This window comes from Engystomops pustulosus, chromosome 2 (assembly GCF_040894005.1).
Source record: "Engystomops pustulosus chromosome 2, aEngPut4.maternal, whole genome shotgun sequence".
Taxonomy (NCBI): Eukaryota; Metazoa; Chordata; class Amphibia; order Anura; family Leptodactylidae; genus Engystomops; species Engystomops pustulosus.
Window position 1 is genome coordinate 53,572,268 of NC_092412.1, and position 72,089 is coordinate 53,644,356.

At 41.2% G+C, this 72,089-nt stretch overlaps 1 protein-coding gene and 1 long non-coding RNA gene across 3 annotated transcripts; both read right to left on the reverse strand.

The window, feature by feature from the left end:
* Window positions 1-13,356: 13,356 nt before the first annotated feature.
* LOC140116490 (uncharacterized) lies at window positions 13,357-13,904 on the reverse strand. The gene is made up of 2 exons (XR_011852775.1): window positions 13,715-13,904; window positions 13,357-13,557 (listed from the first exon to the last, which is right to left on the reverse strand). It is a non-coding gene; the product is annotated as an uncharacterized lncRNA (long non-coding RNA).
* A 6,517-nt stretch (window positions 13,905-20,421) lies between these two features.
* Window positions 20,422-48,052, reverse strand: CALCOCO1 (calcium binding and coiled-coil domain 1). 2 transcript variants are annotated; one of them, XR_011853060.1, is made up of 14 exons: window positions 47,952-48,052; window positions 41,700-41,865; window positions 40,485-40,587; window positions 39,786-39,976; window positions 38,936-39,094; window positions 37,946-38,094; window positions 35,842-35,932; window positions 34,925-35,179; window positions 33,061-33,186; window positions 31,432-31,527; window positions 31,243-31,348; window positions 29,432-29,643; window positions 21,333-21,535; window positions 20,422-20,884 (listed from the first exon to the last, which is right to left on the reverse strand). XR_011853060.1 is itself a non-coding variant. In XM_072134633.1 (13 exons), exons 2-13 carry the CDS (start codon window positions 41,844-41,846, stop codon window positions 21,530-21,532), a joined length of 1,641 nt encoding a protein of 546 aa, XP_071990734.1. In that variant the 5' UTR covers window positions 41,847-41,865; window positions 47,952-48,052; the 3' UTR covers window positions 20,422-21,529. The 2 variants fall into 2 exon arrangements, 1 of the variants encoding a protein (XP_071990734.1); XM_072134633.1 differs by having other exon boundaries at window positions 20,422-21,535.
* Window positions 48,053-72,089: the final 24,037 nt, after the last annotated feature.

Sequence of the window (72,089 nt, forward strand, 5' to 3'; positions counted from 1 at the left end):
GATCACGTCAGAGTCTGATCAGGGTTTGGTCAGTTTTCAGTCAGAGTTTGTTCAGTGTCTCAGTTTTTCAAGCGTGTTTTCAATGCATTTTCAATGGACTGAGCTCTATCTTTTCTATGGCAATTGATGCGTGAAAAACGCATTGCACTTGCAAGTGTCTCAGAGTGCAATGCGTTTTTGATGCATCTCCATAGACTTGTATGGTGCGTTTTTCATGCGTGTAAATTGCAAAAGTAGAGCATGCTGAGATTTAAAGGCGTATAAAAAAAAATGTGTGTGTGTGCATCAAAAAGAAGTCTGAAAAAACCCAATGATAACAATGGGTCAGAGTGCAATGCAAGTTCTGTGAGTCAAAAGCATGCGCAGAACATGCGCGTGAAAAACACAAGTGTGAAAGGGGCCTTAATTTATGAAAATTAGCTTTACGATGCATCATATTTGTTGTTGCACCTCCAACACCCCCCCCACACTACCCCTTTATCTAATTATTGACATGCCTCATATAAAGGATTAATACAAAGAGAATAACAGGTGCACTACTGTAAAAAGCCACACCCTCGGTGCCCTGAAAAGCTAATTTGTCTAAATTAGAATTTTTTTTTAAAGGGGCATTCCCACGAAGATAGCAAAATAACACATTCTCTAATTAATAATAATTCCTTTATATAGCGCAAAAAGAATACAAAATAGTGGTTAAAACATAGCTTTTACTGGAATCGTTTAAAAGTGAACATACAGTAATCTATCTTCAAAGAAGTTACTTGGACGCACGGTGCCCATCTGAGAAGAAAACACAGAAAGCGAAGCAAGTGTAAGCCTGGTGGTCTCCTTACGGTTCAGAGCTAGTGATGCAATTTTACATATAGCAGAAAAATATATAAAGGAAGCTCACCTCTGTGGGCTGCACATCTTGAAAAGCGAAAAACAGTTCCGGGTATACACTCAGATATTAAGTTGTTCCTCAATGGAGGTAACCAAGAGGGTCAGTGGGATGTATATGTGCACCCTAGGTCAGAGTGTAGAAAAAGGAGGAGGAAGGAACAAGGTGTTGTGACTCCAGGCATAGGAGATATAGGTCAAAGATAGCTATAGCTCTCCCTGTTAATGCCCTAGGTAGAGATCTAGAACACCCCGTTAGCCTAACCTCGGGGTTGTGGCCCTAATTGACCACGAGCCCCGACCGGAACCTTACCCTAGATAACTAGCCCTGTAAATGGACCTAGTCTTAGAGATAACGTCCCAGTCAATAAAGCGTCTCTAAGGACGAGTAATACAAAGTGTGTCATAAGGGTAATTGCGTAACCAAATCCCGACAGGGCCTGTTTCACCCTTTAGGGCTCATCAGGGGATAATGCGGTCCGCGTATGGAAAAACCCTTGCACTGCTTAGATAAATGGTGCTGGGGTAATGCTGGCTCCCTTACTCACTAGGCATAGTGTGTACATATAGCCGTGACCATCCTGAGGGAGATAGCTGAGACAGTAAACAGGTGCTGCGGGGGTGCCTGTGCGCACAGCCCCGTACGCAGCGGATGACCAGGTGCCTGTGCGCACAGCCCCGTACGCAGCGGATGACCAGGTGTCAATAATTAGATAAAGGGGTAGTGTGGGGGGGTTGTTGGAGGTGCAACAACAAATATGATGCATCGTAAAGCTAATTTTCATAAATTAAGGCCCCTTTCACACTTGTGTTTTTCACGCGCATGTTCTGCGCATGCTTTTGACTCACAGAACTTGCATTGCACTCTGACCCATTGTTATCATTGGGTTTTTTCAGACTTCTTTTTGATGCACACACACACATTTTTTTTTATACGCCTTTAAATCTCAGCATGCTCTACTTTTGCAATTTACACGCATGAAAAACGCACCATACAAGTCTATGGAGATGCATCAAAAACGCATTGCACTCTGAGACACTTGCAAGTGCAATGCGTTTTTCACGCATCAATTGCCATAGAAAAGATAGAGCTCAGTCCATTGAAAATGCATTGAAAACACGCTTGAAAAACTGAGACACTGAACAAACTCTGACTGAAAACTGACCAAACCCTGATCAGACTCTGACGTGATCTGCAACGCAAGTGTGGAAGGAGCCTAATACTGTACTTACTTATAGGGTGATATAATAATAATAATTCTTTATTTATATAGCGCACACAGACTACGCAGCGCTGCACAAAGCTATCAGATCTCATAGACTCTCTTTTAAAACCTTTTAGTTTATGTTTTCTTTATAAAGTTCGATTGGTTTATTAAGAGAAATCTGTAGACCCGGACTGTACCATGTCACTGATTTCACATGTTCCATATCCTGTTACAGAGATGTTCTCATATTGAAGCATTTCTAGTAAACTTGAGTAAGGCTCAGTTCACACTACAGTTGTGATTTCCGTTTCTAGTATCCGGCTACAAAAGTTAAAAACTGAAATGTTTTTTTTACAGAAAAAAATACTTTTTTTCCCGTTTAAAAAAAAAAACGGATTCAAAACTGATGGTGCCAAATTGACCATAACGAATGACATTGAGTTTTTTTTGATGAAGAAATAGACAGAAATAGTTAAGAAATAGTTCATATTAGATATGTAGATAGAAAAAGAGATAGGTCGGCAGATACAAATGAGAGAACAATAAGTAGGTAGATAATTAGAAATGAGAGATCGATGGGTAGGTAGTAAGATATGTAAAAATTAGACATATATAGATGGCAACTATTATGCTAGATAGATTTTTTTTAGGGATGGATAGATAGATAGATAGATAGATAGATACGATAGAGCAGTGATGACAAACCTTTTAGAGGCCGAGTGCCCAAACTACAACAAAGATGCCCACTGGTCATCCGCTGCGTACGGGGCTGTGCGCACAGGCACCCCCGCAGCACCTGTTTACTGTCTCAGCTATCTCCCTCAGGATGGTCACGGCTATATGTACACACTATGCCTAGTGAGTAAGGGAGCCAGCATTACCCCAGCACCATTTATCTAAGCAGTGCAAGGGTTTTTCCATACGCGGACCGCATTATCCCCTGATGAGCCCTAAAGGGTGAAACAGGCCCTGTCGGGATTTGGTTACGCAATTACCCTTATGACACACTTTGTATTACTCGTCCTTAGAGACGCTTTATTGACTGGGACGTTATCTCTAAGACTAGGTCCATTTACAGGGCTAGTTATCTAGGGTAAGGTTCCGGTCGGGGCTCGTGGTCAATTAGGGCCACAACCCCGAGGTTAGGCTAACAGGGTGTTCTAGATCTCTACCTAGGGCATTAACAGGGAGAGCTATAGCTATCTTTGACCTATATCTCCTATGCCTGGAGTCACAACACCTTGTTCCTTCCTCCTCCTTTTTCTACACTCTGACCTAGGGTGCACATATACATCCCACTGACCCTCTTGGTTACCTCCATTGAGGAACAACTTAATATCTGAGTGTATACCCGGAACTGTTTTTCGCTTTTCAAGATGTGCAGCCCACAGAGGTGAGCTTCCTTTATATATTTTTCTGCTATATGTAAAATTGCATCACTAGCTCTGAACCGTAAGGAGACCACCAGGCTTACACTTGCTTCGCTTTCTGTGTTTTCTTCTCAGATGGGCACCGTGCGTCCAAGTAACTTCTTTGAAGATAGATTACTGTATGTTCACTTTTAAACGATTCCAGTAAAAGCTATGTTTTAACCACTATTTTGTATTCTTTCTGATTAATTATAGTGAGTCCACTATATTTCTTCTACACAGTCTTTCTAGTTGAAATATTCATTGGATACATACCTTTATATAGCGCACACAGATTACGCAGCGCTGCACAGAGCTTGCCGTGCTTGCTGTGTCTTTCCGTTCTGAGCCCGTAGCCCCGCCCCCCTGCACGGAGCTCACAGTCACTCATCACTTTCTGCCAGCATATCATGAGGAGGGAGAAAGCTGCAAACTACAAGGTGATAAGTGATCAGGGGGAAGGGGGAGCAGGCACATATCTGTGAGATGTAGCAGAGCTACAGAGCAGTGTAACAATGTAAAAGTCTATCAGACTCTGTCAGCCTCTGTACAAAAGGGGTTATCCAGGTGTTAAAAAACTGAGGGCCAGGCTGGGGTGGGCTAGTTAAACATAATAAACATGCCTCGTCCGGCGCTTACAACGCTGAGTGATAGGGACGGATGGGAGGAGCCGGCCACATTGCAGACTGGAAGCTTCCTGTGCGTGGTTTCTGTGCCCCTGTAAACAAACAGCCCGGCCCTCAGTAATTGTTAACAGCTGGATAGCCCCTTTAATTTTAGAAAGACGGAGGCCATGACAAATATAAGAAGATTAACAAAGTCATGGTGCCTAGATCTACACCATACCATAGCATTTTATACAGCTAGCATAGGGCCCCATTGTCTTAAATGAGAAATGTGGTCATTCATTTGAATGGGTGTATGTCCCACCGCAGCATGTCCGAGTCGGGCAGCCGCACCGCAAGAGCCAGAGAATGTCCTATCATTGGACCGATTTGTTTCCTGCAGAGAGGGGAGGGATAAAAAGCGCTCACTACCCCTCCCTCCTCTATCAAGCCATGTGCTACACCTGAGCCTTAGTGTCCCTGGTTTATCATGTTTGAAGGTAGATTTCCTTTAATGTCACCACTGTTAAATATGAGTTAACGCAAGCAGTGGCGATCAATGTGAAGGACTCTAAGGAGAGCAGTGATTTCAATGAATAAATTTCAGCTTATACCTACAAAAAAATAAATATACAATTTCTGGGTATCCTGCTGCCCATTCCCTGTGCCTTGCTGCTTTGGGCCTGCTAAGGTTTTGGCTCAGTATCGGGCCATGATTGTAGTGTTTATAGGTCCATGTGAGATGTCATTGCGAATGTGCATCATTGCAAATGGGGTGAATTTGTAAGGCATTTTTTGATTTTTACAAAGGGATTGGCCATTAGAAAGGCATTATTTTTTAAGTGGAAAACCCATTTATTGAGCTCCTGTGTGATACCAACTGGTATCCTCCATGTACCTACAAACTAGTTGGTGTTAGACCAGCAGCCATTTTGTTAGATTGTCAATATTAATCCATTCATATTAATTTATGAAACTTTGCTATAGAGTGCAGCTGACTGCAGGCCCATCTGTCACTGAACTGATTGCATAGATTATTAATGGATCGTGCCGTAGAGCCGTACGATAATATTAGGAATTAAACAGTTTGCTATGGAAATTGCTTTAAAAAAAGGAAAGTGTTAAGTGCAGAGGAGAAATTAGAGAGTATTTATAACATAGATCTGTGCGACACGAGTAAAGATAATGCAATTTGCTCTGTAATGAGGATTAAGAAGCAGGAAAAAAATGACATTCGTTCCGCTGACATGTACATAAAAGTGGTTAATATGCTTTTAGATGAGATACAAGGATTGCAGCCTCAGCCTGCAATGTAGAAGAGAGAAAATGCTAAAATTCTTGTTTCATTTCATACGACTCCAAGGAGAAGAGAGTTCTGCTGTGGAGTACAGTATATCTGTTCCTCTAAATCAGTCATTACAATCCAATGTATGTACAGTAGTTCAGACGATCCCCTACTTAAGAACACCCGACTTACAGACGACCCCTAGTTACAAACGGCGCTCTGGATGTTGGTAATTTACTGTACTTTAGCCTTAGGCTACAATAAACAGCTTTAACAGTTATTAAATTTGTCTGTAATGAAACTTTATTGTAAATCCTGGTTCTTATGACAACCCAACATTTTTAAAATCCATTTGTCACAGAGACCAAAAGAAATTTGGCTGCGGTTACAATTATAAAATATACAGTTCCGATTTACATACACATTCAAATTAAGAACAAACCTACAGAACCGATCCTGTACGTAACCCGGGGACTGCCTGTAATGTCTTAAAGGAAAGCTACCACCAGGATCTATATCGTAAAGCGAACACACTTAGATGCTGGTGTGTGTCCTCTTGGTTAGGATACACTCTTCTATTAGTTTCTTATGCCATCATGTTGACAAAAAAAGGCTTCTAGGCTTATGCAAATTAGCCTGAGGGGCTCAGTGTGGCATCACCAGACCTACGCTCATCCCTGTTAACATCTCTTTGCAGGCTTAATAACCATATCCTCCCCTACCCAGCCAGAGAGCCGGTGACGTCAGCCGGCTCTCGGCAAGGCTCGCACATGTGCCGTCTCCTCCGCAGTGCTCGGGTGCTCCTCTGAGATTGAAGCTGCGCTGAGGAGTAGCCGGCTGTGCAGTACAGAGACGACTGCGCATGCACAGGAATTGGACAAGAGCTGGGTGCCGTCACTGGCTTTCAGGTTTTGGAGGGGAGTGAGAATGTGGGCAGTAAGCCTGCAATGATGATTGCATAATTAAGAGACAAAGCACCCCCCCCCCCCAGAGCCCTCTGTCATTTTTGTCATTTTTGCTGATTTTACATGCTCATAATCCTATTTTATCCTAAGCCTATAGACACATTGTAGAAAAAAAATCATCACTGGAAATGATGATTCGCAGCACGTTTTTTACATTTCTGTAGCTCCTGATGGGGAATTCAAACTTCGAAATGAAAAAGCTGAGTATTTCCTAACCCCCCCAATCCCCTCCGCCGCAAAAAAAAAATCATGGCATAAAATGAATCACAAATGGCTGGGGTAAATTCCGCAGCCATTGTGCTACATGTCCAGTTAGCCTTAGGAAGCCATGTTTTACTGCTTATTGTTCATGCTAGACTTCATGGTAAAATCAAAAAAGTTATTTTTTTCGCTCATTAATGTACACTCTGCATCTTGACAGAAAAAACATAACTGTTAATATTTTTGTTAATTAAACAAGAAAAACTGAAATATCCCATGGTCATAAGTATTCAGCCCCTTTCCTCAGTATTGAGTAGAAGCCTTTGGAGCTAGTACAGCCATGACTCTTCTTGGGAATGATGCTAGAAGTTTTTCGCACCTGGGTTTGTGGATCCTCTGCTTCTTCCTAGCTGTTCCTCTCCAGTTCCCTCAGGTTAGATGGTGAACATTTGTGGAAGCCATTTTCAAGTCTCTCCAGAGATGCTCAATTGGGTTGAGGTCAAGGCTCTGGCTGGGCCAGTCAGGAATGGTCACAGAGATGTTCTGAAGCCTCTGCTTTCTTATTTTAGCTGTGTGCTTAGGGTCATTGTCTTGTTGAAAGGTGAAGAGGTTTTCATCCAGGATATCTCTGTCCTTGGCCGCTTTCATCCTTCGTTCCATTGCAACCAGTCGTCCTGTCCCTGCCGCCATAGCATGATGCTGCTCCCACCATGTGTCACTGTAGGGATTTGGCAGGTGATGAGCAGTTCCTGGTTTTCTCCAAACATACTGCTTAGTTAACACCAAAAAGTGTTAGACCGGAAAATCGTATTCCTCATAGCCTCGGTGTCCTTCAGGTGTTATTTTTTGCAAACTTTGCATTGGCTTTCATATGTCCTGCACTGAGGAGAGGCTTCCATTAGCAGACTCTGCCATAAAGCCCAGACTGGTGGAGGCTGCAGTGATAGTTTGTGGTGTTTCTTTCCCAATTAAGTCCAATCAGTTTAATTAATCATAACAGGACTCCAAGGAGTAGAACCATCTCAAGGAGCATCAGAAGAAAATGGACAGCATATGAGTTTAATACGACTGTTCCATCAATAGGTCTGAATACTTATGACCATGTGATATTTCAGTTTTACTTGTTTAATAAATTAGCAAAGAAATATACATTTCTGTTTTTTGCTGTCAAGATGACTGCAATAATTAATGTTAATTAATAATTAAAGAGTGAAAAATTTAAAGATGTCGGAATACTTTCCATACCCACTGTAGGCAGAAGGCAGGGTGACACTTTGCACAACTACCGATTATGTTGCACATGTCATCTGTCAATAAGGCTTTAATGCTTCTGACCTATCAACATTAATTTGTTTCTTCAAGACGTCTATCCCAGTGACCTTTAAAAGATGTGTCACTTTAAAGAGCTCAACATAGAGAACCAGGATTTCTTATGGAAGTTAATATATATTGTTTTATTGATATTGTTTTACTGTGTTTTGTTTTTAAACTTGTTTTTATTTATTTTTTTCATAACATACATATAATATTCCAACATAAAAATTTGTACATTGGGATCCTTGTCTTAGCCAAAGCAGGTTATTTTAATTTTATTTACAGTCCATCACCTTGAGTCTTGTTGTTAGATTTCTCTCTGCTTTGGTACAGGTTTAGTTTGCATATATATGTATGTTAAAGCTGGGATTAATAATACAATCGAATATTATATTGCATATCATTCAAAGGCTTATTGGACATAGGTTAACATGTAAACCGTCGTAAACACAAAAACAGTAACCATAACAACAGTGACCTGTTTCTTTACTGATAGTTTTTTTTATTGTTTAGGCTTTGGTTTTGATGTATTTCACAAAACAACATGTGACCTGTCTGTGCTACAGACTGCTCTGCTCTTGGCCCCCACCTTTGTGCTCCTGTACAGCTACTCCCTCTCCCACTAATGTCAGCTCACCGGGCTTTGACCTTTGTGAAGGAGCAGGAGGGAGGAGCTTTACAGGAGCATAAAATGTGGGGGCCAAGCTCTGAGGAGGGAGTAACACAGATAAGCCACATGTTTTTTGAAATGCATCCAAACCAAACCCCAACCCCTGGGACTACACAGAGGATTCTGTCAGGATGCAAGGTAAGTTATAACACACAATTATACTTTAATGCAAATGCATAGAGAAAGCAGAAAGGCAGATTTGCAATGCAGGTGTGATGGGCTTCTGTAACCTGTCTTTAGTGAAAATGAGGTCCCTGGTGACAGGTTCCCTTTAAGAGCTGGATTTGGGAAGTGGGCAATTTGTACCAGTGTTACACCTTCTTAATCCATTGCCTACAAAAAGAAGTGAGGGTTGTGGTTAAAGATCACATTCTGTGGAGTCTGAACCCTAGGGAGTAGCCTAAAGAGGCACAAACACATGTGTGCTACTACTTATGTTCCAGAACAGGATTTGAGGAGTGCATATATTTATGTATAATACTACTCCTGTACAAAACAGAACGCCCTGTATATTAGCATGTTCAGTGAAAAATGCATATTTTGTTAGCCTGGTACACAAGTGACATTGACATGAATGGTCACTGATGTGGGATCACCTTCTCTCCAGGTGTGAAGAATAAATACGGTTCATACAGGAAACAGGTAGACAAGGGAAAGGCTCTTGGCCACTGCGGATATCAAGCTGTTTGCAGACTTGTTGACACCATAATTGGCTTCAATTATCATTGACAAATGGTGCAGTAAATGGTTTGACAAATGTCTAAGATCTACAAGGGGGCATGAGGCCAAAGACTAAGTACCTTTAGCACTCTCAAAATGTGTCAAAATTGACATCATTGAGTACATAAGTACGTGCTTATAAAATATCCTGAAAGCATAGAATATAAAATGAGAAAGTACATGGTATTACCCCGATCCATTCGTATAGGTCAAGGACTTAGTAGAGGGATAATAACAGTAAAACAATGAAAACAGCCCGATGATGTCCCTCACATCAGCTAACAATATGCAGAAAGAGAAATATATTATAGATATGGGAACCATTAAAGAGATGGTCAAGGAACCAGTGTACACTGCATACAGAAGGCTTCAAGGGATCCAGATTTTGAAAATGTATTTCTTATTTTTAATCAAGACTTTTAAGTGAACAGAACCAATGTACTGCATAGCCAGGAATTACTTTATTATTATTTTATAATTTTTCCCCCCTACATCCCCCTCACACCAAGAGGGGAGAGGAGTGGGTCCAGCCAGAATCCTGGAGCAAGCTATTGCAGAATTCTAAAATTCTGGTATAGAATTCACCTGCACAATCCTGAACCACTTAGTATATCGGGCGCATAATGCAATTGGTTGTGATAAATTACATTTATTATTATTGCATTATTACATTTACATTAGTTTCACCTGGAATTCCTTGTGTATTGAACACAGGGCTATACAGGCTATTACAGTACTTCCATCTTGAATACACCATAGATGAGGGCGAAGTTCTCATGGATGGTTGTGATAAATAGCAGTTCACACTACAGAGACACAATTTAACCAAAACATTGGAAAAAATATGTAAATATTGTAAATCTTTATGTATACTCCTTTGGCCAGCAGCTATTTCTCCCAAATCCCATTATGTATTTGTTCCAAAATGGGGGGCAAACCACCACTCAGATCTACCATCAGCATTTTATCTTGCCTAAAAGTGACGAAATCAGGCATGCTGAAATCCAGCTTCCCAATCCTTATTCCCCCAACAATTCCTGTAAATAGAATTTAAAGAGTAACCATCATTTCAGATGATTTTTGATATTGTGTGAAGGGGCAGTTGTGAACATTTTTCTAATATACTTCATCAACAAATTCTCCTTAGGCTACATTCACATGAACGTATGGGGTATGTATATACAGTCGACGTATATATGGCATATATACGTCCCCCATATGTGGCAATGGATGCATGGTGCCCTACGGGAGCGTTACGGTACAGTTCAGTAGCCGGGAGAAAGATAAGAAATGTCCTATCTTTCTCCCGAATACGGTGCAGTACGCCATGTATCTCTATGGAGTGGGGCGGAGGTGAGCAGAGCCTCTCCCCTGCGTCGCTGTGTGCCCGCCGTGCTACGGTACGGCGGGCAACCGTTATGTGAATATAGCCTTAATTTGTAAAGTAACAGGCTGTAAAGTGCCCCCTAGTTACAATGTTACTTCTGCATTGCTAGGGAAAATCTGTCTGCAGGATTGAAGAGAGATCTCTCTCTTCTCTCCTGTTTTCTACACAACCGTGAGTATTAACCTTTTCTGCTTTCTCCCTGGCTGTAGTATGCTTTGAGCATAATTTTCAAACATCAAGATAAAAGTGAAAGGGTTAATCCTCACTACCAGAGCTGTTTAACCAAACACTGGTAGATTAGAATGAGCTCATTCTGCCTCCATAGACACACAGGGGGTCATTTACTAAGGGCTCGATTCGCGTTTTTACCGACGTGTTACCCGAATATTTCCGATTTGCGCCGATTCTCCCTGTATTGCCCCGGGATTTTGGCGCACGCGATCGGATTGTGGCGCATTGGCGCCTGCATGCACGCGACGGAAATCAGGGGGCATGGCCGAACGAAAACCTGACGGATTCGGAAAAACCGCCGCATTTAAAACAAAAAATCTGTCGCGGAGCTTGCACTTACCTTCACTCAGCCCGAGCCGGTGAACTCCAGCGCGTTCCGATGCTTTTCAGCGCAGCATCGCCACCTGGTGGACGGCGGAGGAACTGCCTTAATAAATCCCGGCCGGACCCGAATCCAGCGCAGAGAACGCGCCGCTGGATCGCGAATGGACCGGGTAAGTAAATCTGCCCCACACTGTACAGGCTGAAATATGCATCTTTATGGGAGGGAGCTTGATTTTCTTTTACAAACAAAGTAAAATTTGACAATAAAGTGTATTAGAAAAATGCTCACTACATCCTCCCATACACAATAGAAAAAAATATTGCATAGTACGTGCACAAGATTTTGTTAAATCTTTTCACTCTAGTGCGACTAGACATGAGTTATAGGAGTTGTTTTACAAAAAATAATATGTTGGCAAATATTTTGAGTATTTTTGAGGATTATATACAGGAGCTCCCCTACTTAAAGACACCCAATTTACAGATGACCCCTAGTTAAAGACTGACCCCTCTGCCCACTGTGACCTCTGGTGACCTATGGATACACTACTTTAGTCCCAGACTGCAATAATCAGCTGTAACATGTCTGTAATGAAGCTTTATTGATAATCCTTGTTCCCATTACAGCAAAAAATTGTGAAACTCCAATCGCCACTGTGGCGGATTTACAATTATAAAATATACCGTTTCGACTTACATACAAATTCAACTTAAGAACAAACCTATGGCTTGTATGTAACCCGGGGACTGCCTGTATTATTTAGAAGCATAGTGAGGGAGATAGTTGATATTGAGGGGAAACTATACTTTAAGTGACTGTGGTACTTTTAGAGGTGCAGTGTGGAAATGTTCTACAGGGAGTTGGAGAGGTATCATAACAGAAAAGAAGGCAGCATAACAGAAAAGAAGTGACTGATTTAAACAGTAAGTGATGTGTAGGTCTGTTCCAGTTTCATCGACTGTATAAGGTCAGGCTACACAGGGTGCGTGTGCATGTAGGTTGCCTGTGCCTTAGGTTTGCTACAATCTCATCCACTACATTATTACTGTAATATTGAACAGGTTAACTGCCTGTGCTTACATAGCGGCTTGATATTTTGATAAGTGTGACCACAATATGTTATCATCTGAATTGGGTGTCCTTTTTGAAACATGTGAAGAAAATCTACCCAAAGATACCAGAAAAAAATAGCGCAGCAGACCGGCTTGGGTAACCTAATAGACGCATCATATTTTTAGGGTCTGTTAAAATATTTTGGCCTAATATTTTTTTATCTGATAAAGTATAGGATGGGAAACTGTAATGTGAGCTTTGGATGAGGGGTCCCAACAAATTAGCTTGTATGAGGCCCAAAATACCTGATGACATTAGGCTCATCATTGCAATTTTTAGTTGGACAACCCCTCTAACCACTGCAATTAACCTGCAGCTGTTGCACCCCATGTGAACACTTCTTTAGACCATGTAATTGGGTGCCGTTAATTTTGCACCGCCGTGAGGTTAACTTTCGGGGAAACAGCGGGGCTAAACCACTGTATGTACTTTCTACAACAGAAGTGCTCATATGTACCACACAATAATAATTTGTTTAATTATATTGCACACACAGATTATGCAGCGCTACACAGAGCTTGCCAAATCGGTCCGTGACCCCAATGGTGTTTACAATCTAATCAACCTACCAGTATGTTTTGGAGTGTGGGAGGAAACTGGAGGACCCGGAGGACCCCACGCAAACACGGAGAGAACATACAAACTCTTTGCAGATGTTGACCTGGGTGGGATTTGAACCCAGGACCCCAGCGCTGCAAGGCAGAAGTGCTACCCCTGTCGCCCTCCACAATCCCAAATTACACAAACTCTGTAAGCGGATGTCCATTATTAGTGTTAATATTACCAAGGCCCGTTTTTTAAGTAAAAAGTGGACAGAATAACCTCAGCCCAACAAATATATTATAATTTACACCAGGAAATTGGGATAAATTGCACATGCCGGCGTAGATTTCTGTTCTAGTGCATAATCTGGACACATGCCCTTCACTCCCTTAATAGTTCTAAAAGTTTTAGTTTCTAATGACACAAAATCTAATAAGATAAAGGGGAGCGTTGACGAGTGTTGTCATGTTCTTTATACTCTATACAATATTCACGTCTATGTAAATACAGGATTTATGTAGGTTACACAGGCCTGACATCCCTAGCGGTCCTCTAGTCCTCCGGATAAATCACCAGTGAAGGATCTATAAGTGGTTTCGCAGTACAAGTCTATTGTGTTTGACAATGGGATCTTTTCTCTTTTCTTTATGGTGTTACTGTGGTCTTTGTCATCGGGCCATCAGCACGGAGTGTTCTGCTCGCCTGCGGAATGAATGGCACAACCCTTAGCTAATTAAAGCACTGAGGGGATTGATGACCCATACTTACAATCTGTATGAATTTTTATGGCATATTTACTGTATCTGTAAATCAAAAAGGAGCTCAATGTTTTCCACCATAGGAATTAATCACGACTTACACTGCATAAATTATCTGACAAGTTCTCCTTTTGTTTCCAGCAGCTTCAGGGGAAACTTGTTTATAGACAGACACATTTCCTATCTCACACTTTGCCTATAAAGAAGAGAAAGGACATTTAGGACAGATAACTGTAGGTTGATGTAAGCCATGGCAAAGAATAAGTCCAGCTTATGAGTTTCATAGTCAAATCATAGTAAATAACTAAAAACGTAAGTAAATTTGTAGTTTACTTTTACAAAAAGTTAAAAATGTTCTTTGCCAAATATGAATATCATCCTTTTTTACATACATATATACTGTATATAAAATTCTACTGCTATCTTAGACAGCACAGAAATTGTAGGTTATTATATATGGCAAAAAGGTTTATTAAGCAAATCCGTTTTTTTCATGCATATTCCAAGTCGAGATCTGTCTCACTTTCACTGTAATGGGAATCTGGATTGTAGTTTTTATAGAACATATTTTTAGCTGTGTGAATTTAAAATCCATTTCAGAACACATAACATGTAGAAACAAACTGAAGGTGGCCGGTTTGTGGCACATAACCTACCACATGATTCTCTTGCACATGTGAATTTAGGACTTACCCTGAACATCTTTACTACCCTACTGTGAAGGAAACCGTGACGTTTCAGAACCCTGAAGGATATGCAAGGTCACTTAGTAATCCTTTTATAGACACTCCCAGAACGCATGGGTTCTGAGAGGCGCAGGAAGTTATTTAAAGTTGTCCACACAACTTCCAGATATGGTACAACAATAAATCACAGCCCTGAATGGCTATAAGATCTCTCTCACTAGCCTCAGCGAAACAGAATGTTATCAACCCTGAGAAGCTGCCACCAGTTCTCCTTTAATATAAGCCCGGTCTGTAATAGGATAATATAGGGTGAGGAACCAACCTGGTAACATGTATAGAAGCGAGAAACCCGGACGTGAAAATAGTGAATCGAGATAAAAGAGCAACACAGATTTGATTTTTTATTTAATTGCCTTAAGGGCACACTAGACAAAACAATATATACAGTAGAGATATAAACAGTTACACGGAGTACAAAATACAAGATAACACTACACGTATCAGCAGTTCAGTAAATAAGTTACCATGTGTTGGGCCTAATGGAATCTTATAGTCCACACCTTAAGATCTTTCTCTGCTCTTGATGTTAAAATGGTTCCCAGACAAAACACAATGCGGCCCAGAACCCTGGAGAAATCATAGCTTCTCAAGGGGAGGCATAGGGTCATGGTTCTGGTATCATTGGATACGGGTGAATCCCTGGATCGCATTGATACCAAACCTGACCTATTTGGTATGGTCCTATCCAGAGATATTGATATCTCTGGATCCAAGGGTGCTAGAGCCCCAGGAATTCGACCAATGTAATCTCCTGAAGATAACAATCCAAAAAAGTAGTTGCCTTGTGACTGTGATGGACCATAACTGTCCCTATTCAACCTATTGGTTTTATGAGTTTATAGCTCTTTGGCTGTTTGAAAATTGGAGGGAAAATCAGCTCAAATCTTGAGAGAAAATTTTGGTTTTTGAATATAACCCTCCTGGAGTGATCGTAAACAACCATGCTCAATTAGGCCAATTAAGCTGAGGCTGGGGGGGAGGTGAGGGATATGGATGGCTTGATAAACAGGACTATATCTGCCTGTGAATCTCCCTCATACCTGTGTGTTCATCACACATACTACTAAGGCAGTGGTGGGGAACCTATGGCATGGGTGCCAGAGGTGGTGCCCTTCCTATGGGCAGCTAGGCCATCATCCAAGCACAAGGTCTCCCCTAGTCCCAGGCAGCCGAGGATGTGCGTGTTCAACAATATTTTAAAGTGACTGGAACTTCAACAGGAGTGAGGAGGTGTGCTCAAGGCATGTGACTCTTCCTTCAGGTAAGAGAGACCCTGGAGAGAACCTACAATGATAATCAGAATGTCTCCTCTTTCTTTATACTGTATGTGTGTCTTCCGGTAGCCGATACGATGAAAAGCTGTGGCAGAGTAGGGAGCAATGAGCTACTGTTTAAAGGGAACATGTCACAGATAGCTGTTATTATCAGCGGACAGGTTACTAGAGACAAAGTACTGTATATGCCAAATATGGAGACATGGGGAGGTGAAGAAGTCCTTGGAGACATACTGTGATTTCATGTGATCATATACATACATGGGGCAGTTGCAAATGCAACTGTGTAAAGGACCTCAGATGACATTGCCCTGGTCACATGACATTAAGTGTTGAATACTGAGAAGATGCATGGGGAGGAATAGATGGGGCCAGCCAAGCAGGACTTGCCCCCTCTGATGCCATGTAATATACTGTCAGGTTGTCAGTTAACTAATAGAGCTCTATGGGAACCTGTCACTAACTGTATTTGTGAAAATGTGGTGACAGGTTCCCTTTAAGCCCATCTCATAGCACAATATTCCCCATTTAAATATTCACAATGCAAATAAAATCACTTCTGCACAAACATATCATGTCGCGCCATGGTTTTACACTTACCTTTCTAAAGATGTGACCACATTGGTCAGCAATGATGTGAACGAAAAAAGCCCAAAAGGAAGAAGGGATTATTCATTATTGATGCCAGGAAACAGCAGTTTTCAGTTGCAGAACTGATTGAAATGGCTGTGCAGTTTTGAGGCTGAAGTAGCCATTTTCTGTAACATGACATGGTTACTTTAAGAACCTTTAAGAATGTCATCTTTCAGATTCAATGAGGCTTGTGGTTCTTTGAGCTGCAGAATTGGAGATACAGGCAGTTAAAGACATAGTTGGAACTGTTGTGAGCTATTGGTAAAAATCTAGTTCTCACCTTTTTGGCTTTATCTCCAGTTCTGTAGCTCAAAATCTGAAAAATTAGATTCTTATGTTTAATATGACACCAAAAACATGTATCTAGAACCCTAGATACAGGCGTCTGGAGACTCTAAACATGACTCATCTCAGGCAAATATGACTCTTCTCATTTTCACCTGACTTTGGAGGAAATTTTACAATTTTTCTCAAACAGGTGAGATTTTACATAAAAAATTAATTTCTAGAAAGGACATTTCATACCTGAGGTGGCTGGTAGTTTAATGGAATCAAAAGGGTTCTTTAAATCTGCATTCTGTCATGAATTACAAATATAAGGACTAGGCAGGACATGTATAAAGAAAGACCTATTAACTTTTAGGCTTTGCACACTTTAAAGATTTTCACAGCAGATGGGTTTAGACCTCGAGATTGACAACGAGCAATGGTAAACAATGCAAAGCATGTGTTTCTCAGACTGCAAGCATGTAGGTCGAAACGCATTTATGATTGTGAAAATCTCCTCCCCATTGTATGTCCTTTTCTGTACCGTTTTCAGAATGTGTGGTGTGTGATTTCTATGGACTGCAGGCTGAAAACACCCAGAAAGGAATATAAATTCAAGCTTAGATCCAGCATCTTTCTGAATGGAAACGGCACGGCACCCACCTTGTTTGTAAAGGCAAATGAAACATAGAAATAATCCAATGGTCCAGCCAGATTCCAAAGCAACTTCAGTTTTTATTAAGGCAAATTCTCACATCCACAGTGTAATTCCATGTCTCCACCAATGCGCTAAGCCATTCTAGTCATGGTCTGTTTGAACCCAGTCGTGTTTGCAACTTTATACACCTTTTGATTGATCCACCTGGGTTAGAATAGACGTGGATCAAGGTGCAGGGAATGTGCATGCACGAGTGTAGTCCAGCAGAATACAAAAGTGCAATTCAATACATGTGCTAAAAAAATACATATGTGAAAAGGAGAAAACTTCTGATGCTTCCAGTTAACATGGAAACAAAGGCGTCGAATGTGTCACTCCCGTGAATCACGTGTCGCTAGCCGCAATCACAAGCCTGACTCTTCATCTCATGACCTTATCATGGGAGCGACATGTGCATGCAAATTCCCTGCACCTTGATCCACGCCTATTCTAATACAGGTGGATCAATCAAAAGGTGTATAAAGTTGCAAGCAGACAGACCATGACTAAGAATGGCTCAGCGCATTGGTGGAGACATGGAATTACACTGTGGATGTGAGAATTTGACTAAATAAAAACTGAAGTTGCTTTGGAATCTGGCTGGACCATTGGATTATTTCTATAAAGAACACCCGGACCTACATCCATTACCTTATAATCCTATATGGTTTGTGTAGGCACTAAGAAGCAAATAATAAGGAGTTTTTTTATGGGTCAGTTCACATAGTGATATTTGACCTGGGATCTGCCAGAAAATCTGGTTTAAGGGGCCATTTTAGTACTTATTTGGACCTTTATTCCAAGCAACATCCTACCAAATTCCAGCTAAAATAAAAGGCATGTTGTTTTTTTTTCTCAGGATCGACTGGTCACTTCAATGGGAGAGAAATTTTGCCCCAAACTTTCATGAAGGAAATCCTGTAGTTATATCCTCTGTGTGAACTGACCCCAAACTCTCTTAATTGTAAGCCATAATCTGACATGTCAATATGTGCAATTATGTCAGGCTGTGTAGGCAAATTTCACATAAAGAGAATAGGAATGGTAAGATTTTTTTTAAACTTTTTTTATTCATACATTTCTGAGAGGAATAACATAAGAAACCAAACCAGTGTTCTAGGAAAAAAGAGAATCCAGAATGGTTACGAAAATACATCTATTTACATACATGTTCTCTTTAAGGGCTATGTACAGCTATGCGTAATCTTATATTATTATTATATTAAAACTGTATATAGGGGAGATTTATCAGAAGTACAGGTGGTCCCCTACTTAAGAACATCTGATTTACAGACGACCCCTAGTTACAAACGGACCTCTGGATGTTGGTAATTTACTGTACTTTAGCCTTAGGCTACAATAAACAGCTGTAACAGTTATCACAGGTGTCTGCAATGAAGCTTTAGTGTTAATCCTGTTTCTTATGACAATCCAACATTTTTAAAATCCAATTTTCACAGAGACCAAAAAAATTTGGCTGGGGTTACAATTATAAAAAATATACAGTTCCGACTTACATACAAATTCAACTTAAGAACAAACCTACAGAACCCATCTTGTACGTAACCTGGGGACTGCCTGTATATGAAAGCAGAATTGTTCTAGTTCCCCACAGTAACCAATCAGAGCTCAGATTTAATTTTACAAACAGCTGTGGAAAAAATGAAAGCTGAGCTCTGATTGGTTGCCATAAGCGACTAGAAGAGTTTTACCTCAGACACTTCTGATAAATATTCCCCTATGTGTTTTGTGGTTGAAAAAATAAATTGAGTGAAACTCAAACTTTTTCTTTGGCTTTAGCAGCTAGCACGTAAATGCATTACAAAACCGTTTAGAAAATGCTGTGCCATAGACCTAATGTCTGACAGCTCTTCTCTTTCCTCTTCTATACTTATAGTTAGTTCTATATAAGATTTGAAGTGGCAAACCAGTCCATAGGTTGTGAAAAAAAGACAGCCAATGTTTCTAATATTTTACAACCATCTTAATTACCATATATACTCGTGTATAAGCCGAGTTTTTCAGCACAAAAATATAAAAATAAAAAATACTTAAAAAATAATAAACTTATATACTCACCCTCCGGTGGCCCCGATGTGCCGCATTGCTCGCGGACATCGAGGGAGCAGCGCTGCACATCGGGGCCACCGGAGGGTGAGTATATAAGTTTATTTTTTTTTTAATGCTGGGCTGGGCTGTATACTACACAGGGCTGGCTGTATTCTACTGGGGGCAAGCTGTATACTACTGGGGACTGGCTGTATACTACTGGGGACTGGCTGTATACTACTGGGGGCAGGCTGTATACTACTGGGGGCAAGCTGGGCTGGCAGTATACTATAGGGGGCTGGTTGGCTATATACTGGGGGCTGTCTGTGACCAATGCATTACCCACCCTCGGCTTATACTCGAGTCAATAGGTTTTCCCAGTTTTTGGTGGTAAAATTAGGGGTCTCGGCTTGTACTCGGGTCAGCTTATACTCGAGTATATACGGTATTTCTCTGCTTACCAAGCTCTTTTCATGCTCACCAACTGTAATCCCATGATGACTAAAATGAGAGAGAGTGGTTGGACACATACCTGTAGGATAGGAGGTTTGATGGCTTTGCTACTGAACAGCATTCTACAACTCATCATAATGCATTAAAGTTGTTGTCCAAGACCTAAAAAAAAAATGATATGTGGCCGGGAGAGGGCTCCTTAACATTTATTCACATCTGCGATTCCTCCCGTTGTCCCTCGCCGACCTCTCCCAGCCACATATCCTTTTTTTTTTAAATCTCAGACAACCCCTTTAAGATGTAAGCCGGCAAAGAGAAAACTTTTTAACAAGAAGGAATTTTAATATATAATACAGATATAAAATAATGGAAAGGTGTACATAGCCTTTAAAGAAAAACTGATGACCATCATGTTACACCACTAACACGCCTGTAGCCATGGCATGGCTGTACATTAGAGAATGAAAACAGATAAGCACCAAAGTGTCAGATCACTTTCATTTTCAATCCTGTTTCTTGCAATGATTTTGGTAAGAATGACATGTACCATTATTACCCAGCGCCACTTTCTTCCGCCATGGGTGGAGCTTTAGTTGTCTCATGACTCGCCACATGCCGAAAACATACAAAAAACTACATAATGATGTGCTAAAATGTGTGTCATTGAGTAATCTGCAGTAGCTGGCCGCTGAAAAGTAAAAATTATACTTTAATGCTGAATACAAGGTGTGAAAAGAATGTGCACTGAGCAAGCTGACATCTTCCTTCACCCCAAGATCTGAATGTGAGATCCGATTGCTGCTGTGAAGAATACAGCAAATATGTAAGAAGTGATCAAGTAATAAAATACAATTTCCCAGGCAGTGTTTCTTAAGAACCTGCAGATTTTAGTGGGAACAGTATCCATTTAATTTGTATGGGGATATCCTGCGGGCCTCTCTAGTGGCAGATATGGGGGAAAAGTTTGGACATGATGGATTTCAACATGCACTATCCTTTTGTTCTTAAGAAGTCAATGCCTATGGTTGAGCAGGTTGCGGCCAAACAAGTGTTTAACCAACATGTATCAAAGTTCTATGGTCACCTTTACCCTAGCCAGTCACTCCTTACTCCATATTCTTCAAAAGAGATGACAAAATCTCCTAAAAAAAACTTTAAAAAAATTAGTAAACATTTAAGACGCTATAAAAATACTTGACACTAAAACAGCTCTAAGATGCAACAAATACAGTATATAGTGACATATATCAGTCTAGCTGGTCACAGATCTTTCTATCACCACTCTAAGAATATTATTGCAGTAAGAGACAAGAGATGATGTCCTTTATGACAGCCTGGGTCTGTGTTTCCTATAGAAAACAGTACTTTCCTACCAAATAAATGTCCTACAAAGATAATTTCATGTAAGTGTCATGACTCTACTGTCAGGTCAATATTTCTAAAAACTATGAACTATTCAGGTAAGAAAAGGTAACTGGATACATGTGAGCGTGGAGTCGTTGGTAATGCTGCAAAGGTTATGCAAAAATAGCTCTTTGAAGTCAGAGAAAAGGTGCTTAGGTCCACTCAAGCCGATATATAACTAATATTGTTGTCTTACTCATAGCCCTGTCATTGCATAATGGCGGCTGTCTGGCCGTGGTGCGGAACTGCACTGGGGCCATAACGGGAAGATAACGCAAGAGCTTTCGAGAAAATGATGACGTGACTTCATCCTTCAGCGTCTTTCCTTCACATCTGTGGGGAATTACTACCCCACTCTTCTACACAACCAATCTTGCCACATTGTATAAGAAGTTACCACTGCAAAGAAAACACATCAAAATACATTATGACGTGACTACCAATACAAGCAGCCCATTAACAATGTCAGGTTGAAGAATCATAGTATCATAGTAAATAAAAAGACGCAGGTCCATCAAGTCCAACCTATAAGATTAAACAAATAGCACCAATAGCAATAGAAACATTTTGCAATAGCACGTGATATTTTTCTTAAGAAAGGCGTCCAGGACTCTCTTGAATGTGTATAAAGTATCTGCCATAACAACCCCCTTCAGCGGAGAGTTCCATAGTCTCACTGCCCTTACAGTAAAGAATCCCAGTCTATGGTGATGGTAGCATCGCCTCTCCTCTAGGTGTAGTTGTGGGCAGTTAATTTTCCCATGGGGTCACATGACAAATTGGAATGGTATTAGAGGGCCGGACTAATATACATAATTCAGTTCTACCCAATACCTGTATATACTATATTCAGTAAATAACTTATCCTTAAAAAAACTGCAAATAACAGTAAATAAAACACTACAATGATTCAGTGGAAATATGGAGGACCTATTTGCATCATTATTTGATGATGGGGAGATGAGCTTATTTTTTCCAGTAAGAGATTTAGTTAGAGGCCCGTATGTGGCCGGTGGGCCATACAATGCCCAGGTCTGGAATAGAGAATGCCCCCTCGTCCTGGTCACATGTCTAGTTATAAAAAGTCCTTTGGAGAGATCCTTGTACCGAATATTCATGTATTTGTATATGTTAAGCAATGTTTAGTAATGTTTAGCTTTTCTAAGCTAAATAAGTTTTGTAATCTATCCTTGTATTCTAGTCCCCCCATTCTCCTAATAATCTTGGTTGCTCTCCTCTGCACCCGTTTCACAGTTCTACTATGTTGGTTTTTGTAAAACTGAACACAATGGGGCAGATTTACTTACCCGGTCCATTCGCGATCCAGCGGCGCGTTCTCTGTGGTGGATTCGAGTCCGACCGGGATTCACTAAGGCAGTTCCTCTGACATCCACCAGGTGGCGCTGCTGCGCTGAAGAGCATCGGAACGCACTCAAGTACACCGGCCTATTCCTGGTGAAGGTAAGTGCAAGCTCCGCAACACTTTTTGTTTTTTAAATGCGGTGGTTTTTCTGAATCCGTCGGGTTTTCGTTCGGCCACGACCCAGATTTCCGTCGCGTGCATGCCAGCACCGATGCGGCAAAATCCCAGGGCAATTCAGGGAAAATCGGCGCAAATCGGAAATATTCGGGTAACACGTCGGGAAAACGTGAATCGAGCCCTTAGTAAATGACCCCCATTATTCCATGTGTGGTCTGACCAGTGATTTATAAAAGGGCAAAACGATCTCCTTATCATGAGAATCTATTCCTGTCTTGACACATCCCATAACTGTATTTGTAGCAGCTGCACTAGTCACTAAAAAAAAGTTTACCATCTGAATTTTACTTTTGTACAAAAGGAATTATTTGCCATTTTTTTTCCTTATAGAATGTTAAAGAATGTAATATCGAGTCGTGTATAGGCTGTAACATTGTAGGTAGCCTGAGGGTGATGTCACACATGGCGTTTTTAGGTTGTTTTTGGTACGTTTTTAGTCCGGTTTTTCAAATTTGCGCATTTTCAAAAACGTATGTGTTTTTAAAACTAAAAACGGCCCAAAAACAGCCTAAAAACGCCATGTGTGACATCACCCTTAGGCCCGTGTTCACATATTGCATTTGAATTGCTTTTAGAAACACAATTCAGATGTAGTGGGAAGTAACTACTCCTAAACGATTGCTTTTGGGAACGAGCAACACATGTTTTGAATCATTTACCAGCAAAACATGTGTTGCTTATTCCTGAACGCGATTCAAATGCAATGTGTGGACGTGGAGTTTGTGGAGATCTAAAACCAATTCACTAATCATGGAGTTGTCAAGTGCTGGAAAAAAAACTTACAAACCCCACCCCTTGCTGAGATTCAACCCAAGACATTGGGGCTTATTTACTAAGGGTCCTGCGGCCGCATTTCCCCGGGTCGGGACAGGTATTTAGAAGCACATTGTGTCCCATGCGATTGGATTGTGTCGCAATCACGCCAGCTTTCATGTGACACAAATAGACGATCTGACAGATGCGGACAAACCGCGGGATTTAACTTTAAATTTATGTCACAAGATCAAGCACTTACATACACTGGGAAGAAGAAGGTGAACTCCGGCGGACCTGAGCAGGGAAGCAATACATGTAGGAAATTGGGCACACAATCTATGTGAATCGCGGCACAATGCATTATCTTCGGACACTCCGGATCGGGGATCGCGCAGGACCGGGTAAGTAAATGTGCCCCATTGTGTTGCAAGTCTTACCATTGTGTCACCATGCTGTCCTACAACATAGAACCATGTGCTGGAAAAGTTTTGGAAATCACTTTACTAAACACCACACTCCTATGCTAATGGCATTTGTGTTGCAAAACTGATAGACCGCCATGTGTGACAATCACTTTTTTGCGGTGTAATGCGTTTCCCGCTTCTGTATTCCCCACTTTCATCAAGGTGCCTCTCATTCTGTTTCCTTCTGATATTTCACTTGCTCCTTCGCCTCCCGCTTTCTCAAGACTCTTCTATAGACTTCCATTTTGATTTTATCCATTACACTTGCAAATTGTGCTGCCTCCTCCTCCCTCCCCGGACCGCTCTTCCTTTCCTCTCTCATAGCCTCTCTCTCTATGTCTGACTGCAGGAGAAAAGAATCTAATGATGCTGAAAATTGATTCTGAAGCGTCCTGACAATGCTGTACATCTTTCCCCCTCCCCGCCTGCCATCTTTATGGCCTCCGGCTGTAAAAGTCCCTTTTACTCCCACTGGAGAGAGGCGGATTTATATCAGTGCGCAGGCTGCAACCCTTCCCTGCCGTGCCCTGTTCCAGAGCAAGGAGGGAAAATCTGCTCCAAATTTCACCTGTGTCTTGTCTGGGAAAGTTCTGACAGGCGTGGAATCAGAAATCCGCTCCTTGTGTATGGTAACACAGATCGTGCCTCATTTCTATACCGTATTACAACCAACCTGTAGGGCAGAATGTCTATGTGTTGAATGTGTTCTGATGTGATGCCACGTATAGATGACACTCGCGTTCTTACATTATGTATTACATTTTATAGCTTCTTTATGCTGAACTGTGCTCGCAGCTACGGGGAGTTTGACAACATGAGCGATACGTGGGATTAAACTTTTACTAAAATCAAATTGTGTTCTATAAGAGGAAGGGGGAACTCGCTCTTTACACACATTTCTATTGCATTTGATGATATAGGGCAGTGATGGCAACCACAAAAAAACCTACTAATTTATTGCAAAGGGTCAATATGGCAATTGAAGCAATAACTTATTGCTCCCTGCTTTGTCACAGCTCTTGTATTGGCATCCTGAGGACAAGAATACAGTAGAAAAGTAGAAAGTATGCGGGAAAATTCAGATTATTATTGTTACCAGCCTCCAGGGCCCCCTGAAGAGGAAGAATTGCAAAACCTAGCAAACCGTGTGCACACCTCCAAGGATGGCAACCAAGGATGTGTTGCTTTAAAAGCACTGAGCTGTGTGGCTTGGGACTACCAGCAGAGGCCGTTAGTCTCGTCTTGGAAACTATATGCTGGGGTAATGGCACCCGTGCCATAGGTTCACCACCACTGATATAGGGCCCGTAGTAAATAGCGAGACATGTATAATTTGATGGATAAAGTATAAGGAAAGCTATGGGTCCCCACTCATCCACTGCTAGTCAAAAGTGTACTTTTGGCCTCTATCAGGGTAGTAGGTGTTGACATACATGTTTTGAGCAGCATGTACTTTTCTATACAGTATGGGGGTCATTTACTAAGGGCCCGATTCGCGTTTTCCCAACGTGTTACCTGAATATTTTTGATTTGCACCGATTGTCCCTGTATTGCCCCGGGATTTTGGCGCACGCGATCGGATTGTGGCGCATCGGCGCCGGCATACACGCGACGGAAAATGTGTTGCGTAGCTTGCACTTACCTTCACTCAGCCGGCCTCGGTGAACTCCAGCGCGTTCTGATGGTCTTCAGCGCAGCAGCGCCACCTGGTGGACGGCGGAATCCCGGCCGGACCCGAATCCACCGCAGAGAACGCGCCGCTGGATTGCAAATGGGCCGGGTAAGTAAATCTGCCCCAATATATCCTTTACCATAAATGGCAATAGGGCCGGTTTTGGAGAAAGAGTGGCCCCACAATAAAACTATTTTATGACCAATCACAGTCAGTAACAGTCTCCCATTAGCCCTGCACAATAATAACACTTTGTAGTTACGCACAGTAGTAAGTAAAATCTGTAATATGGGACTGTAGGAGAATTTTATAGGAGATAGACAGATGATAGGGAGATTGGTGATCGAAGATAAATATGAGAGATGATATAGATTTATAGATAGATGATAGATTTATAGATGCAGAAATATAAAGTTGAATGGGAGGCTAGGGTTGAACCTTGTCATTGTATATATAGGTTATCAAAAATTGAAAAATGAGTGGGAAAACACCTTTAGGCTACTTTCACACTAAACACATGATTGCTCGGCTATGGAAGCATGCTCAAGAGAAAGTGATGCACGGTGCCCCGGCTGTAAACATGTAAAACCATAGAGCAAAGATGGTGAACCTTCTAGAGATCAAGTGCCCAAATTGCAACTCAAAACCCACTAATTTTCTGCAAAGAGCCAACATGACAATTTAAGCAGTAACATATTGCTCCCTGTTCTGCCAACTGCTTCCAACAGTATCTTTGTCTTCAGGACACCATTAGCATTTAAAGATGGAGGGGAAATTTGGATTGTCATTGTAGCATCCCTCCATTCCTTCTGGCAAACTGTGGCAATGTTCTGAGTGCCTACTGAGAGGGCTATGAGTGCCACCTCTGGCACTCGTGCCATAGGATCACCACCACTGCCATCCCGTGCATGGTATTGTACAGGGTCACATGTGTGTGGTCACCATACCGCCACGGGGTCCCAAAGCCATCTATGGGAACGTATATTTAACCCCACACGGCCAGTGCAAAAGGAGACTGTACTTACATGATAAACTTGTGGAATATCTTACTTTTGTTATTGCTTCCTACTTCTTCCAGCAAGCTTTGTCTGAGAGCCCACTAACTCAGTTGCAATTGAATGGGCCACATGTACTATGGCATATACTATTTGAGCCACTCTCATGGGGTTGTTGGTTGCAATAAATATGATGGATATCATTTTAGTCACATTTATTAATTTATTGGGCTAAACAAGTGAGTTTTTCCTGATATCCTCAACATTTCTTGTTTTTAGTGATTTACCACTGGGTAATGTTCATGAGGTGCACAGTGGGTCCTGCTGTCCTGCAACCAAATATTGAAATTTTACTGATGCGTTTGTTCCCTGTGAGTCAATCTATTTTTATGTCTTGAGATTTTAACCCAAACTTTATTATTATTTTTTTTTTTACCTAAAAGCCCCTCCGAACTCTCTGGGGCTCTGGCTGTTACATACGCCCCTAAAGCACTTCTTGCCCACCTCCCTTCTCCTTCACTTGCTCCCCCTTCCACTGTCTTCTGGAAATATCACAGGAGCACAGTAAAGATGCTCACTGCTGGATAAGTGGTAGATTTCCTTTAAATTTGACATATAGTGATATATAGTTTATTTTCTATATTCCTTCCAGGCAATAATTGTTATGACCACTTGGCAATAAGAAAATCTGAATAATTGACCAGTGTAAATGGATTTAAGCCTTATTGTAAGTTTATATGAAGTATAATGATCCTTCCTTTAACCCATTACGTGTAGAATGGCTTTATAAAGGGAACCCTTTAGCTATTAGACAGAGACTCGCAGTTTGTTATTTGTTGGCCCAGGGTCCTGATGTGAAATTATTAACTATTTTAAGAGTAAAACTAAGTGCTTGGTATCTCCAGAATTGATAAATCTTCCCAAATACACCAGTGACGAGTGAAATGGATTTTGCTCCCCTGGCAGTGGATGCACAATGTGGACAATCAATACATCTAATCTAATAAGTAAGAGGTTGAGATCGGGTATATATACTGTATATGCTCTATAGCCACAGTGCGAGCTCCGTACGTTTTATTTCACAACTGGCGATTCTCAGACAGCCCAGTGTTACCAAGGCATACAATCCTAAATGTACTGCAGTAAGTGTGCTGCATGTGATCATAAATTGCTATAACCTGCTTAATGGACCTGCAAACTAACTAGGCATGGAGGTACATTTCATTTGACCCCTGACGGCTGGCACTTCCAGCGTGCACCCCATCCTGCAGATTTATGGGCACTTGCACAGAAAGACATAAGGGAGATGCCTACCTGCAGAACAAGAAAGTATCTTTATACTCTACTGTATGGGAAAAAGTGTTTCAGATGTAAAGAGCGGCACTGGAGACGTATAACTGCTAAGGACAGGGATATTGTAGTACGGAGTGTCATAAAAACAATGTGCTCAAACTACAGAGCAGATGGGTGATAGAAAACAAGAAAGAAGGAGCCAGCGTGAGCAGATCAATGATTTCGGTTCCAGCTGGAGACGGCAATAAGCAAATTGCTAATACTAAAAGCTCCAGAATGTGGAACTGCTGCTCATGTACAGAGGAAAAACCTGATCCTGGCAGCAAAGTGTTACACACAAAGGTGATACTGTAAGCGCAGCAGTTCACTTCCAGGACATCCTATCAGAAAGCTTCAGAAAATCTGCTGAACATTAAAACTTAATGCTTTGAGATGTCCGCAGAGTGCTATGCTATCATTCGCCGCGTGTTCTGAACTTTGTGTGGTCGTCAATGGCCAAAGATCTTAATTTGACGCGCAGGGAGTAGCTGACCGCTAGTTCTTTCCTGTCCTTTCTATTGTCTCCGTCTTTGTTAGTTTTAATTCACCTGAAGCTATGTGTGTCTATTGCTTTTGTGGGGGAGATAGGGAGGTAGGACGTGGACATAGGCTTTGTAAAACTGACAAAGTGCATTGGCGAACTGTCAGCATTATCCAGCAAAATGTCCCCCCTGAGGATCCGCAGATAAGGCAAAGGTGAAAAACAAGCCGCTTACAACTGGACGTTCTTACAGTATATAAATTAAACTTATTTGTATCTTAAAGCTCTAGAGGTTGTGTGCAAAACTGAACAAGCACACTCAGCTCTATGGCCAAACCTAATGGTATATATTCCTATTTATTCCTGATGTTAAGTGGGTCTCATTAGATATAAACAGAAGTTTAGATGCAAGTATTTACATGCAATGCTCCATGGGAGAAAAAAATCATATTTGCTTATTTCAGCCAAGGCAGAGACTCATCCTTCTTGTCAAAGGAGTCTTCCTTTAGGTTGATATAAGCTAAAGTCCATCCTTTCTAAAGTTAGCATATCCACTGTACAGATGTTCTCATTGACATACATGATATTCACAACTGTGCTCTTTGTTTAATTCAGTGCTCTGTTCATAGATGGCCACAGATGGAGGGCCACGTGACCTGACACCTCCATCAGCAGTCTCAACTGACTTAGGACATATTCATACTTCCATTGTTGGTCTCTGAACTATGGACCTTGCCCTGTCATGCATTGAACACAGTGCAGAAGAAGGGACTCATTCTAGTGATAAATGATACAAGGAGTACCTTCTTCCCTGTAAAACAGCAGTGCCAAACTCAATCAATGACTACAGCAGGGAAGAAGGGCCTCCTTTTAAACTTTTTCAATTTTTTTTGAAAACACATCAGTTTTTGACCAGTTTTAATTAAGATAATTGGTAAAACTTGTCAAAAATGGATGCGTTTTTTAACGGACTGCTTAAAAAGCGGCCCAAAAACGGTTTCAAAACACCAAGTGTGCCGCCGGCCTTAGCCACTCATTTTTCTAAGTATACTCACAGAGTCAGGGCTGTCTTCAGGCAGTGGTTGCAGCTGACATGCGATAGGTGCTGGTTGGTTGATCACCACCCTCTCACACTCCCTTGGGAAGACGGGTAAAGCGGAGGAGAGCTGATCACTCATCTTGTAGGGGTCTTCCTGCTGAGGTAATCTTATGTTTTCAATAGACTCATCATCTGAGTCAGGGAGGCCTAGCAGTGGGTTGGATGAACCTGTGTAAAGCATATAAAGATTTTCATCAAGAAATACAAGGCACAGATTAAGCTCTCTTGTACAAGGTGAGGTTTGATGCATAGAATTTTCACTGGGCCTTTTCCAAATATAGATATGGAAAATCTAATGAGTCTTAAAGGAAATCTACCACTCACAAATAGTAAAAAAACACCTACATAAATTCACCTGTCCTCCTCTTCATCTTGATCCTGGCACTTGTCTTCGCTAATCTTGACATGCCAGGATCACCCAGAAAAAAAGACTTATAATTAACAAAGTGGAGCATGGGGACACGATGTCTGGCAACCCGGCTAATTATTCACACCCCCTGCGTGACATAACCTCTCTCTCCCAGCAGCCCAGGGCACCGGACATCTCGTCCCTGCGCTCCGGGCTGCTTTTTAGTCTTTTTTTTTAGTTAATACTGGTGTGTCGAGTTTAGAGAAGACAAACACAGAGATTGGGAGATCTGTAGCTTTTGGTAGATTTCCATTAAATTAAAGTATCATAGTACAGGCAGTCCCCAGGTTACGTACAAGATTGGTTCTGTAGGTTTGTTCTTAAGTTGAATTTGTATGTAAGTCGGAACTGTATACTTTATAATTGTAACCCCAGACAAAATTTTTTTGGTCTCTGTGACAATTAGATTTTAAAAATGTTGGATTGTCATCAGAACCAGGATTAACAATAAAGCTTAATTACAGACACCTTTGACAACTGTTAAAGCTGTTTATTGTAGCCTAGGGCTAAAGTACAGTAAATTACCAACATCCAGAGGTCCGTTTGTAACTACGGGTTGTCTAAGTTGGGTGTTCTTAAGTAGGGGATCACCTGTACAAGATATATTTGGTTTTGGGATCACTAGCATTTGATGATGACATTGGACTCATCACTGATGCTACTGGTGCATGGACACTTCCCAAATGAAGCCAAGGTCACTACTTTTCACAGATCTAAAGCAGGCAGAAGGGATGCATCCTCCATTCCCCAAGAAGTGTGATTCTAGTACCATATGTAGGAAGGGAATTTCAGACTTGTAGAGGTTATAATATTCATACAACCCAGGGTGTAATCTGCCCGTGCATACTTGACATACATAGCATGAACTGTGTAGACAGGTGTACTGACCTTGGCCTCATTTGGGAAGTGCCCATGCACCAGGAGCATCAGTGCACCAGGGTGCAGTTGAAACTGCATCGCAATCAGCTTTGAGGTGGTTTTAGCTGTAGTTTTGTTTATTTAACAGGTGAAAGACATTTGTTGAACAGGTGGATGACATTTGTGGAACAGGTTTGCCCTTCAAAATCAAATTCCCTGTTCAATTCATGTCTTTCACCTATTAAATTACTGCTCCTAATACCACCTAAAAACTGATTGCGATGGAGTTGTAACTGCAATGTGTGACCACTTCCTCACCTGACCATCAAAGCATCTTATCTAAGCACATGCCAGTGATTCCAAAACCTACTGACAGGAACATCTTTGACTGCTGGTGAGCAATCAGCACAAATTCCAGTAAATCTGTCAGTCCATCGGTGTCCTGCTGAAACTTGCAAGATTCTGTCCTTTATAGCCCCCTACACCCCCAAAGGACATACTTAATGCTGCTGGAAATTCTTCTTCAACCACTTTGTTTTCTCTCCACTTGTCATCTGCAAGTTTGTCTAGACGTTCCTCTAGTCGCCTCACATACTGCATCAGTTCCTGAAGAGGAAACGTAAAATGGACTCAATCTGAGAGTAAAGGGAAGGGAAGCAGAACTGGGAATAAAGCAGTGAATATCTCACCTGTTTCTCCTCTCTCAGCTGCTGCTTTTCCATTTGTGCAACCTTGAGGGCTGACTTCAATTCGCTCAACTCTCTTCTACTCTCTGACAACTGCACCTGATAACATCAAAACCAGCAATTATAAGCCATTGGTATGATTCATAATAGGATCCATGTACATAGTGATGGAAACTGTTGATCCCCTCCCCCAACCAGACTATGACCAAGTTATGGCTGACGCGCAAGACCAGACCATGGCTGATGCCTCAGATCCCCCAAACCAGACTATGGCTAATGCCACAGATCCCCCAAACCAGGGACTCTCTAAACCAAACTATGACTGACACCCCAGATCTCCAAAACCCAATCATTTGCAAAGCAAGCACCCAATGCCAAAGACCAGACTATGACTGAAGCCCCTGACCACCCCATCCCCTTAGACTATGGATGTTTATTGAAGCTTTTTGAAAATGTTTATTTCAATATTTTTTCACTTTCACTTTCAGTGTGACATCCTGATCCTGCTGCTGGCACTTTGTGCAGGAGCGCACACTGCCATTGGGACGGGCAGAGCTCCTCACTGCTGAAGTCTGCGGCCAATGTAGAAGGTCATGTGACCGAGTAACTAATCTCTGGTCACTTCAACATCTATTGGAGCCACGGGGTGCGGCAGTGAAGAGCATGAATCGGCTCTAGCTCACAGTCCAGGAAGGAGAAGGAGAAAAGTCCCACTTGGATAAATCCTCAGGGGACATTTTTTTGAAGAGTAAAACTGTCTGTAAAAGCATCTATGTCTATAGTGGACAGGAGCAACAGCACTGGACTGAAGCGGAGGAGAAAGGCAAGCATAACTTCCCAGACTGTTAAGGACTCCCGCCAATACTAAATTTGCTGTTTTACTATACAATTAAAAATAAAAAGTTTAGGATGCTCTTTCCTTGAACTGTAGAACAGGACACAACTATCTGTGCACCAGAAGTGGAATAAACGACAACTAAGCACTGGACTCAATGAAAATAAATAAAAATAATTAAATATTTGCTGGACCTAAGTGACCCCACCTCCCCCAACCCATGTGATTGGTGTATAGAACAATTACATCTTTCTGTATTCCAGAAAACTGGTGTGAAAACATTTAGATATTCTCCCTTTTTGTCCAGAAGTGGACTAAGGTATGAGGCAGCACATTGCACCCAAAATAAGATGCAAGGAAGTTTTTTCTGGTATAATTTCATAAATTCCATTAGGAAAACCATTAACGCCCATATGGACTCTACTACATGTTGCAGTTATATTGCAGTTTTTATTTTTTAAAAATCATAAAATCATTGAAAAACTGTGGTATTTTAACATAATTTTTTTTAAAGTGAAAGTAAAAATGTCATATTTTTAAAAATGTGGCAATATATGTTTACGGGCAATATCTTTCCCTGTGTTCACGGCCGTGCAACGCTATTTCCTATGGAAAGAGGAGGGGTGAGAAGCCCTCATCCATCCTCCTCTCCAGCGTGCCGACATGTGCTTGCCCAGGCTACGGTCAGGCCAGCACGCATTTTTCTGAATGCGGCCTAATTGTGTTTTTTAACCACATAAAATAAAATGCCCTTTGACAAAATCATAATAGATTGAGTTGAATTATCATTCTGGTACCTGGCTGGCATCTTTCTCCTGGTTTAACTTGCACTGAAGTGATTGCCTCTGACATCTCTCTTCTTGTAGACTGCTCTCCAGATTCAGCTTTTCAGCTTTCAGATTTACAATCTGGTCCCTCTTTGCCTGCAATATGGAGAGTCAATACTCAATAATCCTAATTGTCTGTGCGCGACAATAGTCAAAGTGCGACTTTACTACGAGTCTGGCTCCAGTTATCTCTCAGTATTTTACTATACATCAATAATGTTGCCTGTGATGGTTTGAGCAAGAGAGCATGTTTTTGTCTGCAATTTTTACAAAAAGTCTAAATCTAAGAAGAGGCAGAGCTGCATGGTATAAGGACATCAATAATCAAAATCAAGTGTGATAAACTAGGGAAACTTACTCATAGATCAAAGCATTGTGACTGCTGTAATATTCATATATTTGTTATACATGGCCTCTTTTCTTCTAAAAACAACTTTTACAATTATGCTAATTAACCCATGAAGAGCTCCTGGCGGTGTTATCAGAGACCTTCCATGCTGAAGATTCGCAGGTTGTTACAGTGTTCAAGGAGCACTTACCCCCCTCTCACTGTCTGTTGAAACTTTCTCTGCTGCAGTGAAATTACATCAGGCATCAGGAAGGGGGGAAATGCTATTGGAGGGGAGGGGGAGATAGTGAAATAGCCTATGAAGCTACTGCACGGAAGGTTTTGGTAACAACCCCCAGAACCCTTCAGGCTCATTAGCATAATTTTAAAACTTAAGTGGCCCTGGTTTATTATGATGGATTTTGGTGGTAGATTTCCCGAACTCAGCAGGTCAGTTTAATTCTAGTTGTCTGAGGTGGGGCTGGACGTTCCAGGCAACAGACGCAGCAAATGTAACGCGAGTTGGATGCACACTCACAAGTGCGTAAGGGGCTTTATAATCTACTCATCCTAAAAAAATGTGGCTTTTGTACCTATTCTGGTAAATAAGTGTCTTATCAATGGGAGACCAATCATGGGACTCCCACAGATCACATATGTCTGTGTGTGGGGGGGGGGGGGGGGCGCATGATCCCGCAATGTTAGTAGAGGGGGAGTATCCACATTTAGCCTTAAAGGACATCTACCACCATGATGAAAGACTCTATGCAAATGAGCCTGATGGGCTCCAGGCTCCATTGACACTTATGGAGCCTGGAGGCCCTAAGGCTCATTTGCATACAGTTCATCATTGTGGTGGTAGATTTCCTTTAAAGAACTTCTAAGGAATATTCGAGTATAGTGTTCCTCTGTCTCCAGTCACACAGAAATAAATAGCACAGTATTTTTCTTCATACAAAGGGGAATGTCACCTGCTATCAGTCAATCCAAGTTGATGAATTTAAAGATAAGTTAGAGGGATTGGCCACTTTACCTCATGTTTTCTGTAGTGTATAAGTTTTGGGAGGGGGGGCAGGATATTAGGTAATTTACCAATATACATCTATTAAAAATATGATGGCCACAGACGGAGGGCCATGTGATATGTATCTGTCTATGAACAATCGCCCTGCCAGGACCTTAATTTTGTATTCCTGAATACTAACATAAGGTCCCGGCAGGGCGATTGCTCATGGGCAGATAAAAACCACATGACTTTCCATCTGCAGCCATTTTATGAACAGGAATATCTGGCTGATAAGGTAAAAGACAGGAGGCTTCACTTTACATATCAAGAAAACGGTGCAAAATAGAGGCATACTGGTATATTACCTCATATTCTGCCCTCCTCACTTACACATACATTACAATAACATGAGGTAAAACCCCTTCAATCCAGATAAATTAACAAAAACCTGATGCAAGTTAATGTGCCACTACAGAAGAATACACAATGTCAGCAAGTACCTCCATGCTATGACTGAGAGCTGTCTTCTCCTGCCACCATTGCCCCATTCCTTCCTTATACCTCAGGCTTAAGTCAGACACTTTAATGGCCAGGTCAGCAGTCTCCAGCCGGCTCTTGTGAAGGTCAGAGATTGTACGGTCCCGGATAGACGAGACTGTTGTCAGTTCCTCCCCCAGTAGCATCACTTTTTGCTGGCTTGCCGAGAGCAGGTCCTGTGTGCAACGCAGCTTTTCACGCAGAGCATCCATCTGGAGCTGTAGAAATATAGAAGTTTAGAAAGTATAGAAGTGTAGAAGTGACAATCCCCCGTCATCCTCTAAAAGTGACTGTAACACAGGGACTGAATTTGGGGAAGACAAACAAGTCAGTGAGTCCCGAATTGAGCTCCTCAAACTGTCACCTGCCTGCTTGCCTCAGCGTATCCTAGTTGATACGGGAGAATTTCAGTCCATATCTATGCCAAAGTGAGAACACAAAGATAGCGAATAAAGCACTTTAATCAAAAGGGATAGTCAAATAATAGGAAGTAGCAAACAGGAAACTAGCTAGAAATAAAACCGTCTAAGTATAAGCTGTTAGCAGAATACATATAGGTACTGAGAGAGCCTTAGCTGCAGACGACTAGGGCAGAGCTCTGTCAATCACAGTTTTAATCTATTGCTGAACTACAGCAGAACTGCAGGGGGACTGGTGTGGTCCAATACTCTAAACACAGCCGGGAACATAAAGCACAGTTCACACTAAGAAAAACACAGAGGGAAAGTCAACGGCTCCCAAACTGCATTCTAAAGACAGAAGAAGATGAGGTCACAGATGTTAAAGTAACTCATCACAGGCACAGGTACAAGACGCAAGGAAGTAGAAAACTTTAGATTGCCCATGTAGTAGCCTATTGTGTCCATCCCCTGACTGTCACCTGAGAACGGTCCAGCTCTGATGTTGTCTCAGTAAGACGTTGTTTGACATCATCCTTCTCAGTTTCCAGTGACAGATTCCTTGTCCCCAGCCTAAATTGTAAGGAAGATTATATAGAAGTTAATACACTGTGCAGTGTAGGACTAGTGCAGATAACCTCACCACTTGGGAAGACTGTGCATTGGGTCGGGGGTGTAACTACAGTGGTAGCAGCCGCCATGGGGCCCACAGTGTCAGGGGGCTCTGACATCTGATCTGACACTAAAGAATGGTGCATGTGCACCACTATATACATATTATGCTGCACATTGTACAACAACATTTATGTGATGTATATATGCTGTATATGCGTGTGTATGTGTATATGGCGTGTATATATTATATTTGTGTTTATATCATGTACATCTGTATACGGCACTCTATGTGTGTGTATATGTAATGTGTACACGCTCTATATGTGTGTAAAGTGTGTGTATGAGTTAAGAACTGAATGTTTATGTATATAGCTATATAAATGTGTGTGTATATATGAGTGTAATACGTACATTTTTAAGCGGGAAGGGGGCCCCATTCGAAAGTTTGCTATAGGGCACTGCCTCTCCTAGTTATGGCCCTGCATAGGCATTATTACATTTCATATAAGTGTTAGTTTACAAAATGCCTCAGTGATGAAATATAAAGGGGATATTAGGGCTCATTTACTAAGGGTCGCGCTGCTCACTTTTGTCGGACTGTTCGCCATTTCAGGAATTGCACAACTTAGACAGGTATGTAACAGGTGTCTGCGTTGGAATTGTGTTGCGCGAGATGGTTTTTTGGCGCAGCTGCGCTGGCTTCCATGTGACAGAAATCGGGGGGCGGGCCGCTGGACCATCCGACTGATTGGGACTGATCGCGGGATTTAACTTTCAAATTGTGTCGCAAGCCCAAGCACTTAGATGCACCAGGAAGAAGATGGTGGACTCTGTCAACCTGAGCAGGCAGGCGACACATGCACGATATTGGGCGTACGATCTCAGTGAATGGCGGCACAGTGCATTATAGTAAGACAATGCACTTTCAGTGAACTACAGGGGGAATGTAAGTAAATGAGCCTCATTGTATCAGAACAATCCTTGTATGTATACAATATTAGGGTATATGAATATCACTGGAGACCTGATCAATGCCTGGATGGATTCTGCTTAAGCTGCAGCCTCATATATATCATCATCAGTCTCACCGAGCCGACAACCTACTGTAATGCAATAATCCAGCCAAAGTAAAAACAATCTGATAACTAAACACATAGTCAGCGATACATACATTAAATGCTGGCTATGACTGGCAAGAGCCTAGTCCATTAACAGGAATGATAAAGAATGCATAAAAGTGCTCTTATATTTTTCTTAGTGCCTCTATATCAGCTAATTCACTTCTGTTAATAGCAATATATTAAATATAATGGTATTAAATAATATAAAATCTTAAAGGGAACTTGTTGATATGAAAACTCCCTCCATATATAGCCGTACGTGTAAAGAGAGCTGTCAGTCACCCTTGTGACCATTTCTAAACATAGAAAAAGTAAAGATATAAATTCGATAAGTGACGAGTTTTACTGTATTTTTCTGCTCAGCTCCTCCTGTTCTATAACAAGCCTCCTGCACAGAGAACACTATGTACAATCATTTCAGCCCCTCTTGCTCTATAACATGCTGCTTAACACTATGTACAATCTGCCCAGCTTCTTCTGCTCTATAACATTCTGCCTGCAGATAGGACACCCTGTACAATCTGCTCAGCTCCTCCTGCTCTATAACATTCTGTACAGAGTGTCCTATCTGCAGTCAGAATGTTATAGATCTCAAGGAGATGAATAGATTGTACAGAGTGTCCTATCTGCAGGCAATCTATGCAGCTCCTTGTGCTCTATAACATGCTGCCAGCAGACAGGAGACTATGGCCAAACTGCTCAGGTCTTTTTGTTCTATAACCAGTGTATGACCAGTCTATATGAGCAGTTACATTAGAGATATATGATTTATGACTCATGTAGGAAACATGTAAAAGTACAAATAATTTTTCTCTATTTTGGAAGCACAAACTTGACAAAAGTGAATTACATGTCCAGCTCCTTCTCTTTCTCCAGCAGCTTCAGAGTCTTGACATGGATATCCTCCTCAAGTTTAAACATATGATCTCGATGCTCGATTTCCTTACAGCTTAGTACATCACGCTCCTCTCTAACTAGCTGTTCTCTCAAAATGAGTTCCTGTAAAGCGATTGAAATAATATTTTTAGCACGTGTCTCCTTGAAATCTCTGCCAAGAACAAGTGTATTTATTCATCATATTTCCCATGTTTTTAAATATAAAATAGCAGACAAATAAAGACCGCAGTGATCATTCTTGTAAACAGCTGTCTTAAAGGGGTAGTCCACTTTCAGCAAATAATTGACTGATTCTTTGTGTAATGAAAAGTTATACAATTTTTCCCATGCACTTTCTGTGCCAATTCCTTTGTCAGTTTTCTAGATCTCTGCTTGCTGTCATTCTATAGGAAACTTCATTGTTTACTTCCGGTGAATAAAAATGGTCATGTGATGTCACACAGGTGCCCGGCCCTTTGTCATCACACAGCTCTGATTACTCTCTGTGGTATAAGAAGCTGTGCACCTGTGTGACATCACATAACCAGGGATATAAGAAGCTGTGCACCTGTGTGACATCACATGACCAGGGATATAATGAGCCGTGCGCCTGTGTGACATCACATGACCATGGACAGATTTTTATCCACAGGAAGTAAACATAGAAACTTCCTGTTGACAGCATGCAGAGATCTAGAAAACAGTGAGGAATTGATATAGAAAGAATATTGGAAAACTGTGCAACTATTCATTACATAAACAATATCCAGTATTTGCTGAAAGTAGACAACTCCTTTATGTGTATAGCCACAGTTACAATATTCTATATACCTTACCCGATTCTACTTTTATTACTACTACGTGAGATTATACGTCCCAAGTATCACATCAATCCTAATATTATATAATGCTTGTGTCATACTTCTGGCATATGTTACTCCACGTGCACTTGTAAAATATATACCTGGTATTGGTGGTGGAGTGTGGCATGTTTGCTGGCGGAGGTATCCAGTGCAGCCTCAAGATCCTTGACTTTTTTCTTCAGACAGCTCACGTCCTCCTCCAGTGCAAGTTTGACTCTCATTAGATCATTCCTCTCCTGCTGCGACAGCTCCAACTGTTGCTGTTATAGTTATATAGACATGTAAGGTATTAATACAGCATCCCTATGTACACTGACAGAGGCAATCACTTTACTCCATAATCCTGTTAAAACTCCACCTTCCTTACAAAAAAGAACACCCTGTGGCAACCCACTTTGCCTCCGGGCACGCCCCAGTTCACATTCACTTGGCGTGGAGGTTGCATAAAGGGTGAAATAATCACCATTCATACAACCCCTGATAAATGGCCCCCCTCCATCTCTGAATGTGCAGTCCTTCTATGCAGGTGGAGGGGGAAACCTAGCTCACGTGTCTCACTGCTCCGCCTTCTTATCTTAGCTGCTGATTCATGCTGTGTACTGTGAAGGATGTGCACTGTTATGTACATATTATGCTGTACAATGTGCAGTACAACATGCATATAATACGGTAGTGCACATCCTCCATTCTTTAGTGTGTCAGGTTGGATGCTGGGGCCCTCTGACACTGCGGGCCCCATATGGCTGCTATGGCTTTGAAGCGTCAATGAGATTCTGTCTGTCTTTCTAGCAAGACGGTATTCTGTTATTGTTGTGTGTTATGTAATTTTAATTGGTCTTAGTGTAAGGTATGCAAACTCCATATGGATTGTCCAGCACCATACAATTTATAGTCTTCTACAAATACATAATACATTTACATTATTTTTGTATGAATGAGGTATTAAAGTACCTGCAGGAAAGTAGCTTTAGGTATGACCAAGATCATGTCCAGAGAAGCCTCCTCATCTTCTAGAGTGACCAAGTCTTCTATTGGATGTGGTACACTGAACACAAAAGAGTCACTGATTCCTTTCACTACTCCATGGTGATCCACATAGCGGAAATTATACTGCTGCTCCCCGGGACGTGGTAAATAGTAGGCTGCGGGATAATAAGGGTTTTGTAACTTGTACTCCACATAAAATAACATTTCTGGTGCATCATTATGTCCCTTTATTGTAACGTTCCTCATTGTTCCATAAATTGTCAACTGAGCGCTAATATTCCTCTGTGTCCATACACACCCTAGTACTATCAGCTCTGACTAGACAACATCAAACTTGGCAGGGACACGCCCCAAAATGACAGCACCCAGTAACCCACCGCACGGACAGGTGTATATAAACTAAGAGGTGACGGATACTCTTGAGATTGCCTATAACTTATCACATAAGTGATTTTGCTTTAATATCTGTATCCATAGGGATGGTTTCAGTGCTACTGTGCTTCTGTGTAAGATACAGTCCTTTTACTTGTAAGGACCTTCTTATAATCCTGTCAGAGTGAGAGGAGGACACCCAGGGACAGACAATAGGGTAGTGGTTATAGGACCGAACGGATGAATGAAAACAACAGATCGCACAGGTAGCCTAAATAATACTATTCTGACCTTGAAATTGAACACTGCAGTGAGACTGTGATCCATTCGTGACTGCTTCAGAGGACATTGCCCAGACAAAAGTTTCATAGTCCTGTATGGACGAAGCTCCCACCTGTTAAAAAGACACACAACATGGGCACATGAGGTATACATGTAAACAGGTAAACTGTATTTTACCTTAAAAATACCCAGATATTCCTCAAGGGGTTCTACCAAGTTTTCAAGTTGTCGCCTATCTGCAGGTGATCAGTAAATGTATGACTGCTTGGAACCCCTCTGATCACAAGACCATGTATTCTGTCTGTATGGGAGTGTTGTAAATTACTGAGCACAGCGCTCAACTATCTCTAGCATTCCCATTCACTGACTATGTGAGTGCTGTGCTCTGTAATTTCTGTCACTCCTATAGTACTGAATGTAGTGGCAGGACACATGCTCATCCAGCCGCACTGCTCATTAGTGGTAAAGCATCCTGTGCATAGAGGATCATTTCATAACTTGGTACAACCCCTTTAAGCTCTATTTTTAAGTATGGCTTCATAGTTATTACAGCTGAAAAAGTCCATCAAGTTCAAGCAATGTTCCATCTACATAAATAAACATTTCTATATGTAGTCTATACAGAAGGATGGAATCGTACCATGACTTCAATGGTTTGTCCCAAACTAGAAATATGATATCCTAAAGGAATCTAGATAAGCAGGTGTCTACCTCCTTATTATGGAAATGGTGGATATGGCACCCAAAACACCCAAACACATGTGTAAGTAAGGCAGAGTTCACATCACTGCAACAAAAAAACTAAACCGGTACCAATAGATCCATCATATGACAGACCTCAACAATAACTGATGGACCCCGTGATGGCACCTTCTCTATTCCACCCTGTAGGTGTCTTGTTATACTTTACCCCACTGTATATTTCTTGGGACTTGATGAAGTGGACAGTTTGTCCCTAAAACGCATAGTCTGCAATCTTCCAATAAAATGACTTTTATAAGGCACATCTGTATACTTCAGTCTTGGGGCAGAGCATCTGACTTACTTGTTTTTCCTTTTATCCTAAACTTTACTATATAAAAGAAATCAATCCGTCCCTATTACAGTTCATGTATATATTGTGAGCCTAACCTAGAATAAGGCTGAGAGCATAAAAGTGCTTAGACTGGCACTATAAGAACAGATGGGTACACTCATTTACAATACAAATGCCCACTTTCTCACTTTAAAGATGCCGATCCAGTCTCTGTTAGACCCCTTCACACCGGCTGGTAGGGTATAGTGGCATTCCACCTTGGTACTGGGTACATAGGTTTGGGCCACATTCAAAAAGTTGACACATGACACCGGAGATGGGGAAGAATCCTCCATGATGTTCACTTTCTTGTGCCTGTGGATGACAGTAAGTAAAATTGTTATTTTAAAATAATGGAATTATCAGAATTTTTTAGGAATATCCCGGTAATACTTCTCTTGCACAGCAATTTATAAATGCCAAAAGTCTTAAAGGGTTTGTCCAGGACAAGTAAAAATAGTGAGGTTGCTTGAGGGGGGAGGGGGGTCTGCATACAAAAATAAACTGTAAATGTACCTCTTTGGTTCCACTTTGTAAATAAACAGGGGCACGGAAGTCGGCCCCCCTACCCCTTCCCGGTTACCTTACTACTTTTACTTTGTTGCGGAGAACCCAATAAAGGGGTTGGCCGCTCCTTGACATAAGTTTCCCGTGTGCTATGACTGCCATGTGTATAACCCCTGAATATTCATGAAGTGATTCAGCAGTCCTGCTAATTACTTTTTTACTGTGTGCATATCATCCATGCTTCTTTCTTTACATCTCTGAGCTCTGCCTTATAGGAGGAGAAAGCAGCAGGAGAGTATGAGTCATCCTGCTCCCTCCCCCTCCATTTTCCCTCAGTATGGATGGACTGAGGCTGAGTGTATATGCAAAGAGCAGCTGAACGCTGCAGCTTTCAAAGAAGGCAAAGACACAGGTACATACACATGCAGAGACATGTCTAACGGAAGAGATTTATTGAACAGTGGCCAACCCCTTTAAGACAGGTGATCGATGAGTTCCCACCACCACTGTGCATTGACAAAGTACCTGTAATCTAGTGAGTGAGGCTTTCGCATCACATGTCAGTGTGTGATATGTGAAAAGTGGACAGCTCTGTCACATTCCAACAACAGCGGTTCACGTGAAATACAGGACACAGCCACCATACTATGTGCTTGGCAGAAAAGTAGGATAAGCTGCATTGCTCTCTACATTTCTGAGATCTTGGACAAACCCTTTAATTCCTCCGGCCAATCCGATATCAATTGAGATGCATCTGTACACATAAAGCATATGATTTTTGTGTTATTTGCTGGCCTTTGTATGGTTACCTCTATAGGTTTTTTTTATACACAAGTCTTTTATTTCATATCAAATTGAAAGGATTATATTTTAGTTTATTAAGTCCTGTGCTGCTCTATGCAAAATCTGGGGGACTGATAAGGATTGATGAACACGACCTCCATCGGTCCTGATCAGTCACATTGTTCCACTGATTTACTGGCTAGTATGCAGTTAGCGTAGCCTGGCCCTTTAATTTATAGCTTGCCCGTCTCTTCAGAAGACTAAGTTAATAGAGCCGTGCAGCCAGAGTGAAGCTTCCCAGCAGCGTGCCAATGGGTGCCTGCCACTTGGATCTCGTCCAGATCTCACAGGAAGAAATGAAATCTGTTGCTTTGTTTTACTGCGCCTGTGCCCTGACCTGTGACAGCTGTTTTCGCTGGGTCCTCACCGTAAGCTTTATAATCAATTGACTTTAATATTTTTAATCCCAATTAAACTCTGCACGAATACCAAAGGACATGAATCAGGATTTCATTTGTGGGCAAAGCTTAGCTTGTTTCCATATATTACATGAAGATTGCCAAGTCGTGATTCATCCTTTCCTCTCTCCAAATTCAATGTTAACTCCTCATATTCCAGCTGCCAATTTCACAAAGTCCCTTATTTGCGGACAATGGGGAAAAGTCATTATTGACTTTTCGCCAGTTTTCGCCATATTTATGAAGTGTCGACGCGAAAATATTGGTCATTTTCCGACACTTACGACTTTTTTTTTGGTCGCAGCCTAGTAATCCCGACACTTTTCTTGCAATTCTATGTTCCTAACACTTGGTTGCCGCAATGTTTGGCACACAAATCGATGCGCTAAAAGTCAATGGTCTACCAAGTTCTATTTCACCTTCATGAATGTGGAGACAGTTCCAAACCTTTTTGGTTGTGCACCAATTCATTAACCCCTTGTGCCTCCATCTAACATCTCAGTGTAAATCACTGCACGATTCATGAGCCAGAAACACGGACCATGCGACACTATTAATGAATGCCCCCCCCCAATGTACCATCAGCACGAACAGTCTCTTGCAATCTGTGGAAACCATTAGTCCATGTGAACATCGGCTGCATGCATGACTGACCGTAACCTCCAACTAAATCTGATGTTCGGTGTAGAGACCAAACTGCATTCTGGGTAGAGTAGTTGCAGTGGTAACTTTCTAATGACTAGCGAATCCTGTGCTTGGGTCAAATTTTAATGAATTAGACCCACGGTACTCGGTGGTCCTGACATTTCTTATCTTAGCTGCTGCCTCAGCTGGGTACTGTGGAAGATGTGCACTGTTATATAAATAATATGCTGTACAATGTGTAGCATAATATATATATATATATATACATACATATAAATAAGATGGGGGTCATTTACTAAGGGCCCGAATCACGTTTTTCCGTCGTGTTTCCCGAATATTACCGTTTTTCCTTGAATTGCCCCGGGTTTTTGGCGCACACGATCGGATTGTGGCGCATCGGCGCCGGCATGCACGCAATGGAGATCGGGGGGCGTGGACATCGGAAAACCCGCCAGATTCGGAAAAACAGTCGTATTTAAAAAAAAAAAAATGCACCCTGCACCCAGGGTGAACTACCGGGTAGTTCACTAAGGTAGTTCATCGGGTGAACTACCTTAGTGAAACGCTGGAAGACACGAATCAGCGCCGAAGAACCCGCCGCTGGATTGCGGATGGACCAGGTAAGTAAATATTCCATATTCACTATTCTTTAGTGATGCAAGTTGGGTGGTTGGGCAACCCGCCATTGTGGGTCCTGTAACAGCCGTCATGGCTGATACCCCCGTAGATACACCGCTGCATCCAATGTAGATAAGTGCAGACTAAAGCTCTTAAAACAATACACCAAGGCAAACAGATAAAACAGGTTTTTCCACAACAGAGTTTTATGATGTTGATCCGGAGAACACTGGTTTCAGTCCAGATGCCCCAGGAGTCCCACAATGACGTACGCTATGACATGCACTATAAGTGGAATTAAGGCCAAGTTTACACAGTAATTTTTGGCATATTACAATGTTGCAGTTTGGAAGTTTAAGAATAGTCCTAAGTCTGACAATGAATTTTCAATGTTGCAGAAATGGAAAAGTTCAAGAATCTCTTAAGAAATCCTGTGCTGTGTCCTGCTGCTCAGTGCTGGCTCCAGGTTTCAGTAGGCCCCTGGGTGACAGAGCCCCAGTGAGCCGCTTCGCAATGAACTCACATGGTGGCATTAAAAATTCAGAAACTAAAACAGTCCCCTGTTCCCTAAAATATTCCCTAGTTTATTATACCTAACAACCCCCTCAAGGTTATTTTATATAAAGCCCCCTCATTCCCTAAAGATTCCTTATGTACAGCCTTATGTGGGCCCCCCCAGCACCTCTGGGCCCCGGCACTTGCCTACGCTTTTCTACAAGTCACATACACAACACAGAACCGACTTGTACTGCAACGGAAACAATCCGGATATAGATTGATTAAATTATAACGAAATATCCGCAGGGAAACCTATGAAGGTTTTATAGGTGCTTTCTGGTTTCACCACATTTGTGTGAGGCCGCATTTACATATGGGGGCAGATTTATCAAGCAGTCTGAAAGTCAGAATATTTCCAATTGCCCATGGCAACCAATCACAGCTCCCCTTTAAACTATTCATGAGCATTGGTGAAATGAAAGCTGAGCTGTGATTGGTTGCCATGGGCAACTGGAAATATTCTGACTTTCAGACTGCTTGATAAATCTGCCCCATGCTGTTTTTGCTGCATTTTAAATGCATTAAGGATCAAATGATCGCAGACAATGATGGAGAGGGATGTACCGGTATCTGAAAAAGCAAAGGGAACCATAGCTGGGATGATCATTGCCATGATGTATACATGCGAGAGAAAGAGGGGACTACTGGGACAGGACCCCGAAATAGTTAAATAGTGACACATCAATTACAGGTTCCTCAGTTATTACCACTGGGAATAAAAAGGAACTTGAGAAATGAATAGAACAGGAAGCAAGTTTATGGTTACATTAAAATCAATAAGAGACAGACAAGAGTTCTATCAGTATTTATATCATTTTTTTAGATATATATCTCGATTTTATGTGTTAATCATATACATAGATAGTCACTACCTCTTCACATGAAATAAAGGAGACCACAACCTTGTTCACACCTGACTTTTGGAGTGCTGCTTGTTTTTCAGATTTTTAGATAGATAGATAGATAGAAGAATAGATAGACAAGAGATATAATAAATGTTAAAAATGGACAGTATCTGATGTGTTTTAAGTAAATTTTTTTTCATCATCCATTTTTTCTTTCTTAGGGTACATTCACACGCGGTATGCCCGCACGGCGTGTGCTGGAGAGGAGGCGGCCCCTCCTCCCTTCATAGAGAATAGCGGCTCAAGGCCGCACACTCGCAGAAAGATAGAGCAGCGGATCCCCGCTGTGCCGCTATTGCCGTCTATGGCGACGTACATGCGGCCATAAATTTGCGGCCGCATGTACGGCCCCGCAGACGGCAGTGTGAATAAGCCCTTAAGGGACATCTACCACCAGGATGAAGGTCATTTGTATGCAAATGAGCCCGAGAGGCTCCAGGTTCCAATAACACCTATGGAGCCTGGAGCCCTTCAGGCTCATTTGCATACAGTCTTTCATCCCGGTGGTAGATGTCCTTTAACGGAGAAAAATAAATGGAAATGCTGAGAGTAGTGGGTACTTAGCCTCTAATATAAAACAATGCATTCAATGTTTTTTGAGATACATCGCTCTCCATCATTGTCTGTAACCATTGTAATCTACCGTATGTACAGGCAGTATGTAACCCGGAGATACTTACAAGATAGGTTATTTAGGTTTCTACTTAAGTTGAATTTGTATGTAAGTCAGAACTGTATATTGTATAATTATAGCATCAGACAAATTTTTTTGTCCCAGTGACAAATGGATTTTCAAAATTTTGTTCTGTCATGGAACCAAGGATTATAAATAAAACTTCATTACAGACACCTTACAGCTGATCATTGCAGTCTGGGAGTAAAGTAATGTATCCAGAGAGCTTCACCAGAGGTCACGATGGGCAGAGGGGTGGATCTGTAACTAGGGGTCGTGTGTAAATCGGGGACTGCCTGTGATCATTGTTACATGTGCATTCCACTATACTAATTACATAAGTTTTCTTTTATCTAATGATTTTATTTTTAACTTGAAAATAGGTTGGTGTACCGCCAGGCCATGTACATTACACTATCCGAAATACAGAAGTGTTGTTTTTATGGTGACCGGTGATTCGGCCTCCACATGGAGCTCCTTTATCTAAACCCATTCAAACAAATGGCTCTTCATGGACACCACAACACACGCCCCTCCTGATGGGTTGTATCACATGTGATATACATCCCCCTATATATATATATATATATATATATATATATATATATATATATATATATATATATATATATATTGCTGGATTGGGCTAATCCATTTCCATTACAGAGTTATATATAACTAGATTGTTATCTGCCTTTCTCCATGTATTATGCTGTTTATCTGAGCTGGAGGGTTACTACACATCCTTGTATAGATGTTTTGTGTTTGTTATGTGTCAGCCATGATTAAGGATGATACATCTATTTGAAACTCCTTATATTGTGTTATACATTCATTTTAACATATCTTCACTAAATCTACAGTGTCTGCAGTTTGTCTGGTCCATTTAACTTTCTTTCATTGGGTTCCAGGAAAGCTGGGTGACTAACAGTATAGGAGAAGTAGTGGTCTACACCATTACACACCCGGGAGGGGGGCTCTTCTAGTCATTGGTATCTTCCTCCAATACCCCAGGAGTCAATTACCTAAATTTATGCTGGGGAGAGACCTCTCCCTCCTCCCGTGCAGCTGCCAACACGAGGCCTATCCAGCAGCTGGAGACTGGCTGCGCAGCACGGATCACTGGAGCATAACAAATCCCAGTGCCCCTGCTCCAGGCTGCACAGCCAGGCCGCCCTCACACAGGGCACTGTACACACCCGGCGATACCGCACATCACATCCCCCCTCAAAGAAAAGAGACAAAACCTCTTACCCCCGCACTCAGAAATCAGCTGTCCCACAACAACAAAAGCTTAGCGCAATGCAACCTGGGAGCTGTAGTCTCAGTGCGGGATCCGCGCGCTGTGCATTCCACTGGCTCGTACTACATTACCCAGAGAGACTTGCGCTCGCACCAGGTCACAGGTCACGGCTGGATTCGTGTTGCTATGGGAAACAGGGGCAGTTTGGGAGTTTTTTGTTGTTGTTTTATACAATAGAAAGTTTCCATCCCGCGCTGCCTGGGGAGAGCAGTGCACACAGCTGTAACCCCTTTATGGCCAAAATATGTTTGATGGACATAGAAAGAGGACTTTTTTTATTTTAATGCATTATAATCTAATTTTATGACATCTTACTTTTGGGTGAGAATAGAAAAAAACAATCTTTCCACAACATCAACAACATGATGAGGGAGATGCGTCGCTGTAGGATACGAATGTCGACTAGCGGCGGCTTTTATGCTGCAATAAATTAATTTGGTGCAAATAAGATATATATCTGGTGCACAGCAGTACTGTACGTGCCCCCAAAAACATGTCATTATTATTTTGATATATAGATGATAATAATATGTGAATTGTCGGTGTTTACGCCACAATTTTGTCGATCAGCCCTATCCCCTTGAAGTATTTATTCCCATGACCGCAATACAGCAGACACCCACCGCTAACACCCAGCACCGATAGTGGGTGTGAGCCATTCCATGAGACAATTCTTTTTTTGCAAGATTCATTTTTTTAAAGATCATCAAAAAAAACTCTATAAATTTGGTATGGGTTATGTGATCCATCTGACTCAAAGAATAAAAGAAGATGTGTAAATACAAATTCTGAAAGAAAGTGTTTTTGTCAGTTGTACTGCATTTGAATTTTTTTCCGGTTTCCCATTACATTACATGGAATATCCAATATTAAAGGAAGTATTCTTTTTGCACTGATAACAATCCCTCATTCAGCTCTGTACATGGATAAATAAAAATGTTTTGGATTTTGAGAAGTGCGGTGTGATAAAAACAGAGGGGTAAATCAATGCCCAATTTTTCTAAATTTTTATTAATTTTTTACATTTCTCCTAACCATATTCTAAGGGCCTTTTTAGGTTTTAACTCACATTTTTATTAGTTTAATTTGGGGGCATTTAAGAAATTTTTAGATTATATAACTTTCGTTTACAATAACGCCCTGAAATTTTTTTTATTACTTTACCATGACAGATAAATAACATGACAGTTGTATAACTTGGTTCATTACAGCCAATATGTGTCTTTAACTGATTTTTACCAACCATTTTTTAGGGCAATTTTTTTTTAAGGCAATTTGTTTTTTAAAACATCAGTTAGCTTACTTGATTAAAGAGCACTTTAATATGTGTTACCGTATTTTTTGCCCTATAGGGCGCACCGGACTATAAGGCGCATTAGTCCGATGCGCCTTATATATGTAATAATTCCATATATAAGGCGCATCGGACTATAAGGCGCGGGGTCCGGGGGCGTGGCGGAGGTCCGGGGGCGGAGCGGAGACCCGACGGGACGCGGCGACGGGACGCGACGCCGAGACGCGACGGGGAACGCGGGGAAGGTGAGGGGGAGGTGGAGGAGGGCAGCAGACCATACTTACATAGGTCCCCGCTACCGGAGACAGCAGAGCTCCAGCGGGAACTGCAGACCACGCGGCAGAAGTTGTTCGTGCCGCGTGGTCTGCAGTTCCCGCTGGAGATCTGCTGTCTCCGGTCTCCGGTAGCGGGGACCTATGTAAGTATGGTCCGCTGCCCAGCGCCATACATAGGGCGCACCGGACTATAAGGCGCACTTTGGATTTCCACGGAAATCCAAGGCTTTTAAGTGCGCCTTATAGTCCGGAAAATACGGTACATCACTCTTCTTTTTTTTCCCTTTTTTTCTGTTTCTTTTTTTTCCCCCTTTTTTTTCTGTTCTTCTCCTTTTCTTCTTTTTTGTTGTCTCTCAAGTGCCTACGGGATATTAAAATCTCATGCCTTAAAAGGGAATAGACATGTTTATGTCTGTAAAGTAGTTGTGTCATGTAAAATAGTACCTAAATAGATTTATGATATAGAAACACGTTTTGATGTAACTTTCTATATGCTATGATATACTGTTATATGTATAATTGAAATGTTAAAATCTCAATAAAAAGAATAAAAAGAAAATATGTGCTTCATCACTCATGTCTCTTTAAAAAATATTACATTTCTTATTCTAATCTATTTTTCACTTATCCAGTCATAGATTATAGTATCTATAATAATAGATATTAATAATGTTTGTGTAGTACCAATCAGCGGTCTTTGCATCTTTATGATACAGAGCATTGATTATGATAGAGCATGATAGTGTGGTTTCTTCAGTGTACGACTTCACCGATCTGTGACATCGATTCTCTGCCTGCGTCAGTGAGTAGCACAGGCATGTGACAAGACAACGATTCTGCGTTGCTGAGAGCATGTAGAAGGAGGCTATGAGACTAGATCACTGGTTGATGATTTATTTTATTATTTTTGTTAGAGCCACAGCATACGTTTCAATTCATTTAGCGAAGTTTGTAAATTACTATAAATGTATATTAGGTACAACCTTTGGAATCTCCACCCACCTTTCTGCATTGGTTTCTCTATACCCAGGGGTGTAACTTTAGGGGTACAGAGGTTTGGGGGGCCCTTATGGTGTCACTTTCCCATATGAGAAGACTAGTACTAAAAAACAATACATTATAGTCGGGGGCCTGGCACAGACTTTGCAATGGGGCCCATCAGCTTCAAGTTACGCCGCTATCTATACCCCCACCTTATATTCAAAACTGAATGTGGGCTCCAGATATAGGGTGGAATATGTGGACTTGATATGGTGTCAAGAGTTAGGCCTTGAAACCTCAACTCTCTTTTTGCTAACGAATCCTGTGTCCTCCTCCCATCTGTTATCCACCAAACCAAGCTCTAGGTTATTCTGCAGCCCTAGGTCCTATTGTCCCATACGACTGTTGTCAATAATATGGTATTATTTGTAAATGTCCCATATTAGTTGTAAAGCACCACAGAATATAATGGTGCTATATAAATAAAGATTATAATTGTTATTGGTTGGATTGAATAGAGCTTTTCTCTATTCAGTACTGTAAAGGTCTATAAAGAGGCTCAGACACATGGCACATTTGTATTCACTGAATTTATTAAGGACATTTGCCATCTAAGGCTACATTCACATACATATATGCTTGTATGGTCGAAGCCGGGGGGGCATATAGGAAACAGCGCCACATGACAATAAACACGGGGGAAGATAGAGCATCTTTTCCCCGTGTAGAGCATGGTGCCACACGGGTCACCATAGCTGTCTAAGATGATGTTAATCTGGCTGGATATTCGTCCCCACGAGGCCCACCTGCATGCAGCCTAAATCAAACATGATAGGATCCAGGATGGGATCATAGATCCAGGCATCATGTCTGTGATAATCTTCTAATATTTGTTTAGCCTCCTTCCCTGTAATGAGAAAGAAGGACTCAACCAGAGCCCCTCTGCTAAGTAGCTTCACAGGCTGTTACACTGTGCAGATGCAGGTCCCACCCTCTACTCTGCTCCCTCAGCACTTCCCCTTCCCTTTTCCTGCTCTAATCTCACAGAAGAATGTAGCATTTTAGCACACAGTGGGATGGGGGAATTGTTGCTTCACAATGAAAGGACCTGTGTAGTTACAGCATGGATGGGCTCTGGTAACGTCCCCAAAGCCCTTCAGGCTGATTAGCATAATTTTAAAAATGCAAAACCATGCATAACAAGTATAACGGAATTTCCATAGCCACAGTCCCTGGATCTATGAGTAAGTTCATCATGATTTGGATGGTAGATTTCCTTTAACCACATGACCCATTCCTTTCCCTTCTCTTCCCCTCTCAGTGTGTGTCCTTTTTTTGTCCAATTGTTAATTGTTTGTACCTGCATTTTTTTCTCATATAGAGAAAAACCGTGGTAACAATTATTTGACAATATTGTTTAACATCTACCACCAGGAGAAAGGACTGTATGCAAATGAGCCTGAGAGGCACCAGGATTCAGATTCTCATTTGCATACAGTCCTTTATCCTGGTGGTAGATGATAATGCCTCATCTAGGTGCTCCTAATATGTATACTGCTCACTTGCTTCTGTGGGTGCCCTAATATTCAGGGCTGGGCCTCTAGTAGGCATTGATAGAACAAACCTTTGTGTAAGTGTATGGTCCCCAGGACTTCTCCATTCTATAGAATGAAAGGTTTACATTGCTTTAATTTCATTGCCTTTTCAGTTACCATCCTAAGGCGGGAGATGCAACACTTTATGTAAAGGGCACATTTCACAAATTCACCTTAAATTCATTTTAGAAAGTTAAAAGTAGACAGGTTACAACCAATAACAGAAGACGGATCCCTAGAATAAAAATAAGAGTGATGTAAAGGGTTTGTACTAGCTCTGGACTCCACCGAGGAATCAATAGAAAGTAAATGTTGGCCAGCATTTATTTTCAGGCTATTAAATTGTAGATATTTTTAGCATTCCCTCCTGCCGCTTGCTCCTTTCTATGGCCCCTTTGTTACTCTTGTGTGTCTTTCTTTATACACGTTGCCCATTACTGTAATGACAATTCCTTATAGTGAGGGTGAGTTACACAATGGAGGAGGCAAGTTTTCATTTGTCAATAGCGTTATTTATATGTTCAGGTTCTTCTCACAAATTACATTACAATTATATATCTTAATTCATGTTGAAACATATTGGGGCAGATTTACTTACCCGGTCCGTTCGCGATCCAGCGGCGCGTTCTCTGCGCTGGATTCGGGTGCGGCCGGGATTCATCAAGGCAGTTCCTCCGACGTCCACCAGGTGGCGCTGCTGCGCTGAAGTTCCCTGAAATGCACTGAAGTTCATGATCCTATCCTGGATGAAGGTGAGTGCAAGCTCCGCGACACAATTTCCTTCTTTAAATGCGCCGGTTTTTCCGAATCCGTCGGGTTTTCGTTCGGCCACGGCCCCCGATTTCCGTCGCGTGCATGCCGGTGCCGATGCGCCACAATCCGATCGCGTGCGCAAAAATCCCGGGGCAATTCAGGTACAATCGGCGCAAATTGGAAATATTCGGGTAACACGTCGGGAAAACGCGAATCGGGCCCTTAGTAAATGACCCCCATTAAATTGGACCATTTTGTCAGCATGAGCAGTAGGTCTTTTTTTGTATTCCCCAAACACTGTATAAAACTTACCTTCAGTATTGTCAGCCAGAACTAAATTTGAGATACAGTGTTAGATGCAAGCTTAAAGGATATCTACCATCAGTTTACTGATGGTAGATGTGTCCTAATAAGACATTCCTGAGGATCTTTTATTATAACTGTATATGCCGTATATTACTACATAGGTACAGTATCAGAACCAAGCTCATTACATATATAAAGTATCAGAACCAAACAGTACTTAGATATGGTTCAAAGCTTAATACATAGATACTAAACCAGAACAAAGTTTACTACATAGATACAGTAAAGGAACCAAACTTACTACATAATTATAGTAACAGAATCAAATAACTTCATAAATACAGTACCAGAACTTTCTATATAGATACCAAACTTACTTAATAGATACATTGTTGAAACAAATCTTAATACATACATAAAATGCCTTGCTCAACCATTATACAAGCTTTTGAAACAACCATACTATACTAAACCAAAAATACTAAATAGATAGGATAACAGAAACAACTCTATTACATGGATACAGTAATGAAACCAAGATTAAAGAACTAAGCTTAGTACATAACTATAGTAAAGGAAAACTGTAATATTACATAGACACGGTACAGGAGCAAGCTAATGGATATACAGAGAAAATGGATACATAGGCCCACACTTACTAAAAACATTGTAAACTATGTGCAGTTTGCCTGTATATAGTGCAGAGGGCACCAGATTCAGGAATTGTGGCGCACGTTCTTCATGAATATGGCGCCCCCTGCACTGCTCCAACAAAGTGCACCACTTTTTTTGGTGCACCTTTAACATGAGAAGTGGGACACATTTTTGTCCGACTTTGGAAGATAAATGTGGCCCACAGTCCTAATGAGTGCAAATGAGCCATGTTCTCTGGGCTGTAAGAATATTATAGTCTCAGGCCCCAGGCTACCACCCAAACCGCCTATATTATAATCCACTACAGTACTGTCTGCAGACAATCATGAGTACAGGCTCAGAGACCCCCCTCTCAAGAAATTTTTTAGCGTGGTTGGTGAGTGACATACAGAGAAGATAAAATGTGTTCATAATTAGCGATGAGTGGACCGTTACCTGTAATGTTTGGGTCCATGCCAAACATTGCGGGTTTGGGTCTGGCATTAGGGCTCAACTCCCAACCACTGGCACCTGCGATTGGTGTTGGCACTTTTTATTGGACAATTTGGGTTTCATTTTTTTTCAGTATTTATTGAGCAAATTTGTCTTTTTTAACCAGTTTTTTTAAAAGTTAGACGTCCCCCCTAAAATACCCCACACGTAAACAAGAGGTATGTATAAGTAATATAATTATAGTGTAAGTAAACCTTCATCTACAGTACGTCTGTCACGCCGTGAACTTGAACATATTGTATTTCTGCCTTGTCAGTGCTATCAGGTAAGAGGAGGTCTCATTAACGTGCGGTAATATCTTTCTGGGGAACAAGGAAAGGTAAAATGCTGAGCGGGCAGGATCTGGCAGTAAGGCTGCAAGGCGCTCCGGAGTGCTAAAATCCACAGCTTGTTTGGTGTAAGTAACTAATTAAAGCAGCGATTTTCAGACCTGAGGGTCCTTTCATGAACAACATTAACCATTAGCACTTCCGTGTCTCCCATCACAGGAGGCAGATGAACAACCATGTTCAGAACGTAATAACTTGGGACGTGTCTGAAGACGGAACATTTCATTCTGGGATATACGCAGGATGATTACATCTTTCTAACATTCTGCTAATGTAATGATATACGCAGATGGAGGTTTTAGTGCCGGCGCTCATTAAAAATAAATATTACAGGCTTCATATTGTCATCAGATGTGTTTGTTTTCTTCTTACATGATACGTATCAATCGTTTTCCATGCTTAAATAAAAGGGACTTTGCTTAAGGCAAATTGCTGCAATATATATCTGTTGATGATATTTGTCTCATTTGTGGCGAGAAGGAAATAAGAATCTTCACAAATTAAAATTGGCTAATTTGTAAGGGAATCTATTTTATACATAATAGACAATAATAGACCACGTATCTCAAATACAGCTCATCTTGTGTGTGGAGAATGTTCCTGTTATTATTTAGCATGTTATAGATGAAACTTAAAGGAAATCTACCACTATGTGGTAGTAAAATTTAACTAAACATGCTTACCTATTGCCGTTTTCTCCAGGATCCCGGCACCGGTCTTCATTAAGCTACTGAAGACCATTCTGGAGAAGACGGTGATAGGTAAGGATGTTTAGTTAAATTTTTACTACCACATAGTGGAAGATTTCCTTTAAGTCTACAGGCTGCATCTCAGATCTGTTTACAGACCTTTGACCATCATACATAATTTATAGTAACAATCTCATAAAATCTACTTTCACATATGGATGTACTATTACATAATAATTGTATTCTTCTAAGCATAATCTGTCCTCACTGCGGCGCTGTACGATAGAAACGATGAACCGTGCTGTAAGCGGTCGGGCGTATTCACGAGGGGGCGGGACTGGGAGGCGGTAACTGCCGCATGAAGCTCACCAGCCCCCGCCCCCGGGCCGAGGGAGAAGCCGCGCCTCGGGTCGCCCCCTCATGAATACGCCGCACTGCTTACAGCGCGGTCCAGCGTTTCTATTGTACAGCGCAGCAGTGTCTTTTAGCGTTATCGGAGGTTTCCAATAAAGCTGGCAGTGTAACACTGCTGCATCTGAGGTAGTGCTAGGAGCTGCTTACCTTAGAAAGCAGCTTCTGGTGCCATTTTTATGGGTGACAGGTCCTCTTTAGACAGCCGGATTAATGTGGCACATAAGAGTTTATGCATGCAGTGAGTTTTTTGAAAATTTGTAAGTGTTTGAAAAGTCGCACTTCATAACTCTGTCTAACTGGTTTTGGTTCAATTGATACATCTGGAGAAAACTTGAAGTGTAAAAAGGAATGGTTTGGCAAAAAGTCACAAATTTGGTGGAAATAGGCAAATGCAACAATTGTGAGACACAAAACTTACATAACATGCATTCAGATATATCCCCCCCAAAAGTCTTAAAATGTATGGACAATTGAAAACGCTATGGAACAGAGGTATTAAAATCATTGCTAAAGTGATCAAATACTCACAGATTTTATGATCAAACTTTAATACATTTTGGATATTTTAAACAAAATAGAGAAAAACAAAAAAAGAAGAGAAGGCCTGAAGGTGGCATGAGCTGGAGGGGCCTGAAAACTGAGGTAATAGACCTTTCAAAACCATGAAACACACTGAATAATTATGGCATGACATCAAGGAAAAACCATTTTGCTGTGCAGTACAGTTAGATCATATAAGGTCACATCAAGGCAGGCGACAAATAATCACTGCTTTTAACTTTCCATTTGGATATACATTGAAACAAGTTCAATACAGTTGAATAAAATATAAAGGGTGCAAAACTTTTTGCCAAAAATGATGTTGGAATTCTGGCACATTTTGCTTAGTAATGTCTACTGCTATTTGCAATCTTTAAATGGTTGTTTTTCCCTAATGTTCCCATAAAAAAGTATAAAAGTCAAAAATAAACTATTTATTCCCCATATTTATGTCAATAAAAACTATGGGGAGCATTTATTACTTTTGGTGGTAGGTATTGTTTTTGTTGATCCTATAATGCACCAAATATAGTGGCAAAAAAACATGTTAGGAGTGTTAGGCCACGGTCACGCATTATGCACGTGACGCTAGTGCACAGGGGGCGGGCCTCGGCCCGATCACATATGCGTTTAGAGGAAAACCAGGCCCCCCGTTTTCTTGGAAAGGCATATGCTATCAGGCCGAGGCCCGCCCCCTGTGCACTAGCATCACGTTATGAACGTGACCACGGCCTAAACTAGAATTGCAGGACAAATGTTGGGATTTAAAAGCTCCACCCCCCAAAAAAACGGCATGATTGTGAAGCAAATATGGCACCTATACATAATCTCGTGCACACAATTAGAAAGAACAAGAAAGGATTCCGGCGTTAGAAAGACATGGTGGGAGATTTATCTTTTTTCTTTCTAGTTTTCCTGTCAGTTCCTTTTTTGTTTTGTTTCTTAGACTAATTTGTCTTAGGTGGATTTTCCTTGTGTTAGACTGCACTTGTGCCTGTTAGGCCATTGCATTTTGCTGAGAGTCCCATCAAAGTCCCAACTTTTAATGCCCCATTAAAGTTTTCATCAAAGTCCCAACTTTAAATGCTTTTTTCAAGGGTAGAAAATACAATTGAATTCAACTGATTAGGATTCTAAAATGCATGTGCAAACTTTTGCATTTTCCTGCGTTTTCAATCTGTTAAAAATAAACACAAACATGCTAATTTCTAACATTGTTGCCTGGTGTGGAGGATGCAACTTTTTAAAAACCAAGTTGCAAAGTTGGTTGTCCTGCTTCTTCCTGCCAAGTTCGCCGCCTGAGAGCAGACAAGCTCTTGTACAATTTTCTGTGACTTTTAAAAAGTTGCATATAGCCAATACAACTAACTTTAGTCTAAACAGTTCGATTTGTTAGATTAATAAAGCCGATTAAAAAAAACTGTGCACCACGAGTTGTGGTGCAAATGTGGAAAAGTTGCAACAAAAATTAAGCCACCATTTGTATTATATTTGTTTTAATTTATGCATCTAATTATTCCAATCTATTCTTTTTTTAGCACTATTGTTTTGCAACATGCAGTACATGCATCTGTAGCCCTATCCCTCACATCTTCTGCAGTGACAAATGTTATATGCAAGTCAAAAATATTCTACAATTATGCCAAGTCTGATATGAATTAAAAAATGTATAACAAGCTTTAATAGAAAGAAAGAGAAAGGAAAACGGACATGTTTATGGCCCTCCTTGCATGGAGTGAGCATAGTTTTTTCAGTCTCCCAGGAGAGTACCAAAAAAATACAACTCAGCTCTTTGCTTCTTTTTCCAACATAAAGCCACAATAGGGGAAATGCAATTACGCCATCATATATCAACACGTTAGCTGTGTTTTTGTAAGCTCCTTAAATACATGTAGCGTAGACTTTTTTGAGAATTTGTCTACATATGGACAAACGTTGAAGCTGTCTGTCTAAGATATATGTTAGTGACAGCTGTCACTTGTGAAATAAGAGACCCCATGTGGAGAAGACATTACACACATGGGAAAATTCACTTATGAAATTCTCACTTCTAAGGTCGTATGCCTTCTGCGCTCAAGTGCCACTATTTGTCCAGCTTTTAAACACAAATGTTTTGGTCTGTGATCAGGGATCAAAGGTGTCCGTCAGCATGAAGGGCAATTCTAACAGAAAACAAAAACAGCCATTTAGACATCAAATAAAATAATAAACATATAGTAAATGATAAGTTAATTGAAATAGTTAAAAATAATTGTAACCAGAAATTTTTAATGTATTACTTGCTGTCTTCTGGCACACACAGTATATGTAATCGATACCAGCGGATAAGGATTCAGCAGATTCGTAGAACAGACTTTTAATTAACATTAGCTGCTCAGTCAGCAAAAATGAAATCTTAGTTCCGAATATTTATAAATAGGAGCCCTCTCCATACAAAATATCCCAAACCATGACTTGATAGGATACTCACGTGTTGGGAAGAGTTATATTATTTTAATGAATCTAACAAAGAAGTCATTTGGATTGTATTATTATTGTGTTTCATATTTGTCCTGAATATCAAAAGATTCCAATTTATAATTCAGTAGATGTTCTCTACAAGGAAGTACAAAGATAGGCCTCCTGTACATGGCAAGAAAATTAGGGTGCGTATTTTGTACAGCTAGCACACGCCCTCAGTCACTTCTATGGGCTCATATGCACAAGGCTGTGGATTCCATCACCATGTACATGAGCCGACTGCCCAAGACGCAAAAGATAGAGCAGGTCCTATTCCTGCCTGTTTTTGCGTCCCAGGGAGTCATTTTCAATTGTCATGTGCCATGAGTTCACACATGGTTGACACTCGGGATGTAACAAAGGACCATAGAACCATTGTTTGTGTCACGTATAACTGCAAACATAGACGTTCTTCTACTTCATCTGCTTTATACTTTTAAATCCTAGATAATCCAAAGTTGAAAAAGTTGAAGGCAAAAAAATGCTGTAGACCCTACTCAACATAAGTTTCCCATGACTAGCATTCTACATTCAGTATACTGCGGTTTCCAAAAATCACATCAACAAATTCTGCTGAAGGCTTATAAATGTTAGAACTTCACATTTTGGACAGTAAGGAAATGCTTTTCCAATATTTTCTGAAACTGCACTTTATTTTACTGTACAGAATAGAGACCCTCAGCCATTTTATCTAATAAGCACTGGTTAACTCTGAAAGATCCACATTCCACTCTAAACACAAGAGGAAACATAACAACAACAAAAAAGTTAAATTGTAAATGCTTGTAGATGACAACAAATGTCTGGGTGTGAAATGTAACACTAAACACATTACACGTCGGACATTATTACCCCTATCGCCCCTTCACAAAAATTAAGTACAGGTTTTACCACATTGACTTGACCCAAAAATGGGCTCACACCACAGTATACAGGAAACCAGGTTAGATAGGCCTTGGGAAACATAAGTGTGGTAAGTTCGGAATATTTCAAGGTCCAGCTAACTCTGTAAACGGGTTAGGCGACACTCTTGTCTATGTAAATTATAAATGCTAATTTTATAAACCTGTTATGAAAACACCAATATTTGTACTATGATTGTTAAGAAAATCATTTATTAGTAGGTGGTCCAGGGCTGGGTGGTGACCCATCTTACAGAAGAGAGATAAAACTAATGGCACTAAATGCTCAGGAACTGTTAGAGTAGAAACTGTTCCTACTGACTCTAAATCTATAGGGAGAAAACTATTGGAATTGATGGAGAGGGTTAAAGGGTAAAGCCCCTACACAAGTTTTTTTGTGGTAAATAAAAAAATCAATTTCCAGAAAGTTTTTTTCACCAAACATTGAACTGCACTTACCGCTTTACTAGCCATGGTGGGTGGGGCTTAGCAGGTGGGTGTGTGACCTCCTACTGTCTGGTAATATTAATCTAATATACTATAACTATAACTAATATTTGCCATTTAAAACACAAAGAGCCAGAGATGTGCCTAAATTATTAAGAGGCTTTCCAAATTACAGTAGATGTAGACTGGCAATTGAATCCTCCATAATAAGTTTTGGGGGAATTATCTAGGAAAGCAGTTGCAAACAGGCCGTGTAAACCTGCAGGTAAAGGAGTTAGTATAAACCTGTATAAATTATAGATTTTGCCTGATCGCCAAGGTACTTCAGATTGAACCTCTGGTCACTGGATGTATAAGAGAGACAGGTCAATGTCTTCTTACAAAAATTATAGAAAAACAAAGAATATTTAGCTAATATAGTAACATAGCAGTGCACTGCACCCTTAAAGGGGTATTCTCATTTTGTCAAATTTATGTTATTGTTTGCATGATGAAAAATTATAAAAAAATTCAATATACTTCCTGTATCCATTCCTCGCAACTTTCTAGATCTCTGCTTGCTGTCATTCTATAGGAAGCTTCATTGTTTATTTCCAGTGGACAGAAATCTGACCATGGTCACACAGGTGCACATCTATGAGAGAGTAATCAGAACTGTGGGTTATAATAAGCTCTGCACCTGTGTGACCATGGTCAGATTTCTGTCCACTGGATATAAACAGTGAAGCTTTCTATCGATTGACAGCAAGCAGAGATCTAGAAAACCATGGGCAATTGATACAGAAAGTATATTTGAAAACTTTATAACTTTTCATTATACAAACAATAACATTTATTTGCTGAAATGAGAATACCCCTTTAAATTATTAATATTAGGAAGACAGTGGCACATGCAAATTTTCTATAGTCAATAATTTGTTAGTTGGATGATTGTTAATGAAAAATATTTACATAGTTACTAACTTCCTAATCGTAAAAATTATGGAAGAAAATTGCTACCCCCAGGACCACTGGATCCCAACAGGGGACACCCACTTGCGGACTGTGTCTGCCTCCTCTTTCTGCACAGCAGGATATGAATTGTACACATTATATTGTATACAATATATCAATGTATTTGTTATTTGGTGACTTGGATATGTATGTAAAGAGCATCTGTTTGTACCAATTGAAGTTATTGATGAAATTCCATCATTTTAAGTATGGGTGATGTACAATACAATCCTATTTGAGTCTTCTTCACGTATGTGCCTCTTACGTACCTTTTATGGTGTTTTTTTGCAAACACATTTACAAAACCTGAAGCAAATGGCCGCTTCACACTAGGGCCAGATGGACTCATAGGCTTAAGCACATACACCCCTTTCCTTGCCAAGTAGAACATTGTGTTTCTAGCCACATGCCTCGTGGTCAGCTCTGCCAGTTCAGCATTCTTGGGCAACGCCAGGCTGTAGTTGAGTGCAAAGGTCCATCTGCCACTACTGGAAGAGTGCTAAAAAATAGCCTTCCCCACCCGCCCTTACTGTCCTCAAATACTGGTGCCTTCTGCCCTTGACAGATGCCAGTAACCTCCAGGGCTCCTCAGCGTGATGCCAATGTACAGACTTTTCCGAATGCTGAATAATTTAACTCTTCCATTTCCACCAGACACTAGTAATAAAAATAATATCAATCTGTCATTCTGGAATATAATAAGCTATGGGTTTAACATATTGCACACTTATGAAACAAATAAGCGACTGAAATGTAAACTCATATAGTCGATGTAATTAGACACTAAAAACGCTTTATTAAAGAAGCCGGATCATCTTTTCCATCTCCAAATCTTAGGCGATAGCCAAAACAAGTCCATAAATTACTCTTTGAAAAAGTTAATGCAAAATTAAACATTTTTTTTAATGTTTTTTAATATGAACATTAGGCTTTTTTTCCCTAAGAATTTGAGGGAATATACAGTACTAATATGTATTATTTGTTTCCAGAAGCCCCTTCCGTTCTAAGATATAGTGGGATAATTATTCTATAAAAATCAAAATTACCCCATATTTTGTAAGACAGAGGAAGCCAGCATGTTATTGGCTGCTGCTTCCTACTGTGTGACTCAGGAATGTACCCCAAAAAACAACAGGGGGTAGCAGATACTAATAGGACAGATAGGCTTCAATGTACTAGCACTCGGATGCTTTGATTGCAAAGGAGCATGAAAGATCAGCGACAATATCCTTAGACTTTGTTCTGCATTAACAAAGGTATTTGCAATTTGCAAACCTCTCTGATAACGTTCACACAATCTCATTCCTGGAAATAAAAATCATTATGTTGTAAGAGATCTGCTTTGTTACCCCTCCTATAAACACTTTCAATTATTACGAGTCACTTATTCACTGAAGGGTGGTATAAGGAGATGCTTTATTTGATGTAATGTTATTATAGAAGGATGTGGGTATGCCAGAGGGCATCTCAGAGCCATATAGGTGATTATATAGCAAAACATATTGGGTTATTATGTTTTTATAAACATGATTTATCCATAAAAATCTTATTCTTGTGAGGTTCTAGCAAAAATAGATTTATTTTTTTACAACATTTGCACTTTGTTAAAGAGAATTTGTCAGTTCTGCTGACATTTCTATTTAAAGGTGTTGTCCACTGTCATCAAAAAATTGATATTGGTTGTATAATAAATTTCTCAATAAACTTTCTGTACCAACCCCTCATTGTTTTACAGATCTCTGCTTGCTGTCATTCAGAAAGCTTTTATGTTTACTCCCTGTGGATAGAAATCTTTCCGTGGTCATGTGATGTCACACAGGTGCACGACCCATTATATCACAGGGAGTATTCAGAGCTGTGTTATAACGAGCTGTACACATGTGTGACAACACATGACCATGGATATAACGAGTCATGCACCAGTGGGACATCATATGACCAGGGATATAACAAGTCACGGAAATCGGGGCGGGGGGGTTTGGGGCGTGGCCGAGCGAAAACCCAACGGATTCGGAAAAACCGAAGCATTTAAAAAAAAAATTCACTCACCTTCATCCAGGATAGGCCGGTGTATTTCGAGGCATTCCAGCGGACTTCAGCGCAGCAGCGCCACCTGGTGGACGGCAGAGGAACTACCATCATAAATCCCCGCCGGACCTGAATCCAGCGCAGAGAACGCGCCGCTGGATCGCGAATGGGCCGGGTAAGTAAATCTGCCCCAATGTTTCTAGAACAAAAGCCAGCAGAGAAATAGAAAAATGTGAGGCATTGATACAGAAAGTATATTGCAAAATTGTGTAACTTTTCAGTACACAAACACTAGCAATTGTTTGCTGAAAGTGGACAACCCCTTTAAGTCAATATCTGTGTGATACATAATGTAGTATTTCTGAAGCATCATTGTTCCTCCTAGACATTAATGGATATATTGATCACTGGGTGTTAACATTTGGGGCTGTGTCCTTCACACATTAACTTCATAAATATAAACCGTTTTACTAAATAAAACTCCTAAAAACTGCCAACCAAATGTGGTTTGATTTGCCCTAGTGCAAGAATGTTTTCTTTCTTGGGCCACAAACACAGATCCAAAGTCCTTTGTAGTATGTGGCGTATGTTTAATTGGTGTGTGAGGTTGCCTTAGAATAGACTGATGAGCTACAAACACGGACAGGAATACGACCTGCTCCGAATTTTGCGACTTGAGGGTCGGCTCATACAGCTTGCCTAAAGGGGAAAAAAATCGCAAGTGCTGGCGCACAATCAAGACATCGAAATAATCCACTTGACCATTATATCTGCTTAGCATACACTATGTGACCTATGAGCTGAATTATATTAAGTGATTATGGTTATCAATCACTGTCTATGTATGATTCCATATTTTACTTGGTTTGCAGCTCGACTTATTTAGTAATTCCCTGCCAAACTGCAAATAACAGACACGTCTATGATGTCAGGGAAGCAAGTGCGTCCCGGTTATTAATGAATTAATTGGCATTTGTATGTATCGTCTTGTACTGCCAATTGTACAAGCGGCTGGATTGCTCTTATGTTTCTTTTACAAGGCCAATAACCCTGAAATATTGGGTGATCCGGTATTACAAGGGCATCTTGCATTATTCATATATAATGTAAGAGAGGTGTAAAATGCACGGTTACTGACATATTCAGCAGCCGGGATACATGGAGTAATACTTTAGATTAAAGAACATTTTGTCCTGAAATAGTGAAAATAACTGGAAACATAAGTCAGTTTTCCGCCTGCAAAAAGTTTTAATATTCTGTTCTGCCATTTCTGAGACTAACAGATGACAACCATTAGGCTGCTTTCATGCACATCATTTTGCTGAAAAGAGCCATGTATTTCACAAAATTGTGAATTTTTTGTATTTTTGGCCAAAGAATATGGGCAGATGTTGTGCCGACCTTAAAAATGATCCACACAGGGGAGGATGGAGAATAGAACTTTCCTTCCATCCTCTTTAAAGGGAACCTGTCACCAGGAGACCCATTTTTAGCACTCCCCCAGTCCCCACAGAGCATAGTACATACACTGCCAAAGTGTTTTTGTATAAAAAATAGGTATTACAGAAAAAAAGATATGTTATATTGTACCTTTCATTAGCATCTGCTGTGTGACTAGGCAGTTGCCAATTGGGAGGGGCTGGAAAGGAGCAGTTCCCCCCCCCCACCCTTGGGAAACATGTGACCTTTTCAAATAAATGAATAACTCCCCACACTCGGGATTGGCTGTAGAGGAGCAGGGGGCGTCGCTAAGCCCAGTGATGGGTGTTTTCATATATTTAAAAAGGTCACATGGAGAAGCTGTTTCCCAAGGGTGAGGGGGAACTGCTCCTTTCCAGCTCCTCCCAAAAGGCAACTGCCTAGTCACACAGCAGATGCTAATGAAAGGTACAATATAACATATCTTTTTTTCTGTAAAACCAATGTTTAATACAAAAACACTTTGGCAGTGTATGTTCTATGCTCTGTGGGGACTGGGGAAGTGCTAAAAATGGGTCTCCTGCTGACAGGTTCCCTTTAAAGTGTTTCTCACCTTTCAATGACTTTGAATAACCTATTAGTTTAGTGTGTACACTAACCCTACTTATGGTTATCATGTGGCTTGTATTCCTAGCAGTGCTACAGACTGTGAGGGTCATTTATATTTGTCTTTTCTGTTTTTTCTCTTATATTTGCAACTTTTATAGGCAAATTTGCATATTTGTGCCAACATATGTTGCTTTTCCACTCCCTTGGCAAAGAATTTTTAGGTGTCGTGCCTGATATAGCTTTAAAATCCAGATATGGAAGTATGCAAAGTTGCAACGTTGGCTCAATTAGCGGTAAAAAGAAGAAACTTTGCCGTGAGGAAACTCCAGTCCCGAGCAGGGGTAGGCTAAAGTTTAGTTGGGGTTGCAGAAGAGTATGCAGCTTTTGTGTGCCTTTTTTCTATTTAAAACTTGCAAAGGATGCACGGACTTGATTTTGACCATTTTGATGGATGTATTGCCCACCATACTGTACCATACCCGGGGGATAGCTAGAGCAGAATCTATCCTCCATTGTAAGTACAGGCGTGCTGCGCTTTTTCCTATGGAGAGGGGCGGGGTGAGCAGCGTTCACCCCTTCTTCTCTCCAGCGCACCACCGTGTGCCAACCTGGCCTACCACTGTGTGTAAGAAGTCTTAGCTGCTTAATACATCACCCTCTAAGATAAATTAAACAAGCCCAAAACCTGTATAAAGCAAAAAAAGACACACAAAAATATCCTGATTACAGATAAATGACAGCCTGTATCTCTAGTTTGCAGTTCTCTCTGTACAGATGGGTAGAGACCTAGCTGCTGTGACTCACTGTTCTTCTCACTGCTGGAAGCCAATAAGAGGTAGCCTATATTGTATGTTACATGGTGCCAAGTAATGCTGCATTACTCCAGTAGGAAAAGGTGAAGGGGAAATTGTTGGTTTCATGGCAATAACAGCTGTTTGCCACTGGTTAGAAAATAGATGAACGGAGATCAGTTGATTTCCAGGAAAGCTTATACATTCCAGGTGGACTCATCCCCTTCAATTACAGCCTTTAGGGCAATTTCAAACCTCTTAGGGTTGGGCCATAAACCAAAGGACCGCATTGTATTGCCTGACATACTTGCGGGTATACTTAAAAAGTATTAGCATTATACTTGGTTATCTTGTAAGCAACGACCATGTAGGACCCTGTTTCACGGACTAACCACAATTCAGAGAATGGGTTTCCTTACATCATAGTGATATACCATATGATGCAAGGCATCCCTGCTTTCCCACCATCCCTGCTTTCCCACCATCCCTGCATTATTGACACTGTAAAGTTTTCCACTAAACACTAATGTTTAGAGGGAAAGCAGGGACTCCTTGCATCATATATCTCTATGAAGTAAGGAACCCCATCCACAGCAGTGTGGTTCGTCCTTAGGAAACCTAACATGAGGATTCTACAGCAGTAGATCTGATGGTAGATTCCTCCTGCCTGCCTCTACCCTAATCTGTAATTTAATAATCCTGAAACCTAACTTGTTAAACTTTATTTTAGTAATATGTAAATGAACTGCAGAGGCTACTGGGGCGTGTACTAACCTGGGAGCTAAGGCTACTCCATGCCCCTGTAGCATCTGCAGTGCATTTACACTGTATACGGTACGTATTTTTCAGACTATAAGGTGCACCACATTATAAGGCGCTCCATCAATGCACGGTTCAAGGTGTGTTGTCTGTAAGTATATAAAGCGCACTGGGCTATAAGATGCACCTTTGATTTCTGAGAAAATCAAAGGATTTTTTTGTGCACCTTATAGTCCGAAAAATACGGTACTATCAGATCTACATCTGATAGTAGATTCCTCATGGTAGGTTTCCTTTAAAAAAGGGCCCTGTATGGTCCGGAGTTTATGGACTGACCCCATCAATTGTTAAAATACCCTTACAGAGCACATAGGAATTGTAATTCAGCTTTCTTTCCAACCTTTAGTGTTATTAGTATATTTATTATTTATCAGCTTCAAAATGAACCTAAACTACGAAATACACAACGTTTAGGTAAAATTTCGATGGTGAAATAGAAATTCTGAAATTTGTAGGACTTCTTCAAAAGACACATCTGCATTTTATGTGTATAAAATCCAGAGTAATGCTTACAAAAACCTACAGAACAGCCAATGCATTTTCAGCCCCAGTAAACACAATTATCTCTCTGTACAGGTTATTTTGTCACCAAACCATCTAATATTAGGTACATGAGACATTGTGGGTGTTGTAGGGCTACTCCAGACACATCTGCTTAGCACAGCATGTAGATCCATATAAATGTCCCCCACACTACCTAGCCATAAAGAATGTCCTGCATTTGGTATAATTCAGGAAAATTTATGATGGCTTTAAGCAGGTTTGGTCACCGGGGAATAATTAACACTTCACAGTCCATCAGATTACTTAGATCCAGGCGCCATAGCAACCATTTGGCGGCTGTTCATTGCTATTAAAAGTTATTGCTGACAACCTGAACCATAGGCTGGATGATCCAGGATGAGAAGCAAAATAGAGAATAAATGAAGGATGTGACATAGCTGAAGTGTGTACATGTCAGCTCTTATAGGGAGAAAAACTGCACCCTGGGACGTGTGAAGACACGAAACATGGATGACTAGAGATTAAAGTGTCTGTCATATGTGCATATAGGTGTAAACATGCTTGTGCACATTGCTGTATTATGGCTCCATACAGAGCAGTAATAGGGGACCCGTAGATGTGCATGGGGTCCATAGATGTGTGGGAGGGCTTGTTGTACAGACATATGATTCCAATATTGTAAGGAATTTGACAAAAATGAATATGCGTTACGGTATATTTAATTCTGCTCCACCCAGTGCTCTGTATGGTCTGTGTCTCCTACATGTCATGGTCTGTATACCACTACATACATGGTCTGTGTACCACTACATACATGGTCTGTGCACCACTACATGTATGATCTGTGCACCACTACATACACTCACTGGCCACTTTATTAGGTACACCATGCTAGTAACGGGTTGGACCCCCTTTTGCCTTCAGAACTGCCTCAGTTCTTCATGGCATAGATTCAACAAGGGGCTGGAAGCATTCCTCAGAGATTTTGGTCCATATTGACATGATGGCATCACACAGTTGCCACAGATTTGTCGGCTGCACATCCATGATGCGAATCTCCCGTTCCACCACATCCCAAAGATGCTCTATTGGATTGAGATCTGGTGACTGTGGAGGCCATTTGAGTACAGTGAACTCATTGTCATGTTCAAGAAACCATTCTGAGATGATTCCAGCTTTATGACATGGCGCATTATCCTGCTGAAAGTAGCCATCAGATGTTGGGTACATTGTGGTCATAAAGGGATGGACATGGTCAGCAACAATACTCAGGTAGGCTGTAGCATTGCAACGATGCTCAATTGGTACCAAGGGGCCCAAAGAGTGCCAAGAAAATATTCCCCACACCATGACACCACCACCACCAGCCTGAACCGTTGATACAAGGCAGGATGGATCCATGCTTTCATGTTGTTGACGCCAAATTCTGACCCTACCATCCGAATGTCGCAGCAGAAATCAAGACTCATCAGACCAGGCAACGTTTTTCCAATCTTCTACTGTCCAATTTCGATGAGCTTGTGCAAATTGTAGCCTCAGTTTCCTGTTCTTAGCTGAAAGGAGTGGCACCCGGTGTGGTCTTCTGCTGCTGTAGCCCATCTGCCTCAAAGCTCGACGTACTGTGCGTTCAGAGATGCTCTTCTGCCTACCTTGGTTGTAACGGGTGCCGATTTGAGTCACTGTTGCCTTTCTATCAGCTCGAACCAGTCTGCCCATTTTCCTCTGACCTCTGGCATCAACAAGGCATTTCCGCCCACAGAACTGCCGCTCACAGGATGTTTTTTCTTTTTCGGACCATTCTCTGTAAACCCTAGAGATGGTTGTTCGTGAAAATCCCAGTAGATCAGCAGTTTCTGAAATACTCAGACCAGCCCTTCTGGCACCAACAACCATGCCACGTTCAAAGGCACTTAAATCACCTTTCTTCCCCATACTGATGCTCGGTTTGAACTGCAAGAGATTGTCTTGACCATGTCTACATGCCTAAATGCACTGAGTTGCCGCCATGTGATTGGCTGATTAGAAATTAAGTGTTAATGAGCAGCTGGACAGGTGTACCTAATAAAGTGACCGGTGAGTGTATATGGTCTGGGTACCACTACATATATGGTCTGGGTACCACTACATGTAAGGTCTGTGTATCACTACATGTATGGTCTGTGTACCACTACATATATAGTCTGGGTACCACTACATGTATGGTCTGTGTCTCCTACATGTCATGGTCTGTGTACCACTACATGTATGGTCTGTGTACCACTACATACATGGTCTGTGTACCACTACATACATGGTCAGTGTACCACTACATACATGGTCTGTGTCTCCTACATGTCATGGTCTGTGTACCACTACATGAATGATCTGTGTACCACTACATATATGGTCTGTGTACCCAAAAACACAAAACACTTTATTTTATGGTGTCAAATAGGCCAAAGCTTTATTTAAATCACAAGACTAAAACACTTAAAGGAGGAGTTGGGTAAGGAATGGGATTCACCTACACTGTGAGATCCACAGCTGCCTGACGTACAGCCCACCAGCCAGACAGCAATAAAGGGGCCGCACGCTCTGGCTTGCCACTTTAAGGGCACCAATGACCCTTGTGAAGATCCTCACTCCTGTGCTTCACCACCGTGCCCGCCCCTGTATGCCATTACCATTAAGACATCCTTCAGGCTGGCCACTTCCAAAGCTCAGCCTGTTCACCACCATGAGGTTTAACATCCTCTATTAGTTAAAAAAGAGTCCACCTGCAACTTCCACCCAACTCCTCCACCGCCAACTCCAAAGCTGTGACAGATAGCAAAACCTGCTATTCTTTATTTCTTAAAATTGACTCCCATTTATTTTTTAGAAATATATGTTTCTATTTATATATTTCTTTTTAAATTGAAGCCATGATCATATACATTATGGATTAATGTCCAGGCAACCATAAAATCTGGCCAACCTCCGACTCACAAAGAGTCAACCCACAGCACTCAGGAGAGGAAAAAACCCTCTGTGGAGGAGACCTCTAGGGAACCCATGGCTGAAGGATTGTTCTTCCTCTGGATAACACCAACTTTATCTCATCATGATGCAGTAAATAGCAATATTACATGGTACAAGATACACAATGTCAGGATCCAACAAATAACGTACAATAAAGTTTCCTTAATTATAAATAAGGTAAGTAAACAGGGTAGTAATGGTACAGGGCGGGTGGGAGGAACATGTTTCTCCATGGTCTTCTGGTGAGAGAAAGGAGAGAAAGACACAGGACAGGAAGTGATATCCACTGCTGGGCTCCACCCCTCTCACAGTACCACCCTAGACCCTACACTCTGCCCTCTCAAAGCAGAACCCACCTATATTAAATGAATAGTACTACATAAAAAATTCCAGAGTTATAGTTCCCCCCATGCCAAAGTCTTATGGCTCCGGGGTTGTCTTTCAGTTAAAAACATGTGTAGCAAATGTGCAAAAATATTGTGTAAAAATATTGTAGGACCCACCTTCAAACAATTTGTGCTCCATTATTCTGCAGAAAATAATTATTCAAAAGTAGAAAAAAACTACATCAGTGACATTGCAAAAAAAAATATTCGGGCTTGTTTTGCAGCCATAGGACCTGGGCAACTTGCAATTAAATTGACCACCAAGTCCCCTGTATAACAAAGTCTCTAGAATCAGATGTGAAGAAATCTATTCAATAGCTACAGTTTGGTAAAAATTGGGTCATGGAACTGGAAAATGATCGCTATCACATACCTTCCAACCATCCTGGATCTAGCGGGACAGTCCTGGATTTCAGACTCTGTCCTGCTGTCCCAAGTGGCAGGAGGCATGTCCTGAGTCGTCAGCTCTCTGCGTTATTACTGTGATTACTGTGTGATGATGTCATCCTGCCTGCTGGCCGATGTACTACACGCATTAGCAAAGGAGAGGAGAGAAGAGCTACTGCAGTTGAACCAGTACCTGGTGTTTTTTTTTTTTTTTTTATCAAGCAGCAACAAGAGGGAGCTGGGGGTAATATAAGTGGGAGCTGGGGGTAATATAAGTGGGAGCTGGGGGTAATATAAGAGGGAGCTGGGGGTAATATAAGTGGGAGCTGGGGGTAATATAAGTGGGAGCTTGGGGTAATATAAGTGGGAGCTGCTTTGGGGTAATGAGGGAGAACTTCTTTTGAGGAATAACATAAGGGGAACTTCTGAGGGAGCACAATAAGAGAGGGAAATGGGAGAATTAAGGGGGGAATTATACTATGTGGAGCGGAGAGAGGTGCAGAGCAAAAGGAAGGACTTAGGGTAAAGAATTCTTTTTTGTACGCACCACATCTTTTCCTGTTTCTGAGCTGCAGGGGTTGGGAGTTATGTCTAAAACACCAGAAAATCAAAGAATGAAGTCAAAATCTTAAGAAAGCAGTGTATAAACAAATGTTCACAAACCTCAAAAATTAAAGCAACATTGAAAAGATGAATTGAGCAGATTTCCTCCACGATAAAGTGAAAAACTAATAAAGTCATGTATAAAAAAGTGATTGCTGAGTAATATAGTTCTTGATTCATCGGGGGTCCTTACTTTTTCATACTTTGATTCTCCATATTTGTTGGGAGCTATTCTTCATCAATAGCTACATAATGGGGCACATTTACTTACCCGATCCGGCGTGATCCCCTCTGTGCACTGTCCAACGAGAATGAACATTGCCGCGATTCACAAAGATTATGTGCCTGATTTCCTGCATCTGTCGCTTCTGGCTCAAGTC

What these genes read in the sequence shown, in the direction of transcription:
- CALCOCO1 (XM_072134633.1), bottom strand. Translation starts at nt 41,846, where the DNA reads ATGGAGGATTCTTCCCCATCTCCGGTGTCATGTGTCAACTTTTTGAAT. An exon ending in ACTGGATCGGCATCTTTAAA is followed by an intron (nt 40,588 to 41,699) that starts GTGAGAAAGTGG and finishes TCTTTTTAACAG; the next exon opens with GTGGGAGCTTCGTCCATACA. An exon ending in AGAATTTCCAGCAGCATTAA is followed by an intron (nt 29,644 to 31,242) that starts GTATGTCCTTTG and finishes TGCTTTACACAG; the next exon opens with GTTCATCCAACCCACTGCTA.